Source organism: Nicotiana tabacum, chromosome 6 (assembly GCF_000715075.1).
Source record: "Nicotiana tabacum cultivar K326 chromosome 6, ASM71507v2, whole genome shotgun sequence".
NCBI classification, from domain to species: domain Eukaryota; kingdom Viridiplantae; phylum Streptophyta; class Magnoliopsida; order Solanales; family Solanaceae; genus Nicotiana; species Nicotiana tabacum.
Window position 1 is genome coordinate 212,387,197 of NC_134085.1, and position 72,089 is coordinate 212,459,285.

Genomic DNA, 72,089 nt, shown 5'->3' on the forward strand with positions numbered 1-72,089 from the left:
CTGGTCTAGCCAAACAATAATCTCTCCACTAAGCCTTGGCATATCCAGACAAGCCCTATTGGTCTCCACTATCCCCATGTTTCTGAGAACCTCATGACAATTGTCTAAATAATCCTAGGGATCCTCAGAATATGCACCGCTAAAGTGGTAGTGAAGAGCTTGGTAAACCTGTCCAATATCCACAAGGCATCAACAGACATAGCTGCTCTATCACCGGTCTGAGCTACCACACCCGGCTAAACTGCTTCAACTGGCTGAGCTGCTGAAGTCTGAAACTGCGGAGCCATCTGCTCCAGAGTGCGGGCAGGAGTATAGGCTCCTCCTCCAGCCTGAGAGACGGCTGGTGCTACAGGAAGCAAGCCTGCCCGGGTGACACTCTCCATAAGGCCCACTAGACGGACCAGAGCATCATGGAGTACTGGGGTAGCAATGAACCCCTCTAGGACCTGAGCTGGGCCCACCGGAACTGCCTAGGCCGAAACCTCATCATCAAACTCAACCTGAGGCTCCACCGCTGGTGCTGCTGCTCTGGGTTAAGCCCTGCCCCTACCTCGGCCTCTAGCACGGCCGCGACTTTGCCCTTTTCCCCTCGTGGGAACTGCTACTGGGGGCTCGGGCTGCCGATCAATGGATGAGGAAGCGCGTGTTATCGCCATCTGTGAAAGAACATAGTAGAAATTCAATTAGCATTTAGAAACCGAACCGCACGACAGGAAAGAATAGATGTGAAGTTTTTCCTAACTCTGTAGCCTCTTGGGGATAAATACAGACGTCTCCGTACGATCTCTCAAACTCAACTAAGTTTGTCTGTGAATTGTGAGACCTAAGTAACCTAGAGCTCTGATACCAACTTGTCACGATTCGGATTTCCTACCCTCGGGAGTCGTGATGTCGCCTACTAGTGAAAGCTAGGCAAACCAATCATTTGCATTATTTACCCTTTTTCCCATTTTAATTCTTTAACAATTAAGAACCAATATTATGTAAATATCAAAATTTAATAAGCAGAAGAACAGAATATAGCTATTAAAATATTACCAATACCAATCCTTAAACATAAACTACCCATAACGGGTGTCACAATTTCATAGACGGTCTAGGAATACTACAAATAAGAGTCCGAAAAATAAATACAACATTGTATCTGAAATATATAAATGAAACAGGACAAAAGGATAGAAGGAGATGCCAGGGCCTGCGGACGCCTGCAGGACTACCTCGGATCTCCGAATGGACTGAAGGCAGCAACCCAAAGCTAAGGTCTGTATGCTCCAGTACCGGGATCTGCACACAGTGCAGAGTATAGTATCAACACAACCGACCCCATGTGCTGGTAAGTGCCTAGCCTAACCTCAGCGGAGTAGTGGCGAGGCTAGGACCAGACTACCAAATAAACCTGTGTAGTTAAATCATATATACAACGGAAAATAAAAGCAAAACTTTACAATTAATGATAGGATGGGGGGATCATACTGCGGGGAACAACAAATGCTAACAGAAGAACAACAGATAAATATAAGGGTCACCAAAGTTCAATTACCAACAAGAATCAGAAATAAAAGACAAGTGCAGGGCATCACCCTTCGTGCTTTTACTCTCGTCCTCACCATAAGAATCAATAAAATCTGCACGGCATCACCCTTCGTGCTTTTACTCTCGTCCTCACCATAAAATCGATATAATCGGCACGGAATTGTACATTATGCGGCACGACATCACCCTTCGTTCTTTTACCTCACAATACTGGCATGACATCACCCTTCGTGCATTAACACTCTCAAAATCATACACGACATCACCCTTTGTGCTTTACACTCTCTCACAAATATCATGCACGACATCACTCTTCGTGCTTTACACTCTTCCTCACCCAAGCAACAATCACAAACAATTTGGAAAAGGGAATCAATAATATTTAAAAAAAATCACGGCTAGGGAACATTAGCATAAAGACAATATCCCGGAAAGGGAAAACAATATCATGAATAATAACGTCTCGACAAGGGAGATAATATCATAATTCTTTTTTTTTTCACATTTACTTCACAACTCAATTCATAATTTGAGCCAATGCTCTATAATGTTCAATTGCCAATTATACTTCCACAATTCATTTTACAACTTGAGCCAAAGCTCTTCAATGTTCGAATACTTATATTCTTTCACAAGCTTTGATCAACAATAGAAATCATCACATAAGGCATGAACAATACAAACGGAGTAACATAAATCATAATATAAGACTCACGAACATGCTTGACACCAATGTATAGATACTCGTCACCATGCCTATACGTCGTACTCAATAACTAACACATAGCAAATAGGACATGACTGCTAATCCCTCAAGTTAAGGTTAGACCAAATACTTACCTCGATGCCACGAACACAATTCAAGCATCAACTACCGCTTTACCTCTTGATTCCACCACCAATTCGCTTGTATCAAGCCACAATTTACTTAACGATATCAATAAATGCGAAATGAATCAATTCTAATGCATGAAAATAGGTTTTATAAAGATTTCCCCAAAAAGTCAAAAATTGACCCTGGACCCGCTTGGTCCAAACCCGAAATTCGGACCAAAACCCCATTACCCATTCACCCCCGAGCCCAAATATGTAATTGGTTTTAGAATCCGACCTCAATTTGAGGTCTAAATCCCCAAATTTCAATATTCTTAGGTTTTACCCAAAATTCTCAATTCCACCATGAAAACCCTAGATTCTAGGATGAAATCTTGTTAAAAGAAGTTAAAGAGTGAAAGAAATAAGTTAAAAATCGCTTACTAGTATTTTTGGGGAAGAAATGATGTTTGAAAAATCGCGTCTTATGTTTTAGGGTTTTGAAAAGTGAAAAATAACTCAAAAGTACCGTTTAAATATACTCCTCTCAGACCCCTCAGACCGCATAAAAGGGACTGCGGTCGCGGAGCTCCACCGCGGACCGCAAGGAATCGTGCGCGGTCGCGAAGTCTTGGAGTTGATCATCGCGGACCGCATAAATCCCACCGCAGTCGCGAAGGTTCCACCGCGGACCGCGAGACCTGGCTTCAGAGACCTGTAACTTTCTCTGAAACTGCAACTTTTTCTAAGCGTAAAAACATCCTGAAACCTATCCTAAACTCACCCGAGCCCTCGGAGCTCCAAACCAAATATGCATACTAACTCAAAAACATCATATGAACTTACTCGTGCGATCAAATCGCCAAATTAACACCTTTAACAACGACTTTAGCATCAAAATCAAAGAAAGATCTCATGAACTCTTAAATTCAAATTTTAACAACCGAAGGTTCGATTCACGTCATTTCAAGTTCGTTTCCTACCAAATTTTACAGGCTCAACTTAAATCACATATAAGACTTGTACCGAGCTCCGGAACCAAAATACGGGCCCGATACCATCAAATTCAATTACATTCAAATTCCAAAAAACTCTAAAAATTTTAGTTAAACAATTTTCTTCAAAAATTCATTTATCGGGTTTGGGACCTCGGAATTCGATTTCGGGCATATGCCCAAGTCCCATATTTTCCTACGGACCCTCTAGGACCGTTAAATCACTAGTTCGAGTCCGTTTACCAAAAATGTTGACCAAAGTCAACCTAAATTTATTTTAAAAGTAAAATTTATTATTTTCCACAGGTTCTCACATAGTAACTTTTTGGACACATGCCCGGATTGCGCACATGAATCGAGGTGAGACAAAAAGGAGATTTTAAGGTCTCGAAACATAGAATTTATTTCCAAAACAAGTGATGATCTTTTGGGTCATCACAATTCTTCTCTAAGTCCAGTTCTTGATTTCTTTGCTATTCACTTTGTGGTTGTCATCTCTTTAAAGAAGTAAAAAATGTTAATGAAATCAATTTAACAAAAGAGTGTATTAATGAGGATAAAATAGTAAAACTATAAAAAAATATAATTTTTGCTAATAGGTTAAGAAAATTGTTAAAAATAAAAATAGGTTAAGCGTAATATTATAAATCATAAGGGAAGTTAGTGTTACGTGGCGAAACACGGGGGAAAGTCTATTAAGCAAATTAAGATAGTCACATTACTTTTTCAGCAAAAAATGGCATCTTCCCGATATTTGTATTAACTAGGTTTAAAAAGACGACTTCTGTGTTACGAAGAAAAAATAACTTTTATGTTGCAAAGCTTAACTTAGATGACCAACGGTGAAATTTACCTGTCATTTGAAATATCGCAATGAAGTTTCAAACTTTAATGTGAAAATCAAAATGATCATTTTTTGATCATCAAAGGATCTCATATAAATATACCTTATAAAATGACGAATAGTAATACAAATTATTAATTGTAAAATTATATACAACAACCATTGTAACAAACCCAATAGTTTCCCAAAAATGGTATTTGAGGAGAGTACGATGTGATGTACGCAGCCTTACTCCTACCCTGGAAGGGAATAGAGACTATTTTCCGATAGAGAATTGTAAAATTGTTTGTGAGTTAAAAGATATATCAACTCATTAACTTAGTTTTTTTCTAACAAATATTAAATTAAATCATATTTAAAAACCAAGTAAATACTCTTGTCACTAATTCGCTCATTCGAGACATGAAAGAGTATGTTAATCCATTCATATTATACCTACAACCAGGGGCGGATAACCCAAAGTATGGTATAGGTGAGCCCTATCCGCAACTTGTTTTGCTTCTCTAAAGCAGTGCTTCAAGCTACGATTTACTTGATCCTTCACCTTTCTAATTCTTCTACCTCTTTCATAATTCTCCAGGGGAATGTGATTAATCCCATTAACATCGTATTTCATTTTTCAGTTGCTCGTGACTTGTGACACTAATTCTTGAGGTATTTTATATTAAATTTTATGTTTTTTTATTCATTACTTATAAGACGATCTTCTGATCTCTTTGTCAAACTAGGTATCTCTTTTATGTATATATTTCATATGGTTGATTTGGTATTATCTGATGGCTCCATCCTCCAAAAAGGTTAAATAATGCACTTGGTTGAATGTTGAGTTGTTTAGCTAAGGGCCATGAATTAATTTTTATTTAATACTTTCTTTTTTCTCCTTTCGTTAGTGGTGCACCCATAGTCTATTTACTAGTGCACCCATAATTACATGTTCAGCCGAACCCAATAACTGTGAATTTCGAATCTATGAACTTTAAATCTTGCTCCGCTTCTGCCTACAACTTTGCTTAATAATATGGTGAGACAAAACTAAACAAGACACATATTTCATTCTCACCTAATTTAAATTTATTTCTCTTGGTATGACCCTTGCTTGACTTATTTAATTTCAGTAGAAAATGATGGCTGAATACATAGTGATTTTTGTCCACCCACAAGTGTTCTTTTTACCTTCAAATAAGGGACGATGAGAGCAGGAGTTTGCATGTGACAAATAGCCTGTTTGGCCGAGCTGCAAAAACCAACTTATTTTGAGAAGTGTTTTTTTCTAAAAATATTTTTCTCAAAAGTTCTTTTAGTGAGAAGCAGTTTGTGTTTGACTAATTAGTTTGAAAAGTACTTTTGAACAACAATTAGTGTTTTGGCCAAGTTTTAAAAAACTGTTTCTAAATGTATTTTTCTCAAAAGTGCTTATCAAAAAAGTGCTTTTGGAGAGAAGCTGCTTTTTTCTGTTTCTCCAAAACTGCTTCTGCTTCTCCACAAAAGCACTTTTTTTTTCCCTTCCAAAAGCTTGGTCAAACACCTCAATTTTTGGCAAAGTCAATTGGGACCCACCCAACTTAAGTAAATGGCCAATTGGCAATGGCAGAAACCAAACACGAAAGTGACGAAAAAGCTTCCCCTCTTGCAGTCCGCTCTTCTTTCTATTTTAATCAACAAAAAAGCAAACGATTCTTTTCCCCAATCCCTAACCATCCCTTCATTTTCTTTTAAATAATAATAATAATAATAATAATAATAATAATCCATTAATGATAATTAAAAACCAGATAAACATAAAATATTATTTCCTCGAGGAAAGAATTGAATTCCCTCGCTTGCTTGTAATTTAATTAATGGAGTAATTAATTAGTCACTTACTATATGGGTTAGGCTAACAAATTCCAAATGAATAAAACGGAACGGCTATATTAAAAGGGTAATTTGAAATACAAAATTCCTTGCTTTACGCACTCTCTCTCTTTCTTCTCATTCCATATATGTATGTGACTTGCTTTGTTTCTTTTCTATATATAAAAGTCTTATTAGAGGAATTGTTGGATTGAAGGAAGGGAGAATGGCGAATATAGGGATAATGGATAGTGCGTATTTTGTAGGGAGGAATGAATTGTTGTCTTGGATCAATGCCAGGTTGCACCTTAATCTCACTCGCATTGAAGAGGTACGTACGGTACCTGCCCTTGCTCATTTTCTTTCTTGTTTTGCATTCTCAAATGTGTTTTGGGTGATTTTCCAGATTTTTTGTTAATCTGTTATAGGTTTTAATATTATTTGGTTTTCCAAATAGATTTTCTGTCGGATTCTGGGTAATGAAACAATAATCACGTTCACCTCTTGCCAAATTGTGCCTTTCCTCAAACTTTCCTTCTGTTTTGAAATTATCCCTCAATTGTGCATGAGAGTTGGGTGATACGGTCCAAATGGAGCGAATTGGATATTTGATATTCATAGAGCGAACTCAACTGGTTAAATTGAGGCATAGTTGTTGTTTTTTTTCTTCTTTGGGATGCATTTTGGGGAAATTAGATTTCAATATGGTCATATGAGAAAAGTGTCCAATCAAAATGAAATGGACAAGGAGATTCCACTGAGAAACTCTGGACATTGTGGAATGTATGACCAAAGATGTCTAGTCAATTGTTGTTCACTAAAATACTTTGGGCATTATAAGAAGATATGGTTCCTTAAAATAGATTAAATTGTTAATTGGTGTTCACATTCTCTTTTCAAATAGCAAATGTCTATATGATTTATTTGTGAAGTGGGGTTGAGCTAGTATTACAGTTGCTTTAAAAGTTCTAGCTTGCATTTTTCTTAATGAGTGGAAAAGATTAGCCGACATTTTAGCAATGTTCGTTTATCCAGTTACTTAACTTGTAAGCATTACAGGGGATACAGTATAGTTACCCCAATTGATAATTACCTTTAAGAATGTTGATGATTCTGTTTCTCCTCTAATGCTTTAATTACATATTTGAATCACAAAATTATTATGCTAGGCTGCATCTGGGGCTGTGCAGTGTCAAATGATGGACATGACCTATCCTGGAGCTGTTCCAATGCATAAGGTGATTACTGCCATGTGATGTTCTAGTGGTCCTATTATGAACATGTTTGATTTGTTATGGCATCTCTGATGGAGCATATTTCGTTACAGGTCAACTTTGATGCAAAGACTGAATATGACATGATCCAGAACTACAAAGTGCTGCAAGATGTTTTCAACAAGCTCAAAATTGACAAGGTAAACAAATCACATTTCAACTTTTATGTGAACTTCTTGAGTGAAACAGTTTTGATCCCTTCATTCCATGTACAAACCTCTCAGAGCAAAGGGGGATTGTTCTTTTGAATTTTATCATTGTCGTAGTGCAGTTTAATCTTTCAACATCATTGTCTCACCTAGTTTTCACCTTTCTGCATTTAGCTATTTGGATCATACTGGTGCTTTTCTTATCTCTGAATTACAAATAAAATAACAACAATAAAGAAACTTCTAAAGTAATCCCACGTTAATAAAGAAACTTTTGAGGACAAGATTCCTTTTACATTGTCTCTTCTATATTACCTGCACAGCTTCCTTTTTAATGAAGTATTCAGCAGTCAAGAGTAAACCTTCTAAAAACAAAATAACCTGCTATTGAGATCTGTCACGACCCGGAATTCCCACCCTCGGGAGCCGTGATGGCGCCTACTCGTAGAAGCTAGGCAAGCCACAAATCCTAAATCCCTAACTCCTTTATTTTTAATCCTTTTTATTGAGCATAACATCAAGCGTTAAATATTAATATAACAACGGAAATATGGAATTAAAGCGGAAAATTTAAATTAAATAAGCTGAACAATAATGCGGAAATCAACATATGCCTCTACCCAAGAACTGGTGTCACATCACTTACGAACTACTAAGAGTACTAAATACAACCGTTTGAAAGAAATATAACACTGTTTGTCTCGAATACATGAGATAACAGAATGGAATATAAGATAGAGGAGACGCCGAGCCTGCGGACGCCTGCAAGGCTACCTCGGTATCTCGGTGTGCTGAAGGCTGGCTCCTGCGCTACTGCTGCTGTCCAATACCTGGATCTGTGCAAAAGAGCACAGAGTGTAGTATCAGCACAACCGACCCCATGTGCTGGTAAGTGTCTGGCCTAACCTCGGCGAAGTAGTGACAAGGCTAGGACCAGACTACCAAATAACCTGTGCAGTTCAAATATATATACATGTACAACAAAAAAGAAATATAGGAAATAACCAGTAAGTGTGGGAAGGGAAAACATGTTGGGGGAGCTAACAGTTCCAAATAGAAAACTTCAATAAAAGGGGGGAAGCAACAAAGCCAGAATGTCAACAATAATCAGAAATCAACAATTTGCACGGCATCACCCTTCGTGCTTTTACTCTCGTCCTCACACAAACAATATCAATAATAAAAATGTGCACGACATCACCCTTCGTGCTTTTACTCTCGTTCTCACCAAATCAATCGTATCATAATAATGTGCACGACATCACCCTTCGTACTTTTACTCTCTTTCCTCACCATATAGTCAACGAATATCGGTACAGGATGGTACATCGTACGACACGACATCACCCTTCGTGCTTTTCACTCTTTCCTCACAATAGCAAACAATGCACGGCATCACCCTTCGTACTTTAACACTCTTCCTCACCCAAACAACAATCACAAACAAAGGGGCAAGGGAGTAGACAAATAATGGTAGAAATCCCGGCAAGGGAACAATATCAATAATCTCAGCATTCCGGCAAGAGAGATAATCAACAAAGCAACAAACATCCCGGTAAGGGGACAATTCAATAACTCTTTCTCTTTCTTTCACTTCTTACTTTATAATTCACTTTACCACTTGAGTCAATGCTCCAAAGGGGTTCAATTGTCTCATATACTTTCACAATTCGTATTATAACTCGAGCCAATGCTCCTCGAAGTTCAAAGATCACCATTTCTTTCACATGATTTTTACAACATATAGAAATCATCATTAAGGCATGAAAGATACAACAAGATCAGAATATCCGCAATATAAAGACTCACGGTCATGCTAGACACCAACGTATAGATACTCGTCATCACGCCTATACGTCATACTCGACAATTAGCACGTAGCAAATAAGACTCAACTCCTAATCCCTCAAGCTAAGGTTAGACCAAACACTTACCTCGAAGCTTTGAACACCACTCAAGCCTCAATTATAGCTTTACCCTTTGATTCCACCACCAATCCGCTCGAATCTAGTCACAAGTTACTTAATTACATCAATAAGTGCTAAATGAATCAACCCCAATGCATGAAAATGAGTTTTCCAAAGTTTTACCCAAAAAGTCAAAATCACCCCCGGGCCCACGTGGTCGAAATCCGAGGTTCGGACCAAAACCCAATTACCCATTCCCCCACGAATCCAAATGTATAATTTGTTTTGAAATCGGACCTCAAATTGAGGTCCAAATCCCCAATTTTTGGAAAACCTAGGTTCTACCCAAAACACCCAATTTCCCCCGTGAAAATCTTTGATTTTAAGTTGAAATCATGTTAAAAGATGTTAATGATTGAAGAAAACTAGTTAAAAATGACTTACAATTGATTTGGAGAAGAAATGTTGTTTGAAAAATCGCCTCTTATGTTTTTGGGGTTTTGAAAAGTGAAAAATAACTGAAAATTCCGTCTATTTGTACCCCTCTCAGACCCTCACTGCGGACCGCATTAAAAGGACTGCGGCTGCAGAGCTCCACCGCGGACCGCATTAAACGGACTGCGGCCGCACAGGCCTCCCTGAAGACCTGCAGTTCAGCACCCTGTGCAGACCGCACAAAGGCGACTGCGGCCGCACAGCCTCCACCGCGCCCCGCACAAAGGCGACCGCGACCGCACTGGCCCCTCCGCGGTCGCACGCGATTTCTCGTGGACCGCACTAAAGGGTTCAGAGGCCTGCAACTTCCTGAACATGCAACATCTGACTTTCTAAGCCTAAGGCATCCCGGAACCTACTCGAACTCACCCGAGCCCTCGAAACTCCAACCCAAGTATACACACAACCTCAAAAACATCCTACGGGCATATTCGTGTCATCAAATTACCAAAATAACATCACGAGCATCGAATTAAACCTCGAGATCAATGAGATTTCTCAAAACTCTTTTAAATATCACATTTCTCAATTAAGGTCCGGATCGCGTCAAACGACGTCCGTTTTTAACCAAATTTCACAGGAATGACTCAAGTCATATACAAGACCTGTATCGGGCACCGGAACCAAAATACGGGCCCGATACCAACTTGTTCTAATCAAATTTCATTTCAATTTCTTTAGACATTTTCAAAAAAAAACAATTTCCTTAAAAAAATTCACTTCTCGGGCTAGGGACCTCGGATTCCAGGCATACGCCCGAGTCCCATATTTTCCTACGGACCCCGGGACTGTCAAATCACGGGTCCGGGTCCGTTTACCCAAAATGTTGACCTAAGTCAAATTTATTCATTTTAACATCAAAACATAGCATTTTTCACAAAATTTCATATTTAAGCTTTCTGGCTACGTGCCCGGACTGCGCACGCAAATCGAATCGACTATAAATGAAGTTTTCAAGGCCTCGGAAGCACATAATGGGTAAGAAAACAGGTGATGACCCTTTGGGTCGTCACAAGATCTGAGTGGAACTAGATGGTTTTCTTTTTGGCCATATTTCTAGTTGGTTTCCAATTTGCTTGCAGCATATTGAAGTTAACAGGCTTGTTAAGGGCCGTCCTTTGGATAACTTGGAGTTTCTGCAATGGCTGAAACGTTACTGTGAGTCTGTAAATGGTGGCATTATGAATGAGTATGTGATTCTTCTTAAATAATCAAGTGTTTTGTTGCTCTAGAACTTAGATGCCAATATCCCCTTTAATTATCTCTCCTTTTTTGTACGTTTGCAGGAATTATAATGCTCTGGATCGCAGAAGCAAGGTTGGGAAGGAACGAAATGTGAAGGGCTCTCAGAGATATGCAAAGTCACTGCAAACAAACAACTGTCATAACCCTGGATTAGGGGAAGGCATTACTAGGATTACAGGTTAGCGACAATGATATTTTCCTTATTGTATTTTCTGTAGCGATGTTTTTCTTAAACTATGTGTTTTTTTAGGAATAAAACAAGGAAGATCAAGTCCAGTAATGGGTGTGGTTAATTCTTCAGCAGAGATTCAAGCTTTGTCAAAGGAGGTAACAGTCTTATACTTATGTGAAGTTGGATGGTGTAAAACTTATTGCTTATGGTTTGGCAGATTGATTGAGTGAATGAATAATTGCCTGTTCCAACGTTCAAGCATTATTAAGCTTGATTGAAGCCAGCGTAAATTCATTCACAGTACTTGCTTCTGCATGGTCAAAGGTACTCCTATTCTAAAAGGATCTTGCAGAACTTTTGTGAACTACATCCGAAGCTAAGGATATGGTTTGGTTGAGTATAAGGAGATCGTGTCTCCTGCTGTTGGTTTTACTTTTTGTTTCTTTCTTTCTTTTTGACATTAGGTTCATTGTTTGTCAAGAGTCTTTTATGTTTGGTTGGAGATTATATGACGGTGTAAGAATAGGTCAAGATTAAAAGAATTCCCATTAAGAGAATCCCTAATTTATCCTAAAAGATAATTATTGAGTAGTGGAAGAAACAGCCCTAAATGGAGTCGAGTGGATATTGCGGATTCACAACTGATCCCAAAGACCAGGATTGTGGTATAGTTGTTACTACTGTTGTTTTTCTCTTTCGGTAATAAGTATCCACTCCTGTGATATTATCATATAACTCTCAATTTCTACTTTTCGTGCTGTTAACTCACTGTTTTGGTTGCCTGGTAGTACTTCGACTGCTTGTTACTCATATTTTAACCATCCAGGTTACTGATCTCAAGCTCTCTGTTGACCACTTGGAAAAAGAAAGAGATTTTTATTTTGCAAAGTTACGAGATATTGAGATACTCTGTCAGACTCCAGAATTAGATAATGTCCCGGTAAGCTCTTCTCTCCCACATCTCTACCAAAAGAGAATGCTTATGATGTATCTGCCTAGCTACCTTTCTTTTTGATCCATCTATACTTGTGCATGTCTAACTGATTTGCCACAAACAAACATGGCTGGGAAGGATCAGCATATATGTAATTATAATTCTGTGCTTATTGGGCTAAAAGAACATTGTGCCTCCCTTCTAGTAACATAACCACTGATAGTTCTGAACCCCTAAATAACTTTATAAATACTATTGTTCAGTTGCTTGTGTTGGATTTTGCTTTGTTAAAGTTTTGTAGTTGTCACGTGTATAACATGGTCAGGAGAGTATTTATCGGGAGTAGTTCATTTTACTTTTCTTTCTTCAGGATTCTGCTGGCTATCGAAAGAGTTGTAGAGAAATTATTTGATCCTATGTCTTCTCCTTTTGCCCATTATTTAGACATTTTCACTACTTTGGCATCATGTATGATACTTTACAGATTTCTAAGTAAGTGGTTGTGGATTGATTGGCAATTATGTTTAGCATAATGCTGACCATACTGCTCCTTCTGTATCTCCGTTAAAAGCAAAGTGTCTGTCATTAACATGAATTACGAGTCATCTAATCAGTGTCGTCGGGCTTATACATTTCACAGATGGCTGTGGCAGTGAAAAAGATATTATATGCTGCTGATGCAAGAGAATCAGCATTGGCAGAAGCTCAAGAATTTCCAAGTGAATCTGTGGATGGTAGTGAGGGCTGAAGTGGAAGATAAGTAAGAATTGCTTGCAGTAGTTTCTTAAATGTAGTGGGTTGCCATCGTTTGGTGAAAAGTTGCCAGACTTCTGCTTTATACATCCAATGTTTTTTTTTGGTGCCATATGAACAATCTGTCTCTAGTGTTTAGTTGATGGAGATATCTCAAGTGAAGAGAAATTTGTATTTGGATGGTCTAGTGACCATAATTAGTCATCTTTAATTGAAAGAGTACCATGCAAAGTACATATCTTCCACAAAATAAATAATTAAATAAACAGTCAGTGAACTGGAAAGGGGAGTGGAAGAATAGGAAAAAAAAAAAGGAAGGTACAAGATTTTTTCCCTTGTTTGATTTAATTTAAAAAGGAACAGAAAAACAAGTTGGCGAACGGGGCAAATCGAAGTTTTCTTCTATTTTCTCTTCTATCTTCCCTCTTGTTTTTTCCCCTTCCAGTTTTCTCTTCCCTTTCTTTCGTTAGTTTTCAAATTTCAAGAACGGGGGGTTTTCTTAACTTTTCCCTTTTTGGGAGAAGTCTATGGAGATGAAGGGAAATAAAAGCTCGATCGAACTTTAAAGGGGAAGTCTAGCAGTTGAAAAAAATTGATGAAAATTGAATCTTTGTTTTTCTGGACAAGCTAAGAGCTTTAATACTGAATTGCAATGACCTTTACGGTGACATATTTTTTTTTTTCTTTCATTTTTTTTTTATATTGTGTAAGTTATTAGAGATATTATAACGATCTAAAAATAAAGATAATCTTACCATTTTTGCATCTTTATAGACCTCTCTAAAGAAATACATAAATACACTAGACAAAGATTACCTCAGTGCCCTTTCCTAGAACTAGAATATACATCCATAACAATAGATAGTGGTAAATTCATACATTGTCACTTATACATCTAGAGAAAGCATTTATCCATATTGAGGCAGCAGTTAAATTACTTGTGTTGCAGTAGAGATAGATTACACCAATCTTCTGACCGTTAGCCAAAACTATAAGTTGTGCTAGTTGAACTGTGATGTTCCTCAGCAAGAAAAGAACTTCCCAATGTAAAGAACTTGGAAATGGACATAAAGCAGAAAACAAGATGCACTCATTGTCATTACGCTGATGCTTGTTATCATGTGATTCCACATGAAATTCTGACAGTCCCATAGGATAAAAAATATTCCAAAGATAAAAGTGGACATATTAGCACAATGACAACATTAATTGAAGAAGACTTCACCTTACATTATGCTCCAATAAAAAAGCTAGGCTTCGTGTGTCCATGTCGGGTAATACATCGTGAGCCCGCACAAATACAAGTTGCAGCATTCTTCATGAGCCCGCACAAATACAGCGTCGTCCATGGCTATGCCAGTTAGGGAACAAGTTTGAAAGGTGAAGGTAATGATTTAAAAGAAGCAAATGAGTGTATGCCTATGGAAAGCGAGTATAACTACTGATGAGGTTAAAAAGATTTGACAGAGAATGCAGTCAATAAAACAATGAATATCTGGAAGAGTATGGTAAACTTTGCATCTAACAAAATAGAAAAAGACGAATGTGAATCCAATTCACTTCTTCTGCATATAACAAAATTAAGAATGCAGTATACATGTAGTCCTAGTAGATTCATGTACACCTAAGTACTTGAAAGAATGAATGCAGGTTGCTCTCAGAATCCAAAACTGTTGGCCCAGATGTTTTGTATCCTTGGATTGTCAAGTGAGTGGATTATAAGGTCGTTTTTCCTTTTGGCATAACGATATAAGTGATATTTGCATCCCTAATTGGTATATCGAGTAGCCATCTAATTGTATCAGTGAGAACGCCAACGGATTAACTTGGCTAAAAACTTTTCATACATAAAAAACAGTTCGAACTTCTCTTATATCATTCTTCAATTTCTGTAAACCATTCGAAGCCACCACATACCAGTACCACCTTCACTTTTTTTCACAACAATGCACTTTCTGATTAGCGACATGTGAAAAGTAATGCCACCATTTTAACTTGGGAATTAGACTTAGAGATGCTCGGAAACAACCTCTCTGCCTTTATAGGTAGGGGTAAGGCTGCATATACACTACCCTACCTAGATCGCTGTTGTTGTTGTAGTTAGACTCAAAGATGCTGATGGTTAAATAAAGTACACGGGTAAACAATTCTAGAACTGTGAATTCTACTGGAATAAGTTGCTTTCATACATTTGATCAAATACTCGTAGTGTTGATTTTTTTTATATATAATAAAATGCTCTTACCTTTTTACAAAATTGGGAGAAGGAGAGCGGCATGAAGACGCGAGAAGTGGAAAAAAAGGGTTACTTCAACAGCTGAATGAGTTCAAACGATGAAGTTCATATCACAAACTGTTGATCATTATCGCGATTTTCATTTTCCTTTCACCTATTCATACAAACAGCAGCCTTCCGTTCATCCTAATGTGTACTAAGGATATGAGTTCCACTCTATATGCAAAATTGAATGTACACTTTCTGATAGAGGGATAGCTTCTTTAGGATCACATTTAGTTGTACGGGTAATAAGACTCCTTCCCCTGAATCAGTGGCGTGCATCTCATGTTTTCAGATTTTCACGGCTGATACGCTTTCCGAGACAGTGATGACATTTACAGCTGCACATACACAGAGATGCATATAACATCCATACCCCAAGAAAACTCCATCCAGATTATAACCAACCACTTTTTTTTAAAGCATAATTGACCACTCACTGATACAAAAGTTAAATCAGTAGAGAATCAATCTCGAAACCTACCATAAATCTTCAGTTGTCTGCAGATAACTGCAAAAAGAATAGGAGTGTGATGAAATCCTAGCTAGTTGGTTTACTCCTTCCATAAACAAGGTTCAAGGCACTGTAGGTGTCATCAGTGAGATCAGATGTTCTGCAGAAGCATCGTTAGGTGCTTTTGCAGTGGTGCCCTTTACCTAGCAGAGGATCCAGGAAAAAAAAAGACAACGATAAGAATGCTTCAATGAATAGTAATGACCAAAAATAACGATAGAGACCTATAAGGGGGATGAAAGCTGTCCCAAGTGTTAACCAAGTCCTCTGTGGAATGAATAAAAGCTGGAGCTATCCACAATTTGCTCATGAATTTTGGAGAGAATAATTCCAGATGCAGGGCTTAAGAGGGTGTTTTCCGAAATCAACAAGCACTCAGGCATGTAATGCATCAGTAAAGGATCATGCATGTATGCCTTAGTTTCCACTTACATATCTCCATCATCTGCAATTGTAACCACAACCTATATTGTCGAAGTTTCTTGAGATAAAAATCATTATGGTGCTAAGCTGCAACAACTAGATTTCCACTCTAAGAACATACCATTAGAAAATAGGAAAAATATAGCTTCGCCAGAGTAACTGAACTGGAATATAATATTGTAGCTTTGTTTATCAGTTCTAATAGCTGCGATTATTGTTTCGTTTGGGCACTTATTCGCTTTTGCATTTCATTACTATCAATTCCACATACCTCTTACGTAGATCTTTTTGTTTCTCCTTTCTTCTTTCTCTCTGCTAAAGTTAAATGCTAAAACTATTTATCAGGTACTTAATTGGAGTTGTTTTCTCACAAGGCTTTTGTGTTCAGACTTTGGACAAATAAAAGATGCTGCTGGATGTATTGATAAACAACTAAAAACTGAATGCTGATTTCTTTGTAAACAGAGAATTTCAACAGGAAATTTCGGGTTTTCAGATCTGATTGATAATTAGTACACTTTAATGGATAATATAAACATTTTCAATTGACTGCAGAACATGACTAAGGATGTAATGAAATATATAGGACAACAAATATGTACCTGCATCATTAGAGTTTTGATGACTTCCTTTGCAGCATTGTTTTTCTCCATTTCAGTTCTAGCTTGTTCAGTTTTCTCTTGAAGTTGCCTTGATTTTTTCTCAAGCTCAGCCTCTAAGAAAAGAGATCTCTGGGTGAGAATCTCTACCTGCATGGGTTACGTCTCAGGTTCAATAGAGCACGTACAGATCAACTTATACTACATATTTCTTTGTTTGAAAGGAGAAGTAACACTGAATACAATGTAATTAATTTAAGCTGGCTTCTGTTTCTAATCAGTTGGTCATTGGAAAAGTTGATGCAGGATAAATGTTCTAAAAATATCTAGTCTTATGCAGTGGCAGAGCCACCTTATTTCAAGGGGTGTCAACTGACACCCCTTCATCCCGAAACTTACACTATGTAGCTCAGTAATTTTTTTATATGCATATATTATTATATGTTGACTCCCCTTGACTTCTTCGTGTGTCTACTTCTTACATTTTGACACCCCTTAGTAAAAATTCTGGCTCCGCCGCTGGTCTTATAGTTATACTAACAATACAATATGTCTGATGAAGGAGAATGACAAAGTAACATCTTCATGAAATGAAACCAAGTAGAATTCTGAAATTGAATTGTCCAGCAGCATAGTATTCAGAAGCCGCTACCATATCCACAAAGAGATATTATCTATAGGGAAACTATATCCACGACAAGTTAGTTTTCTAGGGAAAGTTGATATATAAGTTGAAACAGTACCTCAGAAAAGGAAATCTATAGTAAATTACAATCAAAACTTTTGAATGAACACACAATTAGACAACAAGTAACAGCAACCTTGTGAAACCGAACCAGGATATCCTAGTTGGAAATAACTTACTGTCAACCACATGTAGCCTGACCCCTTTATATACTTCTTTTGTCCTTTTTTCCTTCATTGACTAGTGAGTGATGCTTCCACTAATTTCCATAACAAGTGTCAAAGCCATACCATATGCTCTCTAATGATAGTAATTCTCACATATAGAAGAAACGAAAATAAGTGATAAGTAATTCTGATATTCTAATATTAGACGTCTGGTTTTCTACTTCAATGATTCTTTTAGGCATGACAGAATGCAGCAATAAAGAGGCTTGATAAAAAGAATCTTGACCATTTTTACCTGCTCCTTCAATATTGAAATTTCTTTTTTCAGACTTTCACTTGTTTGTTCTGAATCATCAAGGTCCACTTCGTGATATGCTTGTGCGGCAATAGCGGATCTCAGTGACACAGAATAAGATGAACTTGATTCCAAAGAAGCAGGAGAGCCAGCTTGAGAATGACTTGTTGATCCAACAAAAGAAACAGACAATTTTTCGGGGCAATCAGAAAAAGACATCAATGGGCTTGATGTTTGAGATACTTCACACTGAGTATTTCTATTGGAGATTGGAGAGAACTGGCCGGAGTTCAAATCTTGCTTCTGGTTCTTTTTAGGATGTTGATTGTCAGACTGCTTGAATGAATTGAATGAGGACAGCCTAGACAGAAGGCCTTTTTGTTTGGAAGGCAAGGCCTCTTTCACCTTCTCTCCAGTATTCTTCTGTAAGCTTCCAATAGTGGCCTTCGGTGGTAGACAAGTTAATCCAGTATCCAACCCCTTGTTCAATTTAGTAAAACAATCTTCACACACTCGATAAGGCTTGTTCATTTTTGGAGCCAAAGAAGCTTTTACGGATCTTTTACTGGTGCACACTTTGCAAAAGACAAGCCCACAGTTGTAGCAGTTATGACGTTTTCGTCTGAGATTAAATGGACTCTGGCATCCAGCACAAATGGAATTATCAGCAACAGACACTTCTCTGTGTAGACAAATGGCAGCAGTAAAATTATTTCCGCAGACCACATGCTTTACTTGTTTTGCTTTCAGCGCTTCAACCAGTGTAGGAGTGTTCCTATCATGATTGTCCCCATGTCCTAGCTGACCATTTCCTCCCTTTCCCCACGTGTAAAGCTGAGAGTTTGAACTCAAGGCCACAACATGGAAAGAGCCACAAGCTATTTCTTCGATGAAACAATTTGTAATTTTTCCTTGAACACGAGAAGGGAACTTCCCAGTACTTCCAGGAATTCCTAGTTGCCCATAATCAGCTTTCCCCATTGTATATACTTGTCCTGATGTTGTCAGAGCAACTGTAATACTATGGCCACAGGCTACTCTACAGAAGTTAATGTCATCCAACTGTAAAATGTTGCATGGAGCGAGCCTAGAAGCATTATCTCCATGTCCAAGTTGTCCATCATCGCCATTTCCCCAGGTGAAAAGCTTCCGAGGTGGGGAGTTAGAAGAGCTAGAATCATCAAAAGAGAACTCTACCACAGCTGCAGTGTGCCAATGCCCACAGGACACTGTTACTGTTCTTCGTCCTTGTAGAGTTTCAACTTCCCTAGGAATGCTAGTGCTACTACGATCCCCATGACCTAGAGCACCAAAAGTTCCATCACCAAAAGTAAAAAGTTGGCCAACTGATGTTATAGCAGCCGAATGCCAAGGACCACAAGAGACATATGAGACATGCTTACCAACCAAAGGACCCTTTACTTTTTTGGGGGTCCAGTGACTGATTCCAGTATCATGCCCAAGGAGGCCAAAGTTAAAGGTACCCTCACCCCATGTATAGAGATCTCCACTGATTGTTGTGGCACAAGTATGATAATCTCCGCATGCCGCTGATGTAACATTCAACCCACAGAGAGTGTCTATAAGTTTTGGGCTAGAAACATCAGATTCTACTCCATGCCCTAGTCTGCCACCTGACCCCTCTCCCCAACTAAGGATTTCTCCTTGCTTTGTGATTAGTACAGCATGTGTGCTTCCACAAGCAATATATTGAGCATCAAGTAATACAGCTGATTCCAAGGTCTTAGGCAAACGTGCATCCTTTCTTGCAGTTTCAACGTTTCCACATCCGCATATCCCACCACTAAGCAGGCCATCACCAATTCCTTCTCCCCATATTAAAATGTCACAAAGGGTATCAATAGTTGCGGAAGAAGATCCCTGGCTAGATGAACTAATGGCACTAGAGAAACTAAATCGGATAGTATCCGCAGAGCTCTGCCCATTTTCATCATCTAAGTTCCCGTATGATCTTGAGTTGAGGGAACAAGCGGCAAAACCTCTTTGGGAAGAACATTGTGCGGCTGCATTATACAGTAAAAAGTCAGAGAATGCTCTTTCTAATCTCTTTTTTGGGGGACTCTGAGATGGAACTGAAACCAATTGATTTTTCTTTGGGTCCTGTCATGATAACAGGAAAAGAGTCAAGACCACAAATCAATCAACTTAACAAGAAAAGCACAGTAAGTACCTCATAGGGTGTACTGCTGCTTCCACTACTACTTGACAAAGCGGAGTGAGAACTTCGTTGTGTCACAGCAGTTGAACCTTCAGAAGATGTGGCATCATGTCCTATATTGCTTGTCCACTTTTGACAGTTAACCCGAGATATCAAAGCCCTGAGAGCAACAAACCAGACTTCTGCCTCTTCCTTATCTTTGCAGATCTGCCGAAGAATTCAGTTTTTGTTGCTATCATCTAAAATTATAAAATTCTTCTGGATATCTTCATTTTTGTACTAATAATAATGGAGTAGATTAAAATCATGGTATTCCGGGTCCGCCTATTTTCTTAACTCTGAGAGTACTAGTCCATATACTTGGGAAATACATAACACATGCTTTAGTGATGATCTTTGTGGAAACCTATGTTGCTCGGACCGTTCAAAATCTCTGTTACACCCGTGTTGATTCGACATAGGTATATGTGTGGGTGTGAGATCCACACCAAATCTAGTCAATCAAGTCCTCGGAGATACCCAAAGCAGCTCCCCGTGTTGCTGCGCTCCCTGCGGGTAATAGCAAGAGAGTTCCGGGTGTAGCAGGAAAAGAGGTTGTACGTGAAAGACTCTTCAATCGAAAAAAAGACGGTCATGTGCCGTTCCTTGAAGTATTGATTAATCGAAATATATATTTATATATGTCGTATATACATGTATTGACCTTATCCTAGCATCCGCATCCATAGTCGGATTTATACCCCCGAATATTAAAAATAAATTGATGAAGAATCCGACCTCTAGATCCCCACCCGTATTGGGTACCCGCACCCTAGTCCGAGCAACATAGGTGGAAACCATATCTAACCATTAATGAGCATTAACTTTTTTCCGGGACAGAGGTTCATATTGTCCTGGTTCATTAACCCATTTTGTCTATGGAATGTAAAGAGTGTCAATTCTCACTCCATATGAAGGATACAAGCATCTGCATCTCTATAATATCAGCGAAGTACGATATGCAAGTACAACGATATGCACTTTCTTAAATATTGTATATCAACCAATAAAATGAGCAGTTACTAAAATTTACAACATATTATTCCAAGCAAGCATAGGACTCAAAGTTCATATATCATGAAAATACAGATGAACTGCAGACTGAGCCACAGGTGTTCATTGTCTATGTCTGAGACAAAGTTATAGCAAATATAGCCACTTCATTGAAGAATGAAGACTGGCTAGTTGTGGACCAACATAAGAAATGTCTCCTATCTGCAATTATGCATAATAATACAATTTCCAATTTTCTTCCATTTCCTCATACTACTTGCATAGGTTATTTCACAGATTTACTAAAACAAAAAAGGCAACTGAGGTATGAAGTAAAAATGCATAGAGACAATTTTTTTTTACCTCAAAAGAGAACATTTTAAAAAAAAAATACTTCTTTACATGTGAAAAGCATCCAAAACTGTCTGTTAAGCAATCAATTAACTATGGCTCAATCGTCATGCCCATTTCATCCCAGTACTAACTAATCTTTCTTAAGCCAAAAACTTAGGGGTTCTCTAGATCTCAACTTACTAGTACATGGGTAATTACTAATTAGTTTATATCTCAACTGGTTGGTGACAATTTGCTCCTCAAAAAGCAATTTGTGAGTGAAGGAATTCAATTTTATGCAAGTGCTTAAACTTGGAAGGGAGTGTGACATGCTCTTTGGACTGTAAGTATTACTTACCAAATCCAAGGAACTTTTGCCATATAGAAGTGAAAATGACTGATATTCCTTCTCAGGTCTAGGAAACCGCAGAAAAATCGCCTACAATTCATTTGAGATAGAAAATGCAATCAATTGCACAATACTGGTTAGCATGGAATTTGGTGTGCATGATCTTGATAGCATAAGTCTTACAGTTCGTTGACCGGGAATAATCCTTGAAACCTGACTCAATTGAAGCTGTTTCTCCTCCTTGTCAACATACCATATCAGTCTTGTTTCATCCTGAAATTTAGCCATGAGAAGCAGTTGATGGATGATACTTCAGAGGATACCCCTTCTTTGAAGCAGAAAAATAGGACCCTTGTGTGTTAGCGTGTGTATGAGTGTGTAGAAGCATAGAGCTGATCTTGGATGCTATACACATCCTTCTTATCAAGTTCCAACTCATTAACTTCGACTCACTCATCTCTAGGCACAAGAAAGAATATCACAGTAGAGGTCAAGTAATTACACCGAGCAACCATGTAACTTGAACAATAGAAACATCAAAATGAAAGTGTAGAGCTTTACCTAACCTACGCTTTAAGGCTGAAGATCCAACCACATCTATTTAAACATCAGTTTAAGATAAGCTGATGATATTATCTAGTTGTACAGTTGCTAGGCTTCTCCACAAGTCAGAAACCACTTTATGTCAACCATATTTACCTCCACCCCCACCCCCCAGCATGAACATAGCATTTCCTTTTTTGTTGGTATGTCATTTTCACATTCACATAAGGAAATCCCAGTTTGTAATACTTTCATGGCCAGACAAAGAGATGAAAAAGGAATCCTAAGGAAGTTTTTTAATTACCCTCTTACTGCTCTACCTTTTTCTTACCATAACTCTCCTACCCCTTTTCAAATTCTCACCCTTCTCTTTCAACCCCTCTTCAACTCTCCCCACCACACTTCTCTTCTGCATGTATCTTAATCCTTCTCTCAGCTCCTTACAGGTTCTCCTTTCTCCCTACTCCTAGCTTACCTGCCCTTCCAATCCCGGTGCTATTTTGTTCCACTTGTTCCTTCTAAGCACGTTTCAAAATATTTTTTAGCTTCTCAAACTTGCTTCGTGTTTTTTCTTCCCTTTCCAAGTAATATAAATGTATATAAAAGATGTTTCTAATTTTGTTCCTTACTAAGATAAAAAACACAATTCTTCAGATAGCCAACTGATCCCTCAAGTCTTAGTTTTTGATCATTAAGTTATCAGCTATTCTCACCCGATATTTTCTTTTTGTGAATTCTTGAATGCAATAGACCTTTCCAGCAAGTTAAATTCAGGTAATTCAGAAATTGATGTTTTGTCGAAGCAATCTGAACATTATGACAGCGCAGTTTTGAGTGCTGCCGAAACTTTGACGAATAAGCTATTTCTAAACTATATTTGCCTGATACATGGCATTTAGAGTTGTTAAATGAAGATTCGAAAGATAAATGGATGTTCACAGAGAGTATGCTCATGAGGAGAAGCAAACTAGAGAAAAAGAACAAAAAATTTGTGAAATAATGCACAAAATAATGCAAAACCCATACAGTAGAAAGACGAAAAGGGCAGAACTTTGGCTTTCCTCTGCGTCCATACTTCAGTAGATATGTTCCTCTCTTTAAGGCTGTAATGGCCTGCAAGTTGCAGAAACAAGGATTTGTAGGTTGAAGATAACAAACAAGCTCATTATAGAAATTTTACCTTATCAGCAACAGATACACCCCCTCATTCCTCAAATCAATAATATTGATTTGTATGGCTTTTAAGAGAATTATAAAATTTACAACTCTTTAACAAGGGAAACTTAAAGGTCCAAATCTTAGTTTATAGAGTTCTGAAAAAGAACAGGGAAAGAAGTATATTCAAGAGAGAGAAAATGGGTGGAGTACAAATTTATAAGCTCCTTTTATCTGATATTCCACACGGAGAAAATATGCCACTCAAATTGGTATTTTCATCAGGGGCACCAGATTGTGGCAATTCAGTAAGAGAATAATAAGAGTATGCAGAACTACTTTCTACATTTTTTTTGGATGAGGTAAAAGAATGTCTGAGCTCGGGCTTGAACTGGGACCTCTGGTGCGTGAGACTAGCGTGATAACCAACTACACCAGAAGCTACTTTCTACATTTAACCTTTTGAAGTTTAAATTTCAAAGAACTTTTGTGATCCACATATTTAGGCTACTCTTTCTACATCTGTAATAGTTTCTTTCCCAGATAACAAAAGCCTAACAATTGCATTTGCTCAAGTTAACTGTGGCCAAATTTTGGATGATAACATAAGCACATATGCTGAATAATATCTAGGTATTAAAATTTTGGAATTTTTCCATTAAAAGATGGCAATAGAAAGAACTAAAAATGTTCATGCTATGACTGCTAAGACTGTAAGGACACTTATAATGGACAAACGATCTCAACTACGCTGTAGACCTTTTTTTCCTTTAATATGAATTAATAGACTTCAATATGGGTATGTTTTGCATTCCCTATCACATGTCCTTGCCGTGCACAACTGTACTACCATGTCAATCGTCCATTGATCTTCCCATGTCAACTCATGATAGACTTTTGTATATGGAACTGAAGTTCAACCAACAGGTTCTAATTTGTGACTGCAATGCTAGTATTCTCTCCTTCTTAAAGGAGAATAACATTTTTAGATTTTTACAAAATATAAATCACTTTACATGTTCTCCCGAAAGGGTTTTTAAAAAAAAATCAAACACCAATTAACAACAGGCAGTACATTAAATAGGCATTTGTGGTGCAGCACCCAGAAAAAGAAGTAACTAAGCATCCTTTATGTTATTTTAAGTTTGATTTCCAGTTTAAGAATTTATAGTTAACAGTCATAATGGATGTATTGGTTTAATGCAGGTATTTAAAGCCATTGGTTAATATATCAATTTGCAAGGGAAAAAAAGACCACTGACAACTAACACATGTAAGATACTCAACCTTCTCACTTTGTGCATCCTTCTTCTTGATAAACAAACATTATGTAAAGGTCTGAAAAACAAAAACATAGGTGTTGACGTAATTATTGTCATGGTTCTATTCATTGGCTGATTATGTGAACCAGTAGGATTCGCTCACTTCGATTACCTGAATTTGTATTTCTTTTTTCCTTTATTGACTAAATGATACAAACATTTCTAGTTTGATTTCGGAATAAGAAGCTAGCTTTCTTACATTGGTGGTGAGAGTTTGCCCTTCGTCAATATCCGCTCTGTTCATAAGCAGAAAAGAATAGATAAGTTTAGCAATATACATCACCTGTTCCACATTCCTCTCTCCAAGACTGTTCCTCCGTAAGTTGTTCATTAAGCTGTTATATGAACTTTTGCTCTTTGATCATGATAATACCAAACATCTGGTAGACGACAAAAGAGTCCCCATGGTTCCTCCATAGGAAGACTTCACAAAATTTTCCTTCAAGAGAGGATATCAATATCATACAGAGTATTTCGAAAGAGCCAATAAACACGAGTAAAAGCGTAAAATAAGGAAAATGATTAATTGAAGAACCTCGACACGAACTATTAAGTAATGGCACTTTTCCTACAAAATAGAGACAGAAATATTTGCAGTTGATGACACGCAGGCTTCTCTTATCGTTGTACTGAATTACCAAAAAATGACTTAAGATTACTTTCCACTAGCTGTATCATCTTTTCAAACAAATCAAGTATAATTAAACGAAACAGCAAAGCATGTAAAAATTACACTTAAAATCTAAGCAAAACTTCTTTGGATATCCAGAACTACTGGTCTGACAACATCCACATTCTATCCAATACTCAAATAACCACAACTCCCTAACAATAGTCACGAATACATATCAATATCACGTAAGAATATGAAAACAAAATAAAAAACATGTTCCTATATTTTCCTATCTTCTAGTTCAAAATTTAACAGACAGACAGAATCAGAACCAACAAGGAGCTAGGGTTTAGGTAAATGCAAACCAATTTATACACGTGTGACCTATGCATGCGACAGAGAACACCGCTAAGCAGTACATGCAATTCAAGGAAAATGAAAACGAAACTCATATTTTGTGCTTAAAGAAGATCAATACAGGTAAAAGTGCACTCACTGTTGCCAAATTCTGGAAGAAGTCGATGTCAATTTAGGCTCCACATTCAATGAACAGATGAAATACTGACGGATTTTTGAAGCTTAAATTCTCGATTTGATTACAAAAGCGAAGCGTTCGTTGATTTTTTTCTATAGGGAATTTGATAAAGTCATCGGATCGAAACGTCTGGAAGGGAAATGAGAATCCCGCAGAGGTTTGTGCGGAAATTAGCGTGTGATTTTCTGTTTTGCCTCTGAGCAGTACGTATGTATTATATGTGTGCGTAATATATACGTATAGGCTATAGCTCTTCTTATTCTTTTTTTTTTCTTGGATTAATTTATAGTTATTCAATTGTGAATTCGACTTTGTTGATGCCACGTAGTCAACGAAATATGAATCTGTTGCAACTTTTCCGCGGCAAGGAAGTGGGGTACTACTGTTGGTTGCGGGGGCCTTTTCTGTTTCTCCCAGACTTGTCTCCAATCAACTAACTTCCCGCCAGTTTTTTCCCAGCTGGGTTTTGTTATAATACCCCCCCTCCCCTTCTTCTTCTTCTTTTTTTTTTTTTTTTTTGTATTATAGGAGTGGTAGCTGTAAGCTACTGAGTTCAGCTGCAGGCCTACGAAGTTCAATTTATTTTCCTGCCAATTTGTAATTTGTAAATTTATTCTCCATTACATATATGATAAAATAAAATATACTAGAGCTTTTAGTAGAATCGTTTTCTTTTCCAGCTTGTTTGGATGGTTGTTACATATTGTTTTATAATGTATCGTATTTTATTGTATTGTAATTTATCGTTTGATAAATACAATATTTGAGTAAATTATATCGTTTGCCGTTGTTTCATGATATCACGCACCAGCAATATAAAGAATAAACTTGTAATATTTTAAAGAAAAAATATGATACGGGGTAAAATTATTATATAAAAAGAAAAGGCTAATGATAAAATAAATTTATTTAATAATAATGAAGGTGGGATAAGAGAAAAATGCAAGGCAACGATGCGACTACATCAAATTAATCGTTACATAAAGTGACACATTTCGTCATTATGTAACGACGAATTTAACAATATGATACAATAAATTTAAGTAACAATCAAAACAAACATCATATTTAAAGTAACAATACGATATATTACAAAAGGTAACAGCCAGACAAGCTGTTAATCAAATTATCATAATATGTCATTCGTAGTTCGATTATCATAGTTTAGCATTTATTGATCATTTATGTAGCTGGATAATTATTTGTGTAAGCGATAGATCGTTCTCCTCTCTTTAGAATATGAAGGCCAGGGTTTCGGCTCCTCTTGTTTGTGTAAGAATTCATAGTTTATAGCATATTCCAAGATTAGGATTAGGTGATTTTGGAAAGAAAATTTGTTGAATAATAATTACTTTTTCGTCTCGTTTTATATTATTCGACTAGTATATTGTAGTAATGATAGTGGAAGAAAATATCAAAAGTAATGATTGAAAAGTTAGTTTGATACAAGCAAGTTTACATTAATATTTAAATCTTGAATGTTTTAATGAATTTGAATAATTAAAAATGTAGAAGTAAAATATAATAATATCAAGTATTTTGTGAAACAATTACACAAAAAACCGACCAGATTAACCATTTACTTTTTCTAGCCTGTATACATAGATTATATATTGATTATATACAGTTATACATACATTATATATTAATTATACATATATTATACATCAATCGGCTATTTTTACTTTAAAAGATTAGGTGGACGACTATTTGGGTTAATTCTTCAAAATTAAACAGATGAAGTAAATGTGATTCTTAATTTGAAAAAATATTATTAAACAAAGAAAAAAGAATCACTAACATAAATTGTACCTCAATCTCAAATTTGTTGTGATATACTATATAAATTCCAACAATCAGTTTATAGCTTTATATAAGTTCAGGTTATTCCAATTATTAAACCAAACAATTTTTGAATGAAGCACTATTTCCTAGAAATCAAGAGAAATAAACAAATATTTCAGACAAATTACTGTTATGCAAAAATCTAACACAAGCAGGGCATTTGGTCTAGTGGTATGATTCTCGCTTAGGGTGCGAGAGGTCCCGAGTTCAATTCTCGGAATGCCCCTTGTTTTCTTTCAGTTGCTTTTTCCCTCTGTTTTGTCAGGCCATCAAAAGCTTTTACACTTTTAGGGAAATCCCAAGTTGAGCAAGTTCCTCTGATATAGTACTGCCTATATTTTTCCATAAGAAGTTCAAAAGTTCAAATTTGTGATTATACTGACAGTAATTTTTATTTCAAAAGTTTCCCCGACAAAAGCTCTACACGAAAGCACATCTTGAGAATCTACAGAAAAAAGCATAGAATTGGTGAAGCTAACACTTGCTTGACTTGTTGCAAAACAAGCATCAGACTACTACTCCAGTAGCTTGGCTTGGTAACACCTATATAGACTTATGCTCCACCGCGAACCACTGCCCTTAAAACATGAGCGTTTCCCTCCTAAATGGTTATCCTTGTAGTTAGATTAAGCACCCAATTAGCCCTTCTCTGGTTGAAGAACTACATCCCTTTCTATGTACCCTACCTAAAGAATCATCACATAACAACGAAAAGTTATAAAGAACATTAAAAAAGGTTAGAAGTGCTAGCACACCCGTGTAAGTGGAAGTACAATGCAGCACTCCTGTTGGCATTTTAAAATTCGCGCTCAAGTCAGGCAAACGATCACTGTGAGACATTCTCAGACCTATCAAGTGATCAAAACAAGAGAAACCAAAGTTTTGATAGAGATCAAAATTCCTTATCCTGCTGAAGAGAAATAGACTAACGGCTCTCATAATCCTTAACAAAATGCTTGGAATTAACAGTGACTGATAAAAAGTATCTTGGAAAACACCTTGGTGAAAAAGCCATAAACAGTATAAGTTTATAACTTAAAAGTTAAAATACAGGATTGCAAAAACTCTCTGAGAGAAAAGCTAATAATCCAAACGTACAAAGACCAAACCATCAGTTTCGGGGGACCTCTTTACAATGGCAGATAGATCTCGTCCTTTCCTAAAGTACTGGAGCATCAAAAACCAAACTAAAAGAAACTGTAGTATACAAGGTTCAGTATCTGTAGTCGTCATCATAAAACACGTAATTGCTGGTTTGGGGCCTTCGTTCTCCTTCAGCCTGCAGGTAATGAAATGAGCCAATCCTTAATCACGTGAATTATGCGATCTCAGCCTACCTCAAGTCACTTGGTTTCTACATGTTTCTATGGCATTCCCTCAAAACTATAAACTAACACGGCGAACTGATTACCGTACCTTGTGGATCATCTCCTCAAATGCTTGGGTTCCGTGTTCTTGTATATATTTCTCTGCAGCAGTTAGGATGTCATCAGGCTTACTAAAGACATCCTTCTTTCGTGGCACATACCAGATGTTAACTGCTTTTCGTTGGACGATATAAGGCCTAATATAATGCTCATACACATATGCTGCACCATTGAAGTAAGGTATGACCAACCAGCAGGTTGTGATCAGTTTTGCATATGACCAGAAAGGAAGCCTGACATAAAAAGTGAATAGAACATATTAGTGCAAAAAAATTCAGATCTGACATTCGGAAAAGATTAGTAGAGATTACTGATATAGAAGAGATTCATGTACTATGTCAGAAACTTTTATTTCTGTCCATCCAGTTGGAAACAACCAAAACTACAACTTAAGTATTTCCAAATACTGGAAACACCTTGCTTTCTCTTTTCCTTCCAACATGACAAATATGACTGAGAAACATGAACCAAAGAAAAGTTTTTTTTTTTTTACACTTTACTTATTGTCGCGGCGATATGGGAAAAGGTTTGAGGAAATTTTTTATTTTGTGCCTCACATAATCTCTTTTTTGTCTAACAACTTTGTGGTCTCAGAATTTTGTGGACCCAAATATGTAAGATATGGGTCCACAAATTTGTGAGATAAAAAGAGGCCTCACACAACTAATGTCAGTAATGGGGTTTCCTAACCTTATACCTCAATGTGACAGTACCTTGTGCTCAAACATTTTCAACCAAGCTAAGGTCAACTACATCACCACAGCTCATTTTTTGCATTTATCATGGAAATCCAGTTTCTTGCAACCATGTTCACAATGAATTGTCAAACAGAGCTATTAAGGTCACTGCTCTTGTTTTAAATATACTGGTGAAGATTCCACTATATGAGTGCTAACTCACTCGGAAATAATTCATAACTATTGTCAAGACTGACAGTTGCTCCAAGAGTACATGATCAGATTGTAGATGACTTCACAGGAAATTTACTCAAAAATCAGAATCATTTTTCACCCAGACTGACAAAGTTCGAGCATCAATTACTTCGTGATTCTCATTATTTCTACGACTATGGTTTACTAAAGGACTGTTTGGCTTAATAATTCTTATTCCATCTGATAGCAAACTGCAATCAGCAGATGATCTTTCTGTTTCTTAGGTAGCACGTCATCACTCATCACTTGTTCAACGATCTACAACACCAAAGTTAAGCCTCTATCTACCAAGTTAGTAAAACTTAAAACCATTATCATGCTATCAAAAATTTAGTAATTCAATGTCTCTTTATTCTTCTATAATAACTATTTAGAAACTAGGACGGAAGAATAAGATTTGGCAACGAACGCAATGCTCAAATGCTTATGCAGAAAGTAAAAAAGGGTTATTCACAAACATGGTCTGTTATAAGTATTACTTTTCTTCCTCTCCATCCTGACGTAAGGAAAGGATATTTATTAATTGAAGGACCATCTTCCATTTACAGTGATAAAGAGACAATTATATCCACTTGTCATAGAATTCGACAAATATTAGCTCAAAAGCATATAAAAATCTCGAGTGAGGACTATTACCATTCAATAAGCTTGGCAAAGGTCAGCTCAAAAAGTGTAATCATAGAGTACAAAATCCAATATGTAAGCCATTGCTGATCATCCACAGGAGATTTGCTCTCTATAGCCCTTATTGAGGCATACCTGCCATATAACGCAGAGCTTAGTACCAGAACATCACATGTGATGCACTAAGGAAACAAATAATAATAAAAGCACTACGCGAAAACACACTTACAGAGGATAAACCAGACTAACCACAGGCCTGCAATACAAGAAAAGAAATTAGCTTAACAAGAATAATAAATTGCTCCTAAATTGATCTCTATTAATCTATGAATAAACTAGAAAGAATCATTTTTAATACAATTAATAAGAAAAAGGTGAGTGCGAGAACTAGATTGAAGAAAGAGAGATACCCGGCAAGAATGTCAAAGTTATTGAGTATAACCTTGAGGAAACTTCCTACACCACCAGATCCTCCCATACTGTAAACTCCAAAATTAATTATATTATGACTTCTAAAGAGAGGTATAGCTCTGAGATTTGCAGTTATGGCTGCAGTGTACAGAAGAAGATGGGTCTAGATTTGGGTCAGTGGCTGATGAGGATAGTAAGAGTTGTTGCTTTGTTGTTCAGAGAAGAGTAAAGTTAGAGAGAGTTCTCGTGTCGTTTCTGTGAAAACATATAAAAATAAAAATAAAAAACAATTCGCCTAATATGTTTCTTTTCTATTTTCGAAGGGTGTGTTTGGTATAACGGAAAATGTTTTCTTGAAAAATAAGTAGTAATTTTATTTATTTATTCGTGTTTGGTACGCAAATTAAGTAAAATGACTTCTCAAAAGTATTTATAAATAATTTAGATATAATAAACATGAAGCCATAAACTTTCAAACCAACAACCTTCCGAACTCACATTTTTCATAAACTTTCGAACCGCTAAACTTTCAAAACTATGAAATTTCTAACCCGTAAACTTTATAATTTCTAAACATGTAAACTTCTAAACATATAAACATCAGAAATCATAACTTTGGAATTTGTAAAATTTTGAACCTTTAAGCTGATAAATAAAAAAACTAAAATATATTTTATTTTAAAAATTCGGGGGATGAAAAAACAGAATTTGAAATTACGAATAAAAAGTAATTTTTTTTTGTGCGTGAGGAGGGTTGGGGTGGGTAAGGTAGAAAAACGAAAAAACAGAAATTTGAAATTGCAACAAGAAAAGGTAAAAAAATAATTTTTTTTGCGGGAAAAAGGTGGGGTGAGGTAGTAGGGTGGGTGGTAACGGAAAAACTGAAATTTGAAAAAAAAAACTTTTTTGGAGAGGAGGGTGGGGTGAGTTGGTGAGAGTATAGGGAAGGTTGAGAAGGAGTTTTGGAAAATATTTTCCCTTCTTTTGATAAGGAAAATATTTTTCTCCAATTGGAGGAAAATGAGTTCATAAAGAAAATATTTTTCAAAACATTTAAGCCAACCAAATATGAAAAAATTAAAAAATATTTTCCGAAAAATATTTTATTTCATACCAAACACACCCTAAGTACTTCTTCTGCTTCGGTGCCAACTAATTTACATATTGTTTTTGGAAAGATATTTTTTTTTCAAAAAAGAATTAAGCTCTAGGGCTAAATGCATGCAAATTAAAGAAGTCTTTCGGGTTCGAGCCTTGAATATGAATTGTTTTTGGTAGGGAGCGCTTCTATTCGAATAAAGCTTTACATGGTATGAATACAAATATAATCGGGCTTCAATAGCTATATCGAACACCGGGAAGGAGAAACCCAAAAAAAAAAAGCCTCTCATTTGTAATTTGTCATTGTAAATGAAAACGGTTCACTTCTACGTGGAAATTGACATAATGAAATTCACATTTAATTGTAAAAGTAAATTTTTGCCCATATCATTAGACTATGAATCCTAATTTTTTCAAGCTAAAATTTAAAAGAAACATTCAAATTGTTTGGCAGACACTATTCAATGACCACTAAGAATTCAATCTAGTGAATCTACTTTACAAATAATCCTTTTCACTTAAAAACATGATTGTTACATCCATGATCATGGCCATTACCAGAGAAAATACATTTTTTTGGTAAAATGAAAGGAAAAAAGAAATGGAAGAAATTATCTCCACAAGAACATAAAGTTGAATCTATGAAAGTAAAAATATCAGTATAACTTTGGCTTTCTCCGTGGCGCACTTATTTTGCCTTATCTTGCTTCTCACGTTTCCTTTTTAACTTTTGATCTGGAAATAAGTCAAATTTAAAACACAAGAAACAATAAAATGATGAAAAAGAAAGGGTAACTAGAATATAGAGTCAGAAGCGAATTCAGAATTTAAGTTAGTTTAATCTTTAAGTTTATTGTATTTTTAAATCATGAATTTATATCTACTATTTATTTTAATAATGGAAAAGAGCTAAAAATATTACTATCGTTTGGTAAATGATTTACTTCAAAGCTCCGTCTATCTTTTGGTCCAAAAATACATCGACGTTATCTTTCGGACTAAAAATACCCCCGCGACTAATGGAAGTTTCTGTGGTCCCCTTTTTAATGTGTTGGCAGCACGTAAGTAGGCCACATGGCTCCCCAATCTGGCTTGATTTCTACCCGCCCCAGATTTAGACCCGCCCTAATTTTTTGGATTGGACATGTTCTTCAACCTTCGAATTTGCGTTGAAAATTCACCCAAATCCATCTCAAATCTATTCCAAACTCCCTCAAATTTCAGATTTAAGCTCCTATTAATGTCCCCAACAAAATCTAATAACACATTCAAAATAAGTTACAATTTGAAAAAACTCCAATTTCGAACCAAGGTTTCAAAAGAGTTTTAGTAGAATTATAGCTCCTTCTTCAAGGGTCTCATTCTCAAATCAGTTTGAATAGACGTATTTAGGCTCAAAGTACATTAACCAACTAATTCCAACAACAAGTGGCGAATTTTCAGATCAAAATAAAATTTTACTCCAAATAGGTCTTCGAAAAGCTCTTCGTTGAAATTCTTCTAGTTTGTTATTGATTTGGAGATTATTTGTGAATACACATTGTCTTGTCGAGTGAAACACTTGGAGAAAAACAGTCCACTATTAAAGAACCCCTTGCAGCTTCGCTTGAAAAGACTTCCAAATCTAAAATTCGTTCTCAAAATTGATTGGGTGTTGTTGGGAATTAATTGCTGAACCTTGATATGGAGTTTGGTTGGAACAAGAATTTGGAGCTCCACTTGAAAATTTTTAGCCACTAATGTTTTGTTATTTAGAAAAAGTGATGGAAATGGAGGAGAAAGGGATAAGATCTTGGGTTAAGGTTGAAAAATTTTAGTGTGTTGATCCAATAAACTGGAGCGGGTTTAAATCTAGAATGGGTTATATTTGATCTGGACAAGGGAGCCACGTGGCCCAATTATGTGCTGCCAACACATTTAAAAAGGGATCACATAATTTTTTATTAGTCGCGGGGGTATTTTTAGTCCGAAAGATAACGTTGAGTGTATTTTTAAACCAAAATATGGATGGAGCTTTGAAGTAAACCATTTACCAAACAATAGGGACATTTTGGCTCTTTTCCGTTTAATCATACTATATTCTTACACATAAATTATATTTCGCGTCAAAAGTACTGATTCAAGTGAACTCGATATCGTCGCGCTAAATCCGCCCCTGAGTTGAATTCACTGTATGAGGTTGCTAAGATGATAATTGAAGAAGTGGGAATGGGTACACAAAAAATCAAACCCCGTTAGAACTTTTTAGGCAGCCTTGGTTTGAAATTAAATGTTTTTTCAAGATTTATTTTTCAACCAAACACCAAGAAGTTTAAACTTCAATTATTTTTTAAGCAAACACCTCGATGTTACAAGATGAGTAAAGGGTAGATAATCAATAGCACAAAATATTGGATTCGGTGCGACCGCCCAACAACTCAACCCAACTTCCGGAACTTGTACATTTGTCCCTTCCTTGCCATTGTTCTTTTTACCGCAATTTGATTACCAAAAGAACAGCTTCTGGTAGGTTCTAGTGAAATCCTAACCTAAGAAAATGAGTGAAAGATCTAATTCCTGCATAAAATACAAACTGAATTGCTTATCTTTGGATACATCTAAGTTCCTCCTTTAAATATATTTTTGAGCACTTTTGATCTTCTTAATTTATCAAAAATAAACACGTTTAAATTTGCCACTCAGAATTTATTAAATATTTGACTATTAGATATCAATGTGTTCACTTTTAATTAAATTGGGCAAAAACTATTCAAAAGTATATTTAGAACCATTTTATTAAAGCATAAGGTCTTGGGAAGGAAGAAGAGTGATTGGCATGAAGTGGGGCAGAAAGAGGCGATTCAGGTTCTCTTTTAAAAGGATTGGATTTGTTGCTTGCCTTCCGCACCTTGATCAGTCTAGTTCTATTTGGACTAATCTGAATATGTGTACTGAGTAAAAGCGAAATATCTTCTCTAAATTCTTGACAGAGGGAAGCCCCATGACCGACCGAACCTTCACTTTTGTCATTTTTTTCAGAAATCAGAATTCCAACAATAATGACACCACGACAATCATCTCTCTCCTACCTTGTCAACATAGAATGGACTAGTACTAATTTTGGCCCCTTAGAAACCAATACCTTGAAAATGACTTCAATAAACATTGAGGTTTACATTCTACTAGTTAACATTTAAATCCGTAGATGTCACGTGAAACGCCTACTTATAGGTTTTGTTTGCCGACATATATTTTACTTATGTGAACCTATTTGTTACAATCCATTCACATACGTTAATTCATGCGTAAGTTACTCGATGTAAATCTAAGAAAAGATTGTCTTTGATAGGAGAAGAAGTTAATCCTATTGATCTTAAATGATACATGGGTATATCAAGGTGGTTAACAAGTATTAGAAGTTAAACGAATTAAGGATATTGTAACCCGTATTTTCGGGTAAACCTAGAGGTGCTTAACATACTCAAGAGGTTGTGTTTTAAGTTATTTGAATCATATAATATCCATATCATAAGTCTTGAAGTCAAACGAGTTATAAAACAAAAATAGACAAAAGTTGTCGCAACTTACGTTCATAATTTTACTTAAACTTTAGGTCAAATATTACTAAGCTTTTCTCACAATTTACTTGGAATTACAGAGTGATCTACCCACCAAATTGAAGATATACGAGTCTGGTTTTCAACGCATTAAACCGTTCGTCGATACGATATCGGAGTAGAGAGATATTCTCATTTTTGTGAGACTGCGCCAAGTAGCTCTCTATGGGGCCCACATAGGTGGTTTAAGACATATGGATAGATATAATATGCCTAAACCCCGTTTTAAGTCATTATTTTTCAGTGTATTCTAACCTTAGAACCCTAAAAATATTCTCTCAAGTTTCTCTCATGATCCAAGACCCAAACAAAGGGCAAACAACACAAATCAAGTGTCGGGAATTCTGTGGCGCTAGTAAGTTTCTTGTTCTTCTTGTTGTTGCTCATTTTTTTGTGTTGTTCTAGCTTGTGTGGGAGGTTATTTTAAGGGGTTTATGTTATGTAAATACTCCTTCAAGTTTTTACTATCAACCCTAGGTGATTTCAAGTCTTCTAAAGTGATTCTAGTGCCGAAAAACGCTAATTGATTGCTAGTTTCGCTTCCTTGTTCTTGTGGCAGCATTAAAGGGATATTTCGTGGACAATTAAGGTCAAATTGGAGTTGTTCTTTATTTTAAAAAGTAAGAAACCTCTTATTCTACATGTATTTAAGATTATCCAAGTTGTGGCTAAGTCATTGAAGCTAGAACTTGTGAAATATACATCGAAAGGCTTGATAGTAATGTTGTTGGTTGGTGGACTGTTTTGGGAGGCTCAATATGATTATTATTGATGTTGTTTTGGCTGTTTAGTGATTGTTTTGACTTGTGGGAAGTCATATAAATAAGGGGAAGTTCTGTCTGTTTTATCATAAAATAGGTTGTGGTTGATACATAATAGTTACGACGCCTAAACGATAACGATAATGTCATTTCTCTTATTGTAGACTAAGGGTGTTAAACGGGCTGGGTTAGCCCGGTTCCGGACCAGTCCAGACCAGTTAAAACCGAAACCGGCCCGGACCGATTAAAGGGGGATGGGTTAGGCTGGGTTAGGGGGACACGCGGGTTGCTCCGTTTACGTTTGGGATATTGGTTACCCGGACTGGTCCAACCCGTTAGGTGAACAGTGTTCGTAAACCGGTTAACCGGCCCGGCCCGGTTTAACGGTAAAAAAAAAAAATTATCTGACCATTGGCAACGGTCCATTTCATAAAATGACCGTTGTGAATTGTACAAATAGCCCAATTTTGTTTTTTTTTTTTTAAAAAAAATTAACCCCCTTTTCAAAATCTATAAATACACCCCCTCTTCCTCATTTTTTCACTCATCTCTCATCTCTCAATTCTCATATTCTCTCATTCTTCAATCTTCATTCCTCACCTATTAAAGTGCAATCAACTATTTGACTATTTTTTTTTGGAATTTAATTTATCGTAGTATTTATTTTTTGAAATTTGAACAATTGAACTTCAAAATTGGAACAATTGACGTTTCTTCGTGGTAACATTGGAGTTGTGGAATCATCAAGTGCTCAATTTATTGCCGAATTCGGTACACTCCCTCCAACTCTTTCTCTTATTTACTATTTTATTTGCATATTTATTTGTTTTGTTGCTAGTAGTTAAATTCTTACAATATGTTTAATGCTGCAAAAAGAGTTTGTAACAAGGTTACTAATCGGGGAAATAAAAAAAGAGGTAGTACTTCAGGTTCAGCATCAGGTAGTAATTTAAATACCTCTCCAAATATTCCTGAAACATTACCTGATAAAAATATAGATTATGAACAATTGCATGAAGATTTGGGTATAGATGATAATGAATTAGAAATGGAAGATGAGATACCACTTACACCTAGTAGTGTTGGAGCTGCTAGCAGGGGTGGTGGTCGTGTTGCTAGTAGTAGACCACCTGTGGCCCCGACTAGTAATCGTAGAAAAAGAAGTAAGGTTTGGAAATTCTTTGAGGAAATAGAAGGTATTGATAGAGTTAAATGTAAACTTTGTAATGATACTTTTAAACATAAGACTGGGGGACAATTAGGGGGACTGGGACACTTAGTAGACATATGAGAATTGAGCATCCTATAGAATGGGGATCTGATGGAGATGGAAATCAATCAACTTTAAACCATACTACTGGTGGTCTTGTGAAATATGATAAAATGAAGGATCGTGAGGAGTTAGCAAACATAATTGTTTTGGGTTGTCTACCTTTTTCTTTTGCTTCTTCATCATATCTTATTATGTATATTCAAAGGATTTACAATCATTTATTTAAAGTATCCCTAGAAGTACTTGTAGAGCTGATATCTTTAGACTTCATGGACAATATCAAACATACATACGTTATTTGTTTAGCCACCTTCCTTGTAGAGTTTGTCTACCTCTTCTGATATTGGCCATGTTGTTAATGGAAATGATTATTTGACAATTACATGTCATTGGATAGATGATACTACTTGTATGCAAAAACGTATTATCACTTTTAGATATGATGAAGATCAGAGTCATACTGTTGCGTTTATAAGTAGTACTATTTGTGAAGTTGTTGAATTTTATAATCTCAAGCAAAAAATATTGTGTATGTCTTTTGATAATGCTTCTAACAATAATGCCGCAATTTCAATATTAAAACTGCATTTGCAACCATCTCTTGATGAAATTTTTCATGTTAGGTGTGCATGTCATGTTTATAATTTAATTGTTAAAAGTGACCTTGATTTATTTTCAACTGAGATTACTCATGTTAGAAGAGCAGTTGGTGTTATTCAAGGAAATAATAGACAATCTAGAATAAAGAAATTTAAGAATAAGTGTGTCCAGTATAACCTTAAACCCAGATTCATGCCAGACGAAATTGTTACTAGATGGAATTATACATATATATTTTTAAAATACTGCTACAAATATAGATTCCCAATAACTGAAGTGTCGTATTGTACTGATCCAAACCGTATGTTTACAACTACTACTTGGGAGGTCATTAATGATGTTGTTAAATTTTTACATAAATTTTATACAGCTACTGTTGAGTTTTTTGGAGCATATTACCCTACTGTTACTATGGATTTAGTACATATAGCTGAAATTTCTTTTCTACTCTTTGAATTTAAGAAGAAAGAAAAATATAGGGATGTTGTTGAAAAAATGCAAGCAAAATTCAAAAAATATTTCTTTCCAATTCCTCCGATTTACTTAATTGGTGATGTTTTAAATCTTTCTATTAAGATGTCTGATTGTCACCAATTAATGAATGATTTATATACTTATATGAAGATTAGACCAACTGAAACCCCAGATTTATATACTTGTATGAACAAGCTAAATGAATATTTACAACAATTATGCAATTATTATGCAAATATAATTGATGATGATACTCTTAATGTAGGCAATGTTAATCCCACTATGCATTGCACCACTTCTGCTACTGTGGATGATGAAGAAGGCCTTGATAGTTTTAATATTTTTTCTATATTTTCTAACACTCAAACCAGTAGCAGGAACATTGATGAACTTCAATTCTACTTGCAGAAGCAAAAAGAGCCTCGCACAAAGGAATTTTCACCGTTGGGATGGTGGCATGAGAATGGAAAGCAATTTCCTGTTCTTTTCGCTATGGCTCAGGACGTGCTGAATGTGCCAATTTCAACTGTTGCATCAGAGTGTGCATTTAGCCAAGCAAGACAACAACTTGGAGACACCTGTCACTCATTGGGAAGCAATGCTTTGGAAGTTTTAGTATGTTTCAGAGATTGGATTAGATCGGAACGAAGAAATCAAGGAAGTGAAGATGTTGATAACCCAGAAGACGAGGAACTTGAAGATATATTAACACATGGTAACCCAACCGAATTTAACACTCCAGAAGAAGGTCACTCAGTTCATATTGATTATGAAGAACTTACTAAGGCAATGCAAAACCTTTGAATTTACTCTTTTTTGGTTAATTTACTTGTTAAATGTAAACCTTTCAATTTGTAAGTTTGAATTTTGAAATAAATGTAGCATTTAAAATTTATAAGTGCAATTTTTTTCCATCTTACTTGTATTTTTTATATTAATATAACTTACAATAGTTATACAAAATACAAAAAAAAATTAAAAAATACACTAAACCCGGCCCGGCCCCCTCAACCCGTAACCGGTACGGTTCAATTTTTATCCGGATGAACCCGAACCCGTTAAACCCGGTAAGCCCCAACCCGTAACCGGCCCGGACCATAACCCGTACTGGTACAAAAAATCCCAACCCAGCCCGACTCGGCCCACCCGTTAAACACCCTTATTGTAGACTAAGAAGTCGTGACATTTGCATAGCTTGAGGTTGGGCAGTATAAAATGTATGTGAGGTTATCCCTTCATTCTTTTGCACGACTCCGATTGTACATAATGTAATGAACGAGCTTCCAAAAATACTCTACTCTTAAAAGCTAGCAGTACTTACATTGTTTCCCTTCTTATGGAGTGATTGATGTTGATGTTGCTTCTCTTATTCTTATGTTATCAATGTTGTTGGTACTTCCTGATTCTTATAAGATTCATGATGAAGAGTTAGTCCTAATAACGTGTACAGAGGATACCGACCTTACGCCACTCCGAAAGGCTCAGAATATTATTCCAATGAGTCCAGCATGCATTATATATATATATATATTTTACTCTACCGAGTCACGCTATAGACGGCCGGGTACGACACCTATTGTGCAATCACTGATCAGTTGGGTTTTACCGAGCTCCACGTGGCCAGGTACGATTCTACCGAGCCTTATGATGGCCAAGTACGTTTTTACCAAGCCTATTATGATCGGGTACGATATGATGATGATGCCCGCAGAGGCGTATGTTTTAAAAGTTTATGTATATATATATATATTTATGTATATATATGTCTGTATCATGCATTTCATGTCAGTAGCCCTCAGAGGTATCCATATGTTACAGGTTGTATATTCTCTATCCCTATTTACATTACTGTTCATACTTATGATTTCCTGCCTTGCATACTCAGTACTTTATTTGTACTGACGTGCTTTTTATTTGTGAACGCTGCATGTCGTGCAGGTCCTGATAGACGGGTAGACGCAGCTCCCCCATCACAGTAGGCTATCCGGTTCAGCGGTTATTGGCGAGATCCTTTCTCCGGACTTGCCGTGGTCTTGGTATGCATTTTTGTTATAGACATTATGGGTATGTCGGGACCCTGTTCCGCAATGTTGCAGCACTTATGTTCCTTTAGAGGCTCATAGACAAATGTCATCACATGTATAGTTTGGAATGCCTTGTCAGCTGATTTTTGTTGTGTAGTCTTTCATGGCAACGTGATAGCTCGTACCCTATATATCGTTTCTTGACAGTCTTGTCATCCCATGTTATATATGTCCATGCCATTATCTTTCATTGTTAGTTGTTCATGTTCTTGATCTATCTTTGTTTAATGTTGAAATTATATGTCATTAAAGAACACAAAAAGAACTAGTTCACTTTTGGTCATGTAGTGTCTACCCCTTCCGTTCCGGTGAACTTATTTTCTTTTTGGTCCGTTCCAAAAAGAATAACCCCTTTCTAAATTTGAAAACAATTTAGCTTAAACTTTCAATTCTACCCTTAATGAGAAGCTTTTATAACCACACAAATACTCTAGGCCCTTTTTGACTTGTTTAGGACCACAAATTCCAAAAGTCTTCATTTTTCTTAAAGTCCATACCCAGTCAAATAAGTTCACATAAATTAGAACGGAGGGAGCACTCCCTAATATTAATACTACTATGTTTGCTCCCAATTGATCTGATACTACCTCTTTCGCGTGATAGTTAACTAGATTATCGTTGATCAAAACAACGAAAGGTTATATACCATAGAGAGCTGCAAGTCCAAAGTATTGCTGAATTTGCTGCTTATCGTCTAATAGCCTGTTTGGCCAAGCTGTAAAAATAAGCTTATTTTGAGAAGTGTTTTTTTTTAAAAGTGTTTTTCTCAAAAGTACTTTTGGTGAGAAGCAGTTTGTGTTTGGCTAATTAGTTTGAAAAGCACTTATGAGCATCAATTAGTGTTTGGCTAATTAGTTTGAAAAACACTTCTGAGCATCAATTAGTGGTTGACCAAGCTTTAAAAAACTGCTTCTAAGTGTATTTTTCTCAAAAGTGCTTCTCAAAAAAGTGCTTTTGGAGAGAAGCTATTTTTTTCTGCTTCTCCAAAACTGCTTCTGCTTCTCCTCAAAAGCACTTTTTTTCCTTCCAAAAGCTTGGCCAAACACGCCAAAAAAAAGCACTTTTGGCCAAATAGGCTATAAATCTATAGAACCAAATTATACATGTCATTCTACGGATGCCTCATTTCTTCTAGACTAACATTATTATGCACCATCTTGAACTTCCTGTCCTAATAACCGAGGCCGCTTTTCAAAGATTTGGGAAGGCCATACATCAGCTGGAGTGGGATATCTGGCCTGTGGTTTCTTCACAGTAGATGTGGGTGTAGATGTGGACTTTGTAGCATCGGGCGCTAGATGAACCTGGGGATTAGAACTAAAGGGAAAGACATAAGCAGGGTTCATAATTTGTGAGTCTTGAAACGCATGTGCTGAAGCAGGTAATCTCATATAATTATTTTGTAAGGCGAACTCTGGGTGCTGAATTTCTGGAGGAGCTAGATTTAGGTCGAGATTGGTCTTGGCTTCCCTTGCTTTGACCTCATTCTGCAGTCTGCCAATTTCAGCCTCCAGAGCTGAAGTTTCATCCTGAAGCTCCTTTTTCTCCACACTCAGCTGTCAAGAAGGCAGATTTAGGAACATGTATCACACGTGTAAAATCCGAGAAAGCCGCTAATTCAGATTAGAAAAGCATAACAGCAGAAAAAATGAGAAGCTGTCATAATTTTACAATGCATACACTACAAATGAGTGGATTTAACCATCCTGGATGAGGAATGACGGCAGAAGCAATCATTCACAGAAAATAAGGAAGAGAAACAACGTAGAGAATCTCCAAGCTGGCAAAAATCCTGGAATTCAGGAAACTTACATATTGAGATTCAGACAGCAAAGTTGTATTTTCTGTCCTCAGATGCTTGATCTGAGAAAGTATGTCCTTTACAAATCGAGCAGCTTCATTCAAGATGGAGGCTTTTCCATTCATCTGCTCAGATAGTTCTGCAACAACAAGGCATCTCTGTTAAAAAATTGGCAATATCTAAACTGAAAATGTAGAAATATTAAATAGAGGAGCCACGTTTGGGATTTGTCAATGATGAAAATGGTAAAGTTAATAAGTAGCATTCATGACATTACCAAGAGCATTAGCCAAACCAAGGAAAAGCTCATTTAGATGCTCTCTCTTCAGCTTCTCTCTCTCAGCTTTATGTATTCTTTTTGGGGCTTTCTTCTGATTCTTCTTGCCAAGATGAGAGCTGTATAACAAGAGAGATTTACAGAATCAGGACTCACTGTAGAAGTGCCACTGATAATGATCAGTAGAGCAGTCAAAATAAATATATGAGAATGAGTACACAAATTATCACTGTACTTATACTGAGATCTGGAAACCTTTATGCGGATCCAAAGAAATAAGAACAGAGCTATGAAGAGGCAGAAGTACATTCTAAATTTTTGGGAGGAACATTTGCAATTTAGTCAATTTATATTCAAAACTCCAGATTCCATTTTTCCCGTTAAATAGGTAATTCCAGATATCTATTTCTATTGCGATGCTGTGATTAACATTGTAGAGCAGGGTAACAACTTCCAGGTAGTTCATTTGGGGGAAGCTGGGCCAAGATCATGTATTGCTTGAAACAGATCAGGCATCAGTTACGATGGGCTATCAAACTTGAAGACTGAATTCTGTTCAAAATCTTCAGATCCTTCCATGAACAACAAGGGAAAGATCACCAAGACATCAATTCACCCGACAAGCCTAGATGACTAATTGGTCTATAACTTCTTCTACCCAGTAATTCACCAATATTCACCAAACAGTCTACCCGGCAAGCCTAGATGACTGGATTGATTAACTGAGGACGATAGATCAGCTGGATCTCTGTGACAGATGAAAAGGAACAGAACCTCAAATATTATCAACTTTTGCCAGTTAGAAAAAACTGCTGTCTTACTCAAAAGATTTTATTGCTAAGTTCAAACTTGCAGAAAGGACTAAAATTTCTTGCTGAAAATTACAGGGTTTGCAAAGAGAAAGCTAAAATTCTTTGGATAATATAATTAAGCATCCCAATCACTATGCAAACTACCAAGAGGCATATAGTATTTTCCAACTTATGGTGAGATATCTACAAATTGAGTCATTGGGTAAGGTGGCATTGAGCTTTTGCATAACGCAACTGTCTTTTGAAAACCATAGTTTCTGGCATCATCAATCCCGAAAAGATTCACGCCCAAACTAGGCCAACTAACACACAAGCAATTTTTCTAGTTATAAAAAAATTCAAATAGAAAGAACCTCACCCTATCCAGACACAAAGATCACTCCATCCATGGGCATAAAAATCTGTTATTAGGGGTCTATGCTCTTGAATATATTTAATCAGAAGCGAAGCTTCAAATAAGAAGCTGTTTGGCATCAACTTTGTATACAAACCAAATCATAAGTTAAAAAGTAATTAAAAAGTAGGCCACATGCTTATTGCAGATTCCAAAATTTCAAAAGAAAATAGAACAATATGACATTCATGCTACAAAAAGTGATCTTGATCTAAAAGAACTGACCTATCTAGCGAAGTCTCCGCAGCTGTAGTATCCTTTTCATGTATTGGAGCAGGACTTTCTGTATCCATCTCTAATTTCAGTCCACCTTGTAGGTGTCAATGAGAAATGCTACTGGCCGTCTTATGAAAAGGAGAAAAGGGGACAAAAGAAAAGGTATTATGCTTAGGATAAGATACCCAGTAGATCAAAGATGGACGAGCAACATGACCAAGGTGTTACAATCAAGCTGAATTCATTCGAATGTAACTAAATTGTTGTGCCAGCACGGTATACTTCATAAACTCAGGAGAGTGCTGATCACTACTTTACAATCCATTTTCCTACTTTTTGCTATTAAACAGCAGAATACAAGTTGTACTGTTTAAATCCAGCGTCATTCATTGATTAAATTGAGTTAACTCATGAGAAGCAGAATCCTAAAAGAAATTAACTCTTTGTTTCAGAACGTTTTGTTGGAAACAGCATCTAATCCCCATATATATAATATTTATTTGTTCACCAAAGCAAGAACAAAATTTTGTAAGAAGCCCCATGAGCTATGCACTTCTGCCTCTCTCCAGGTAAAATGTGTACGGCACTAACATTCAAAACCTAAAAGAATTTCGTAAAAAAAAACCCAAAGAATCAGCATCCTAAATGAAGTAAATCAGTATGAAAAATGAAAATTAATGAAATTAATAACCAAGGAGATTCATATATGTACCTCTTTGGTTCTTGGGAATGATTTGAGAGTTGCAAAATAAAATTAGGGAAGTTGGAGAAGAGTATGTAAGAAGAGGAAGGCGTGTGGCGAGCAGCTGCTGGTGGAGATTATAAAATGGGGAACACATGAGAAGCGTGCCACGCGAGTTGTGTTCTTTTGTCATATAGCAAAACCGTACACGTTCCACGCTTGCATTTTCCACCCGCTTTGCCCATACTATACAATGTCATTCTTTATTTATGCTCACACGCCCCCTCCTCAATCCTCTCTTCAATTATTAAACCCAACTCCATCTTTATCCTCCTTTCGTGTGATCAATTGTGTCGGGTTATTAAATTTAAAGACCAAACTAAATCAATAAAACTTGGGCTTTCAGTCTCGATTTTTCTCGGGTTTTGAGGTTATTCGGGTTTTTTCGAATTTTTTTCCGATAAAATCTTCGTATAACAAAACATATAACGTATGCTCAAAATATTTCTTTAATCCTAGTAAGATACAACTATATAAAGTATTTTTCAAGAAAATAATACAAAATATGAGATGTGTCATGGCATTATCCTAAAATATTCAACAATAAAGACAATAAAATTATGTAATATAAATATTGCTAATTAAAAAGCCATAATAAAAATAAATATAATCTAAAAGTACTAAGTCATGCTAAAATAAATAGACTAATAAGGGAGTATTAATTACATAACTAAATGCTAAAGAAAAATAAAAATAGGTTATGTATTTTTATCTAAATTATTGCAAAACAAAAAATAGATATTCAATACATTCTCATTCGTAATGTTGAATTGAATGTCTTTTGTTAGTATTAGTATTGATTTGAATTTGTTTTGGGCTTTTGTTAGCATTATTTAATTTACTAATTTTAATGGCTATAAAACTTATTGGAGCATACAAAAGTTCTAAGTCCAACCTTGAAATAATACCTTAAAAGATAAAATTATCAAATTTTTTAAGAAATATTTATAAATTACATCACAATAAGTATATTTATATATATTAAAATATCTTAAATTTCTATATATGCAATATCGGGTTGGTTTGGTTTCGGTTTGACTTTCTTTAATTAAAACCAAACCAAATCAATAATAGTCGGGTTTTTTTTCCAACACCAAACCAAATCAAACCAAACCATAATTGAGTTTTTTTTCTAGATTTAACTCGGATTATCGGGTTGGTATGGTTTGTCGGTTTCCTTTGTACACCCCTACATGTTCATTTGGCTCCATCACAATTTGATATTCCGCACTTAAGCCGGTAAAATAGAGATACATACAAACTAGTACCTACTTAGAAATTAGATCAAGCTTACCACTCCATGCAATTTTGACATCTTAAACATATGTAAAAAACAACTAGAGAAACTTAGTTTAAAATTTTTTAAGCCGGACTATTCAAAATCTATCTATCTATCTATTTATATATATATATATATATATATATATATATATATATATATATATATATATATATAAAGGAGGGACAAAGATGATGTGGCACCTCCCATAATGTAGGAGTTCTATTTATCTTTTTCCTCAATTTTTTGACCTTTTCCTTTCATTTTAATCATTTATCTTATTTTAAAATCCACATCCATAACTCATACCTCTTTATCGAGGGTTGTGACTTTTCAACTCCATAACCCCAATTGTTTAATGAGTTATAAATTGAATAATTTAAGGTTTTAATTGAAATTCCATAACTACAATCACGCTCAATTACAACTCTTACTAAGAAGGAGACTAACAAAGCAACGGTTTCGACATTTATTGACAACCATTTCAATTTATTTATATTTAAAAATCACCTAATTCATCATAATGATTCCTAATGAAGTTTTTCTGTTACAAATTGAAATCGAATCGACTATTACTGTCCAAAAGCAAAAAACAGAAAAGAAAGTGCTTCTAGGGACCATGTATATATCCTCAGTATTATTATCTTTGTGCATTGATGATTGAAGAACAAAAATGGTATGAGCATTGGATTAAAGATTTTCAGATTGATCAAGAACCATAAATTTTACAAGCAGTCATAGATATTACTCTTGCTGCGTTTGAGAAACAGGGGGCAAGTATCTCCTTGATATCCCTAAGGTTTTCAGGCTTTTACTTTTTAGTTTAACTTTCATAAGCAAGTATTTCGCTGATGCAACTGATCTCAAAACAAATAATTTCAAATAGAGTATATTACACACTCTCATTTTATGCTTCAACTTTAGTTGAATGATTCCTATGTTACACACTTTCATTGTATGCTTCACTTTTTGTTGAACTGTTTCGTTACTATTATTATTCATGTCCTTTTTAGAAAAATGAGTATTTTCCATGATAATTATTGTTTGAGAGATGAGATGGCTCTACTTAGTTTTTATTCTCTCTCTTTTTTTCTATTATTTTTTCTTCTTTTTTTCTGCGTCGGATAAGACCCAAAGTTGCTTTGAGTGAAGCGTATGTACCAATATTCCCTTTACTGCAAAATCCTACATATGGTTGTTTCATATTATTTTCTATCTGTCATATTATATTAACTTGTTGGATCCGTGGTTATTCTGTATTTGTAAATAATAATTCTTGAAAAATAAAACGTTATCTTATAAACGTAAATTTAAATGATACAGAAATTAATTCGAGCCCACTGAATTCACAGTGTTTCCTTAAGGAATTTAATCCACTCCTAGTACCCAAGGTTATAAATTATTTTCTCCCAGGATATAACGAATTACACACTAGTGTAGCGATACTTCAAACCTCAGTGTTTCAGCGAACACAAAGTTCGGCAGCAAATCACACTTATAGATGCTTTGTTTGTAGTTAAAAACAATGCAGAATAAGGAGGACAACTCAGAAGTCGAATGAAAATTCTGAGAGGAAGGAATGCAAAGTATAGCCAATGTTGAATTCTTACTGAAGAGAATATCAGATTGCAATTCGTTTTTCCAGTGTATACGCAGTGTATACAGAGTGTATATCCAGTATATACAATGTGTATATCCAGTGTATACAGAGTGTATATTAAGTGTATACAGAGTATTTCGAGTGTTTTTTCCGATGTGTTATTCTTTATCTCCAACTTATGCTCTATTTATAGCAGTTATTTGAGAGAAATACCCTCCCTCTATGGTGCAACAAGTACTAGGCTATCATGAAGGTAGCACTTACATGGTGGAATGTACACTTGCTTGGTGGGAGGAGCACTTGCACCATTGTGGGAGGTGCACTAGGCTACTTATTGCTTAGTGTTGCAACACAATACACGGATTGGAAAACATCCGTTACAAACACGGATTATATCATGTTAATATTCACTATTAACAAATAAATTTGGTCCAAAAAATTAATCAATCGATCGATCATTTGACCAAATCTGAATCCAAATCCAAATACAAATCCCATTTCCCATTTACTCTAATTTTAAGACTATTTCATCTTAAACAAAAACTCAACAATCCCCCACATGAATGGGGAATGGCTATATCACGGAAGTATGCATGAAAAACTTGTGTGATTTGCAAACAAGGATTAATTGCATCTGGATAAGTAGGTTTCCCTTTGAACTTTCCGTAGTGAACTTATGTCGGATATACTCGGTCAATCGATAGATTTGATATCTTTGAACCGTCGAATTTTAGTGTATACCTAGACAACCATAAGTCACACAATCAACCCTTAACCGTCTTTGGTTCTCATTGTTGTGTTCGTTTCAGCCATGAACACCGCCTGGTTTCATAAGTGCGTAGAGAATTGGCCTTGCAGAATTCTCCTTGAAGCGGCTAACACTTCACACTTACATAGGTGATTTCTAAACGTATCATCATGTAGATACATTATTTGATATACCACATATCAAATTAGAAATCATTAAAAAGTCTTAATGATTTATCCTTGGTACTGAACATTGTCTCATCTTGAGAATGGACTAAAATTTTAGTTGACAATGTTGAACTGTCATTAATGACTTTGTTTGATCTCCTTGAACCTAGATCTTGGGATCTCCAGTCTTCTAGGTAGAGTTATCGTCACAATGACTTGTTCTCGGCCATAGTCACAATCCCCTCGATGATTTTTCAACCATCTCTCTAGTTAGGCCTTTTGTAAGTGGATCCGATACATTATCACTTGACTTTACATAGTCAATCGTGATAATTCCTCTAGAGAGTAATTGCCTAACGGTTTTATGTCTCCGTCGTATATGACGAGATTTACCGTTATACATAATGCTCCCATCCCTTCCAACTGCCGCTTGGCTATCGTAATGTATGAATATTGGTGCCAACGGTTTGGGCCAAAATGGAATGTCTTCCAAGAAATTCCGAAGCCATTCAGCTTCTTCACCGGTTTTATCTAAGGCTATGAACTCAGCCTCCATTGTAGAGCGGGCAATACAAGTTTGTTTGGACGACTTCCAAGATACCGCTCCTCCACCAATAGTGAATACATCTCCACTTGTGGACTTTGAATCAGTTGAACCGGTGATCCAATTTGCATCACAGTATCCTTCAATCACCGCAGGATATTTACTGTAGTGCAAATTAAAGTTTTGGGTATGTTCTAAATATCCCAAAACTCGTTTCATGGTCATCCAATGAGATTAACCTGGATTGCTCGTGTATCGACTCAATTTACTTATAGCACAAGCTATATCTGGTCGTGTACAATTCATGATGTACATTAAGCATCCCAACACACGAGCATAGTCCAATTGTGATATGCTTTGACCTTTATTTTTTGCTAATGCAAGATTCACGTCAATTGGAGTCTTTGCAACTTTAAAGCCCAAGTACTTGAATTTTTCAAGTACTATCTTAATATAATGAGATTGTGACAATGCCAAACCTTGAGGAGTCTTTTGGATTTTAATCCCCAGAATTAAATCCGCAACTCCCAAGTCCTTCATATCAAACTTGCTAGTTAGCATACGCTTAGTCGCATTTATGTTGGCAATGTCATTACTCATTGTGAGCACGTGATTTTTGCCTTACGAAAAACTACTCCAAAATAAAATCAAAAGATAAAATAAATTTCTTTTACTGTGTAATTTTTGGATTTGCGTGATGCTAAATACTTGTGTTATATCCGTAAGTGTTTACTTTGTCATAATAAAATGAAAAAATAAAATAAAATACATGTTGCATGCATATAGGATTTAATTATGCATTTAAAAGATAATTTAAATAAAATCACAAAAAATATGCAATAGTTCTATTTTAAATATTCCATTGTGTGATTGATGTCTTGTCTATGTGTTAAATAATTGTTATAGAATAATTAATATATTTTGTGAATTTAAAATTTGTTTTACAATTAAAATTAGAATTTTAAATTAGAAAAAATGAAAAATATATATATGTATACAAAATCGGACCTGGATTAAAATCCAGGCCCAAAACATTTTAACCCCACAGCCCAATCCTTTAGCCCAGGTCCGGACTTAGCCAGACGAACCAAAACGACAGCGTTTGGTCGTGGCTTCTCAGAAACCGTTGGATCAAATCCAACTAACGGCTGAGATACACTACCCTTACCTGTAACCCGTAACCCGACCTTTTGACCCAATACAGGCCGACCCTGAACTTAGACCAAACGACGACGTTTGGTTAAGTGGATTGATCCTGACCCTTCATCTTACTTGATCGGACGGATAACATCAATCCACCCCACCCCTATATAAGTCCCAAGCCCTACCCCGACCCCTAACTGAACACCCCTCTCCTCTCACTGTTCATCATCTTCCTCAGACCCTCCCACCTAACCCTAGCCGCCCTAAGACCCCAAAGCCTGAAACCCGGCAGCATCAACGCCGCCGGTCACCAAAATAACACCCTAGGACCCCCTGAACATCCTCTACACGAATATGACCTTAGTTTCCTTCGAATCAGGCCCCAACTCTTCGAATCTTAAATCAAAGGTTGGCCTGAAAACCTGATCTTCTCCGATGGCTTCCAAAATAACACCACAACTTCCCCTAGATACCTTCATCATGGATCTGTTAGTTGCATGGTTCGAATCATACTGGAACTACTCGAATCTTCATTTAAAGATTCGAGTACAACCTGACCTTATCCCAACCTACTTCAAACCCACACCAGTTACCCCCCTGACCTCCCTCGTGCCTAGAACATCTTTGGTTTCCCTCGAATCTAACCAGAAATGAGTAAATCCCAAATCGAACTTTCAAGAACCCTAAAATACCAAACTTTTGGATTCTGTCCAGATTGAATAAAGATTGAGGTTTAATCGACCTTAGTCGAAGTATTTTCAGTGGAAAATACTTCGACTAAGGTCTGTTTGATTTCAAACAAAATCCAAATCCAAGTCGAGTTGAGTTCAGTTGAATTTAAAGGTTCAGAGGTACTTTTCTATTTCAGTTTGCATATTCTGTATGTATTTTTGTTTAATAACTTGTTAATTTTTTTTATATTTTTTGTTTTGATTAATTCTGTCATTTTTGTCTCATGCCCGTCTATATGATCAAAATATGAAACTGTTTCTGTTGGTTGTGATTGTTCATAATGTAAGTAATCGACTCGATTAAGTTCGTCGATTAGTTATATTATGAATTTTCATTTATGATAATGCTAATAAAAACAATCTGCTTCTATTGTTTTAGACTGATTATGGACAAATGTTGTAAATAGTTTACTGATTAATACTCGTCAATTAAATCATGTTTGTTTATGAATCAGTGAATTCAAATGTATGCTGTATATGTTGTTTTCTGAACAGGGCATTGTCAGTATATTGACAATGTTCCTATGTATGTTTGATCTTAGTTCAATGATGAAATTCAGTTTGACTTGCTACGTTGAATTCAGTATAATTTGTTGTGATATTAGGTTTAATTTCAATTTCACAAATGTTGGTTAGATACCATTGTATTAGAAAAGTGCATTCTTAGTCAATATTCAGTCCAGAACTTGATAGGATTGGTTATAGCTGTTTAATTCAGAAGGATAATCGATTCTGAACAATATTTAAAATCTGTTTTTTTTATCAGATTCTGATTTCCTTGAGGGCTGTAATTACAGAAGGATTTCAGTTCTATTTTAGAATGAAACAGTAGGGTAATGTGATAGTGTGCTTTCAATAATATGATAGTGGCTATAATTTAAGTGATAAAGGGGAACAAGGGATAATGGGGCTGCTGAAAAACAGGATAAATAGCACTTAGTTTTAAAATATTCAAAGTAGTTTTAATGGAAAAACTTTCTGATTTTTAAAGGAGAAGAGGGTCCATCCAGCACTAAATTATATAGGACCAGCCCTGTATAAATACAGGGAGCTGGACAGACTTTAGAAGCAGATTTTAGGAGATTAGAAGAGGGAATTGAGGAAAAAAAATCTGATTTTTAAGGCATTAGGGAATACATTCAGAGATAAACACAGAGAGATATACAGAAGGAAAAAATAAATTTGAAAGAGGAAAATCAAGCAGAAACAGAAATCTGAAAAGGAAGATAGAAAGAAAGGAAAACAGAAACATTAAAACAGAATTCTACATCGGAAGTTAGTATTGAAGTTGATTATGTGTTTAAAAATTGCAATTTTTTAGTCTGTTTTGTTCCAAGTCTCAGAATCAGAAATATCATTCTTTTCATTAAATCTGTCCGGATTTGTTCAATATCGTTGTTCAGTTAAAAATCTGAAACTTCCTAAAAGGACTGTCACTGTGCATCTGGGTTCTTCGGGTCTTATTATTGCTCAAACCTGTGGAAAGACTGCTATTCCATTGATTTTGTTACTGCTGCTACTGCTGAAATTTACTCCTTCTACCTTCATTTTCAGGTACATATCCTTTTAAATTCTATGTTGGAAAGAGATTCAACATGACAAATAAACAAAGTTTGAATTGTAATACTATCTTCTATTCATTTGAGTTCTTTAGTTAAAAATTTCAGCTTTGGTTTCATGCTGGTAGTGAGTTCGAATCGATGGCTACAAGTTAATTGTATTATTTTTGAAATTCATATAAAACTTTGTAATAATGTTATCCATGTCAAATTTCATTAGTTTAGTTATCTATGAGTTGTGTAAATAGGAAGCATGGCAGAAAGTTGGCTTTATTTACATTTTTGCGGTATTGTTAGATAGGTATAGCATAATATGGAAATATCAAGGAAAATATGCTATCAGTTTATTTTGTTAGTTAATTAATTGTTGTTTAAAGCTAGATGATGATTGGTTGCAATTAGCTATCTTTTGGCATAACATTGGTTGTGTTCATAATCTATAGTTGAAAGACGAGTTAGTATAATCCGTTATGCTTATGATGTCAAATATGGTAAGTAATATTGTATGCAATATCATTTTATTAAGTCAGTTAGACTTGTTCTCTTTCTTAATAATAAAAGGGTTTAGGAACTTATACGATGCGAAAGTTAATGGTTGTAATAATTCATATAGATTTAGAATCAAATGGGTTTGATTACATATATAACTCAATCATAGGCATAATTAATTAAGTTAATTTCGCCTATTGGATCAAAACAAGTATATCAGAGTAAGATACAAATTGCATATCAATGGTAATTAGAATAGAACTTGCACTTATTAATAATAATAAAAGTTCTTGAAAATATTCTTTCCTTTATAATTCATTTTCAGTTTTATATACAATTCATTCTTTGGCATATATATGTTTTATAATTGTCAAAAATAGCATTAATCATATTTTTATCCTTTCACTAAGAGTTTGAATAGTCTTGGGATGAACATAATTAATACTCGGAAATTATAGTCAACGGGCAATATTTAAAATTGTGAATTTCTTTTAAAAGAATTTAAAGACACCCCTTGAATATGAATTTCTCAGTATTTTCATATAAAATGTGTAGATACAACCAAACAATTTGTGGAAAAATCCCTAATATCATTGCAAATATTTTGCGCAATTAGGGATACGTTCGCGTACCCTGATTATATTTTTAAAAGCAAAATTCGGATTATGCGTACGCACAATTTCGAGCGAATATTTAATAAAAGGATTTTTTTTAAAAAGGCGTTAAATTAATTTCATAAAAACCCGCGATGTGCGGTTCAATATTTAAGAAAAACAAATATTCTTGATTCAACACAATCTCAAAAAATGATTGCTTAATAAATATATTATCAAAAGTTATTGTGTACACGTACGCGTGACACAAGTCCACATTTTTATAACACGAATATACGTACGCGTAATTCGATTCAAGGAAGGGTCCTTAATCACAATAAGTAAAAGCGGTAGAAAAATCACGTAACAAAACATATTTAATAAAATCAAGATAATTAAGCCAATAATAAAAACAGTTAAGCGACCGTGCTAGAACCACGGAATTCGGAAATGCCTAACACCTTCTTCCGGATTAACAGAATTCCTTACTCAGGATTTCTGGTTCGCAGAATAATAAACAGAGTCATATTCTCCTCGATTCAGGGATTAAAATTGGTGACTTGGGACGCCTTAAAATTCCCAGGTGGCGACTCTGAAATTATTAAAATCCCGTTTCGATTGTCCTTTAATTGGAGAAAACTCCCCACACGCCCCGCGGGCGCGGTAAAAAGGAGATGCGACACCTCTGGCGACTCTGCTGGGGAATTGGAGTGTTGTTGTAACCCAGAACCATTGGTTCAGAGTTTAAAGAATTCGAGCTTAAAATATTGCAATAATTGGCTTTATTTATTATATGATTTTCAGCTGTTTATATGCTAATATGCTAAATGTTTTTTTTTAGCGCTTTAATATTATTTGAATTGTGAATATATACAACTGCTACGAAACCCACTTCTTTCTGAGTCTTCTGAATTTATGGTGTACACGTACGCGTGACCCACCTTTCTGTTAGAGTCATACCAAATAAGACGGAGTTGGGACAAGTAACTAGGCCGGGCAGACTTTCGCGCTCCCGGTACGTTGCCCCCGCTTCGGCTCAAACTGTCCGTTTGGGTAAGCCAGGTTTAGAACAATCAACTTAAGGTTTTACACTTAGAATAACTCAGCCATGTACCGGATCCCTAGTAGGAACGAATATTTGCATCATATGCATTTGGCCTTGGAGACTCAACACAGGGGTTGGGTCTGTCTAGGACAGGTGAACCCAAAATAAAAAGACCATCATGATGCATCCTACTTGGTACTTGTGCATTCATTTGCCTCGAACATGCTTGTTGACCAGCTTAAATAAAATCATGGTGAGAAGAAAGGAATAAAATGAGTTGTTTTTTTTAAAAAAAAAAAATTCGAAAAATAAATAGTTTTAAATTTTGAAATAAAGGTATTTAATAAATAAATAAAAAAAAATTCGAAAATGATTTTTTTTTGTTTTAGTATAAATTTTCAAAATGAATTTTGACTTTATCAAAATTAAATTTCAGATACAAAATGAGCACCACACAAAGCCCCTCATCCACAAGTACGGAAGAATTTCTATGTCAGCTTCAAATGTGGTGGTATGATTTAGGCGAAGACAGTCAAAAATGGGTCGTCAAGCATTTGGGAAATCTCACGGACATTATTAAAGTTAAACCCCGTGATGATCTGATTGCGGCGTTAGTAACTTTTTGGGACCCTGCTCACAATGTTTTTCGTTTCTCTGACTTCGAGCTTACTCCTACATTAGAGGAGATAGCTGGATATGCTGGTTTTGACGGAAGTCTAAGAAATCAAAGCTTGATATTCACAAAGGCTCCTTCGGTACATCGATTCTTCGGTCTTCTGAACATCAGCAGTCAAATCAGGAAAAGCAATGTCATCAATGGATGTTGTTCCTTCAACTTTTTGTATTCAAGGTTCGGAAAATCAGATGGGTTCGAAATTCATGAGAAAGGCCTTACTAATAAGCAAAACACTTGGCAGATGCACCGTCGATTTGCTTTCATGGTGGCTTTTCTAGGAGTCATGGTCTTCCCAAATAAAGAGCGAACAATTGATATTCGCACCGCAAAAGTTGTGCAAATCCTCACCACTAAAGAAAATCACACCCTTGTCCCCATCATTCTATCAGATATTTATCGGGCTCTAACTTTATGCAAATCAGGAGAAAAAGTCTTCGAAAGGATGCAAAATTTTGTTGCAAATATGGGTGATTGAACATCTCCAACAACAGCCCAAGATCATACAGTATGGGTCAAACAATGATAATTGCATCGAAAGCTATGAGGAAAGAACAAAAAATTATCAGGTTCCAGAAGGGATAGAAGCATGGGTATCTCATCTAAAGGCTTTAACGGCAAATCAAATTGAATGGACTCTGGGATGGCTCCCGATGAGGGAAGTAATACACATGTCAGCCTCAAATAGTTATCTACTACTATTGGGATTGAGAAGCATTCAGCCGTATGCACCACTGAGAGTCCTAAGGCAATTAGGGAGATATCAAATAGTTCCTGATGATGAAGATTTGAGTGTGCAAGTAATCGAATTACACCCAGAAGCCACTATTCCCGAGGCTCTACTTCAGCAGATGTGGAATGGGTGCCGATACTTGAAAAGTGATACTCAAGTCCCAGACGCTACAAAGGGTGAGATAAATCCTGGATATGCAAGGTGGTTTGAAAAACGGTCTCGCGTAGATGATGTACTAGAGCCTGAACTAAGAAGGCCAACAAAAAGACCCCATGTTCAAAACTTCAATGATAAAATCCAAGAACGGTTGATCTGGGGAGAAAAGGAAAAAGGGTACAAAGCAACTATCCATGCCCTAAAAGAAAATCTGAGAAGCCTCAGTTTGGAAAACGATTTACAAGCACAAGAAGCCGAAGGCGAGAAGAAGAGTCTAGCTTGTGAGAATGAAAATCTTCATGCTCGATTCCAAAAAATGAAAAGAGTTTCTGAAACGCCAAAGAGGAGCTGGAAGGATCAAAAAACCATCGCCAATCTCTTTGAAAGAATTCAAGATTATGATTCCATTCTTGCAGAAAACGAAAGGGAATTGAGAAAGGCAAAAGAAAGGATCCAACAATTAAACAAAGAAGCCAGATCTAACAAGGAACGCCAGGATAGGCAATCCGAAAAAGACAAGGCACAATTCAAGAAGGAAAAGGACTATTGGATGCAATCAGAAGACCAGCTTCGTGCACAACTAGAATAGGCAAGAAGATGCAACAGAAAACACCAACAAGCAGACCTCGACAGGGAAAGAGCGCAAGCAAGATTAGAGCAGGCCAGACTCCGAGCTCTGTTAGAATCAGCTCTAGATCGTGAGAACCGTGTCAGAGATATAGCCACCACTCGTCAGCAGCAATTGCAAGACCAAGACCAACGTCTCCAAGGTTTCAGGGCACAAATCCACGACCTGGCAGTCTTCACATCTCAAAGTTATGTAAACTGCCAAGGAATGGATTATGAAAGGTTTACAGAGCATGCGCCACTTTTGCTCGTCATCTAGCAATGGAGTTGGAAAGGATGTATCGAACGCTGGGAGGCCATCCGGGTCAAGCCCCACATTGAGCAGATAATCCAATATTTGACAACAAAAGTGGAAAGTGGGGCACGTTGTGAGATGTTAAGAATTGTATCTTTTATTTTGATTTAAGTGTGTGTGTGTTTTCAAGCCATTTTTTTAAAGTTTTCAAATGTAATTCCATCTTTGTGTAATGAATAAAAGTGATTGCCTTTGGTCCAAACTACGCATGGTCTGATTCATGTGGGGGCATGATACGTAGGAAATCTCTAAGATTCGACCACCATGATAAAAGATATATATAATAAATAAAAGTGAATAATAATAAAAAAAAATTTCAAGAAAGCTGGGACGACACAAGCAGCCAAGCAAATGCATAATAGAAAGGGATTATTCGTCTAGGAGCATTGCATCTCAACGTGTGATTATATATGTGTTAAACTCTCAAAGCTAACAAGATTGTTCATTTTCAGAATTCAGCAGTTAGTTTCTCTAAAGAGTATACTGGCATATTATCACTATCACACAAGATCAAAAGGACCAATACCCGAAAGTATGTCTATCCCAGATGTTGACACAGGTATGGAAATAGAGGAGATGGATGTCGGGAAAATGAAAGAAGAGATGTTTAAGCTCAAACAGCAAATGGCTGAGATGTACCAAGCCTGGTCTACAGGACAGTTACCCCCATCTTACCCAAATAACCCTGCTTCATCAATGACCCAAGCTCAGGATAATATCACCACTGAATTATCCCCAAATTTTCCCATTTACCAGCACTACCGAGGCACCACCTCTCAGACACCACAGTCTTCACCTCCAAAACCAGTTCCGTACTTTCCTCAAACTATGACTCCTGTTTTCGTAGCACCTCCCCCTGCTACATTTCACAAATCTCCTAGTGAGCCTACATTCCAGACCCAGGACAACCAATATTACCCCCCGGAGCCCACCCTCAAAGCCTCCGAAATCAATTTAACTGCTCCTCGGTTTGATCTCCCAAACGAAATTGACAAGCCAGCCAAAAACGCTGAACAAGAAGAGATGTTCAGGAAGGTCAAAAGTCTAGAACAATCGTTCCGAGACATGCGGGGATTAGGTGGGCAAGTCAGTGTAGCCTACAAAGATTTGTGCTTGTTCCTAAACGTACAATTACCGGTTGGCTTCAAGATGCCCAAATTTGATTTATACAACGGGCACGGTGACCCAGTAGCCCACTTAAGGGGTTTCTGTAGCAAGATGCGAGGAGCTGGGGGAAAGGATGAATTATTGATGGCTTACTTCAGTCAAAGTCAAAGCGGATCAGCTTTGGAGTGGTATACACGCCAGGACCATGGAAGATGGTACACTTGGGATGACCTGGCACAGGCATTCGCATACCATTTCCAATACAATCTGGAAATCATCCCAGATCGATTATCTTTGACCAAATTTGAGAAGAAACACAATGAAAGCTTCAGAGAGTATGGTTTTCGGTGGAGAGAGCAGGCAGCAAGAGTGGATCCTCCTATGAAGGAGAGTGAAATGGTAGACTACTTCCTCCAAGCCTTGGAACCGACTTACTATGCCCACTTAGTTTCAGCGGTTGGAAAATCATTCAACGAAGTATTAAAGATGGGAGGTATGGTGGAAGAAGGCCTCAAGACAAATAAAATCATGAGCTATTCAGCAATTAAGGCAACTACTCAAGCTATTCAAGGCGGGGTAGGAGGAATCGGAAGAAAGAAGAGGGAGGAAGCAACAGTAGTTGATTCAGGAATTTGGTCGGGACCCAGAGGTTCACCGCTTTACTATAATCAACCACGACCTCGCCAATCAGCTTACCACCATGATTCATCCCAACACTACTATCACCCTTCAGAGCCTCATTTTTCCATTAACCATGCTCAAGCATACAATCAGCCACTTGTTCACACCAATTGGCGTGCTCCTGTCACACCAAATACTTACCTACGAGCCTATCCCGGACCAGGTTTCAGGCCTAGGCCAGCATTCAGGGGAGAAAGGGAACAGAAAAAGAAAACTTACACTCCATTGGGAGAGTCTTACACTAGTCTGTTCCACAGGCTGAGACAGCTAGACATGCTGAGACCAATACAATCCAAGCTACCCAATCCTCCTCCAAAGAATCTGGATTACACCATTAGCTGTGAATATTGCTCTGGTGCACCAGGCCATGATACGGAGAAATGTTGGCATTTGAAAAATGCAATACAAGAGCTGATTGATACTAATAAAATCGAGGTTCAAACCCCCGAAGCCCCAAATATCAATAGAAATCCAATGCCAGCCCATCAAGAGGCTAATATGATAGAAATCATACAAGCTGATGGGAAGACAAAGAAACCGTCACAAACTGTCATGATGATCAAGTCTCATGAAACCAAGCCAGATAAGCAGTTAATGGAGGAGAAGCCGGTGTCTAAGCAAAACAAAAATGGTAACGAACCATCTATGATAGTCGATGAGGGATCATCGAGCAAAGTTGCCGCAAAACAAGAAAGGCCGAAAGTGATAGTACCAGGGGTTGCTAACAAACCCATTATATTTGTGGAAGGAGCCCGTACAGATCAGGTTATTATTGCACCTGTAATCCAGCTGCCGGTCATCAACAACAAAGCCATCCCATGGAACTATGAACGGGTGACTGTAATGTACAAGGGCAAAGAAATCAAGGAAGAAGTGTGTGAGGTGCAAGGCTTGACACGTTCGGGAAGATGTTTTACTCCCGAAGAGTTGATAAAAACTAAAAACAATCCAACGCCAACAAAGATAGCTGTGACGGAAGAAGAGGCGGAGGAGTTTTTAAGAAAAATGAAACTCCATGATTATTCTATTGTGGATCAATTAAAGAAGACCCCCGCTCAAATTTCATTGTTGTCATTACTGATCCATTCAGAGGAGCACCGCCTGGCTTTGATGAAAATCCTGAATGAAGCTCATGTTCCTGAAAAGATCTCTGTAAATCATTTGGGAAAAATAGCCAACAGAATCTTTGAGACAAACAGAATTACATTTGCTGATGATGAATTACCTGTGGAAGGTACCGAGCACAACAGAGCTCTTTACCTCACCGTGAAATGTGAAAACTCCATAGTAACCCGGGTATTGGTTGACAATGGGTCAAGTGCAAACATATGCCCTCTCTCCACTTTAAACAAATTAAAGATTAAAGAGGAGAGGATCCAGAAGAATAGTATCTGCGTACGAGGGTTTGACGGTGGAAGCAGAGATTCATTTGGCGACATAGTATTGGAACTAACAATAGGGCCAGTTGAATTCACAATGGAATTCCAAGTGTTGGACATAACTGTTTCTTACAACTTGTTGTTGGGTCGACCATGGATCCACGCTGCTAAAGCAGTCCCGTCAACACTACATCAGGCTGTCAAGTTTGAATGGGATCATCAAGAAGTAGTCGTGTATGGAGAAGAAAGTTTAAATGCTCACAGCAGTACCATTGTACCGGTCGAGGGAACAGAAAATGACCAGGGACCATGGGTATACCAAATGACCGACACAGTGTCGATAGAGAAAATTCCAGAGGGGAAATATCTTCCAAATCCTAAGATATCCTCTGCATCAGTCATGGTAGCTTATGAAATGTTAAAGAATGGCTTTATACCCGGCAAAGGTCTGGGTTTATCATTGCAAGGAATTATACAACCAGTATCTCTCCCCGAGAACTGGGGAACATTCGGTTTGGGGTTCATACCCACTGCCAATGACGTGATAAGGGCTAGGAAGCTAAAACACCAAGCATGGGTTCTTCAAAAACCAGTCCCACATCTGTCAAAATCTTTTGTCAAGACCAGTGCTAAAAATCGCCCGATAACAACAATTCCTAAATCCCGAGTCAATCCTGAGAAGGAATTAATTGAAAGGTTCGAGAAATTGTTTAGTGATATGAATATGTTGGAAAGCGGAGAAGGGTGTAGCAACACAGAAGTTCAATTCGTCGGGCCAGAAACAAAGCTCAATAATTGGAAAGCCACTCCTCTCCCAATTCGAAAGGAGTCTTGGTAGTTTTATTTTGATTTTCTTTCAGTTTGTTTGGGTTACTTCAGGGTTGTAATTCCAAAGCTTATCTTACAGTTTGTTTGAAGTGTGCAAACCTTGTTATCTTTCATCATCCAATAAAAAGCAGTTTCCTTTTTATTATCATTCCTAATAGCTTTCTTTTCTTTTTCTTCTTTCCTGTACAGTTCCTTTTACGCTGGATCTAGTGATATGGCATGCATGAGGAATCTTCAGCCCAGTCTTAAAAATCAATCTGGTTCCGAAATATTAATTCAAGAAATATATTGTGATTATGAATCAGAATATGATGAAGATGAGGTTTTTGAAGAGATTAGTAAAGAATTAATTCACTTTGAGGAAAAAATCAAACCTAACTTGAGTGATACCGAGGATGTCAATATAGGGGACACGAGTGATGTCCGGGAAACTAAAATAAGCGTCCATCTTGAACCAAAGATCCGAGAAGAGTTAATTAAAGCACTCATAGAATTCAAAGATGTTTTTGCATGGTCGTATGACGACATGCCAGGCTTGAGCACTGATTTAGTGGTCCACAAATTGCCCACCGATCCGACGGTGCCTCCTGTCAAGCAGAGGTTGAGAAAATTCAAGCCTGATATGAGTGTGAGGATTAAGGAAGAAATCACCAAACAATTGGAAGCAAAGGTCATTCGAGTCACTCGATATCCTGTTTGGTTAGCTAATGTCGTTCCTGTGCCAAAGAAAGACGGCAAAATTAGAGTATGCGTCGACTATCGCAATCTCAACAAAGCAAGTCCAAAGGATAATTTCCCATTACCCAATATCCATATTTTGATCGACAATTGTGCTAAGCATGATATAGGGTCTTTCGTGGATTGTTATGCCGGGTATCATCAAATTCTAATGGATGAAGAAGATGCAGAAAAGACGGCATTCATCACACCATGGGGAACTTATTGCTACCGGGTAATGCCATTCGGTTTAAAGAACGCCGGAGCAACCTATATGAGAGCAATGACCACAGTGTTTCATGATATGATACACAAGGAAATTGAGGTATACGTGGACGATGTGATCATAAAATCAAAGCATCAGGCCGACCACGTTGGGGATTTGAGGAAGTTCTTCTTAAGACTTCGCAGGTACAACCTCAAGCTTAACCCTGCCAAGTGCGCATTTGGAGTTCCGTCTGGAAAATTGTTGGGATTCATAGTCAGTCGACGAGGCATCGAGCTAGACCCCTCAAAGATCAAAGCCATCCAAGAACTGCCACCTCCAAGAAATAAAACTGAAGTAATGAGTTTGTTGGGGAGGTTAAATTACATCAGCAGGTTTATTGCTCAGCTCACAACAACTTGTGAGCCAATTTTCAAATTGTTGAAAAAGGATGCTGCGGTCAAATGGACCGATGAGTGTCAAGAAGCGTTCGATAAAATAAAAGGGTACTTGTCAAACCCACCCGTGTTGGTCCCGCCAGAGCCAGGAAGACCTTTGATTCTTTACTTAACGGTTTTGGAAAATTCATTTGGTTGCGTATTGGGGCAACATGACCTCACTGGCAGAAAAGAACAGGCCATCTACTACCTTAGCAAGAAGTTCACAGCTTATGAGGTTAAGTATACCCATCTGGAAAAGACATGTTGCGCCCTAACATGGGTAGCTCAAAAATTGAAACACTATTTGTCATCCTACACTACTTACCTCATTTCTCGGTTGGATCCATTGAAATACATTTTTCAAAAGCCTATGCCAACGGGAAGACTTGCAAAGTGGCAGATATTGCTCATAGAATTCGACATCATCTATGTGACTCGAACTGCAATGAAGGCTCAAGCACTAGCCGATCATTTAGCCGAAAACCCGGTCGATGAGGAATATGAGCCGTTGAAGACTTATTTTCCTGATGAAGAAACAATGCATATCGACGAGGTGGAGCAAATTGAAAAGCCTGGCTGGAAACTTTTCTTTGATGGAGCCGCTAACATGAAAGGAGTCGGAATAGGAGCTGTAATCATTTCTGAAACAGGGCATCACTATCCTGTTACAGCTCAATTGCGATTTTATTGCACCAATAATATGGCTGAATATGAAGCTTGCATTTTGGGGTTAAGGCTAGCTGCAGACATGGGTATTCGAGAAATCTTAGTCATGGGAGATTCGGATCTTTTGATACATCAAATTCAAGGAGAATGGGAAACCCGAGACTTGAAGCTCATCCCATACCGGCAATGTCTACATGATCTTTGTCAGCGGTTTCAATTAGTGGAATTCCAACATATTCCAAGAATCCATAATGAGGTTGCCGATGCATTAGCTACCCTAGCATCAATGTTGCACCATCCAGACAAAGCTTATGTAGATCCAATACATATTCAAGTCCACGATCAGCACGCTTATTGCAATATGGTTGAAGAAGAATTTAATGGTGAACCGTGGTTCCACGACATCAAGGAGTATATCATGATGGGGATATATCCCGCACAAGCCACAGGAGATCAAAAGAGGACCATTAGGCGATTGGCAAATGGATTCTTCTTAAGCGGAGGAGTTTTGTATAAAAGAACACCAGATCTTGGATTATTAAGATGCATAGATGCCAGACAAGCTACAGCTGTCATGTCTGAAGTACATTCAGGAGTTTGCGGACCCCACATGAGTGGATATGTGTTGGCAAAGAAAATCCTCCGAGCTGGTTACTATTGGCTTACCATGGAGCGAGATTGTATCAGTTTTGTGCGCAAGTGTCATCAATGCCAAATACACGGAGATTTGATTCACTCTCCACCATCCGAGTTGCACACAATGTCGGCACCATGGCCCTTCGTTGCCTGGGGCATGGATGTGATTGGACCAATTGAGCCGGCAGCATCTAATGGGCACAGGTTCATTCTGGTAGCTATTGATTATTTTACCAAATGGGTTGAGGCCAAGACATTCAAATCAGTGACCAAGAAAGCTGTGGTCGATTTTGTCCACTCAAATATCATATGTCGATTCGGAATCCCGAAGATGATCATCACAGATAACGGTGCTAATCTTAACAGCAACCTAATGAAGGAAGTATGTCAACAGTTTAAGATTACACATCGTAACTCTACCACATATCGGCCCAAAGCGAATGGAGCAGTAGAAGCAGCCAACAAAAACATAAAGAAGATACTTCGGAAAATGGTAGAAGTTTCAAAACAATGGCATGAAAAATTACCATTTGCATTATTGGGATACCGCACTACTGTTCGCACTTCAGTAGGAGCAACTCCTTATTTGTTGGTATATGGCACTGAAGCAGTAATTCCTGCGGAAGTTGAGATTCCTTCCCTTCGGATCATCGCCGAAGCAAAGATTGATGATGATGAATGGGTCAAAACCCGTTTAGAATAGTTAAACTTGATTGATGAAAAACGATTGACCGCAGTATGCCATGGTCAGTTATATCAAAGAAGAATAGAAAGAGCATACAACAAAAAGGTGCGTCCCCGGAAGTTTGAAGTAGGTCAGCATGTGCTGAAACGTATTTTTCCACATCAGGTTGAAGCAAAGGGCAAATTTGCCCCGAATTGGCAAGGACCATTCATTGTGACCAGAGTATTATCGAATGGTGCACTATGCTTAACAGACATTGAAGGCAAATGCATAGATATGGCGATCAATTCCGACGCGGTAAAGAGATATTATGCATAACTTTTTGAGTGGTTGTATTTAGCACTATTTCGAAGATTGGAATGACAAAGGCAATTTATTCTGTTATCCAAACACTATACCATTTGCTTCCCCTTTGAGCCATACTTGTTTCTTTCCTACCCTCTCTTGGAATCAATATAAAAAAAGATACGTTTATGTAGTGAAAAAAAATAATAAAAAAAATCACTATTATGTAGTGAACTACGTTTGACCTGATTCCTCAAAGAAGGATACGTAGGCGCCTCATGGCTCGGTCATAGGGTGCACAATATACATAAAATATGCACAAAAAGAAACATCAAGCGACCCCAATCAAGGAACTGGGGCAAGAATTGTATTAGAAATAAGAAAAAGATTCCAAGAGTTGTAATTTTAAACACATACCAAAACTGTTTAGCTTTTAATACCTTTTCCATTTCTAACACCATACCAGAAAGACCTTTCGACCAATCTTAGAAATATGCTGAGTCAAGCAAATGAAGATGATTCATAACATTCTGGTACAAACAAGAAAAGAAAGTAAAAACGAGAGAGTCTTATAGGTGAAAACCCACACGGGCACCATAAGGCAACGAAAGTTGAGAGAAAAGTAAAATGAGAGAGTCTTATTGGTGAAAACCTTCGTGGGCACCATAAGGCGAAAAGGAAGTGAAAAAATGAACAAATGAGGAAAGTTTATCAGTGAAAACTCTTTAAGACATTGCAAGTCCAACAGGTCTGTGAAATGAAAAATGAAGTTGGGTTATGGAAATTTTGGCAAAAAGAAAAATGAGACAATTGAAAGGAGATTGATTAAAAGACTGGGTTGATTAATCCGAAATGCATACCATGATCATTGGTGCCAGTAACTCCAATCAGATAAGTTTTCATTCTTGCTCCAACAGTCATCCAAAATTGGATTTTTCTTTTCATTCTTTAATTGTCGAAATCAACGTGTTTCGTCACTAATAATCTTACTTTTCTAAATGCTTGGAGATAAGTTTTATTCCAAACAAATAAGAAGGAATGTCCAGGTATACTACCAAGATTCAAGGTTACAAAATACGGCCACGAAAGGTGGGAGATAAAAGATATGGGTATAAGAAAGGTGAAATCAAAAGTGGATCAGCAAAGTCAGAAGGGACATATGATTACAGTTAAAAGGTTTTGAAGGAAAACATACAGAGGGGAATCCTATAGTCAAGGATCAATTACAAGAACAAAACAGTCTATTCAACCATTCCAAGGCAATAAAGAGAGATGAGGAGAAGCCTCACCATCGGCAAGAATGCACCAGTTAACCACCCTGCTTTAAACTGATGAAGTTTTCTTTCATTTAAAACAGGGGCAAATACAATATTTGTGTCCGGAAATACCTGGTAGAGAATTAAAGAAGTCAGGCGTCCACCTGGAGAATGAGGATGAAGAATTAAAAAGGTCAGGCGTCCACCTGGAGAATGAGGATGAGAATTAAAAAAGTCAGGCGTCCACCTGGAGAATGAGGATGAAGAATTAAAAAGGTCAGGCGTCCACCTGGAGAATGAGGATGAGAAAAGAAGAAGTCAGGCATCCACCTGGAGAATGAGGATGAAGAATTAAAGAAGTCAGGCGTCCACCTGGAGAATGAGGATGAGAAAAGAAGAAGTCAGGCGTCCACCTGGAGAATGAGGATGAGAAAAGAAGAAGTCAGGCATCCACCTGGAGAATGAGGATGAAGAATTAAAGAAGTCAGGCATCCACCTGGAAAATGAGGATAAAGAAGAAAAAGAAGTCAGGCGTCCACCTGGAGAATGAGGATGAAGAAAGAAAAGAAGCAGTCAAGGCACCCACCTGAAGAACGAGGGAATGAAATTGAAGTATTGAAATCAAAAGCCCGCTCATATGAAAAAGGAGCACACTTAGAACCCATAAAGCAGAGGAGTCCAACAAAATCCCCAGCAAGAAACAACAAGAGTCCCAAAAGAAAATACGGGACACAATGAAAGGAATACGGAATAAGCCAAATGCCCAAGAGTCACCAAGATATTAAGACAACAAGAAACGCAAGGGCATGACCTAGATAAGATTTTTATAATTCATGTACCATAGTTTAGTTTAACTTTTGTATTTCCTTTAAAGTAAGGTGTAATAAGGAGGTCAGCAAGCAGTAAAAACAGCACGAAGCAGCAGTAACATCACAGTCCCACGGTAGTCCCAGCTACCCAAAATTCCCAAACTACATTGACCTGATTCCTTTATAGCCAAGGATATGTAGGAAACCTTTGAAGCAGAGGTTCGGTCAAATCTTTCTAAAAATACTTCCCACGGAGTATTCGAACGAGCGGAAATCGCTCGTATACACTCACTTTATCTTTGCACGAAAACTCTTCGAGTTTCCGCACAAAGAGGGGCAGCTGTGAGCACGTGATTTTTGCCTTACGAAAAACTACTCCAAAATAAAATCAAAAGATAAAATAAATTTCTTTTACTGTATAATTTTTGGATTTGCGTGATGCTAAATACTTGTGTTATATCCGTAAGTGTTTACTTTGTCATAATAAAATGAAAAAATAAAATAAAATACATGTTGCATGCATATAGGATTTAATTATGCATTTAAAAGATAATTTAAATAAAATCACAAAAAATATGCAATAGTTCTATTTTAAATATTCCATTGGGTGATTGATGTCTTGTCTATGTGTTAAATAATTGTTATAGAATAATTAATATATTTTGTGAATTTAAAATTTGTTTTACAATTAAAATTAGAATTTTAAATTAGAAAAAATGAAAAAATATATATATGTATACAAAATCGGACCTGGATTAAAATCCAGGCCCAAAACATTTTAACCCCACAGCCCAATCCTTTAGCCCAGGTCCGGACCAAGCCAGACGAACCAAAACGACAGCGTTTGGTCGTGGCTTCTCAGAAACCGTTGGATCAAATCCAACTAACGGCTGAGATACACTACCCTTACCCGTAACCCGTAACCCCACCTTTTGACCCAATACAGGCCGACCCTGAACTTAGACCAAACGACGATGTTTGGTTAAGTGGATTGATCCTGGCCCTTCATCTTACTTGATCGTACGGATAGCATCAATCCACCCCACCCCTATATAAGTCCCAAGCCCTACCCCGGCCCCTAACTGAACACCCCCCTCCTCTCACTGTTCATCATCTTCCTCAGACCCTCCCACCTAACCCTAGCCGCCCTAAGACCCCAAAGCCTGAAACCCGGCGGCATCAACGCCGCCGGTCACCAAAATAACACCCTAGGACCCCCTGAACATCCTCTACACGAATATGACCTTAGTTTCCTTCGAATCAGGCCCCAACTCTTCGAATCTTAAATCGAAGGTTGGCCTGAAAACCTGATCTTCTCCGATGGCTTCCAAAATAACACCACAACTTCCCCTAGATACCTTCATCATGGATCTGTTAGTTTCATGGTTCGAATCATACTGGAACTACTCGAATCTTCATTTAAAGATTCGAGTACAACCTGACCTTATCCCAACCTACTTCAAACCCACACCAGTTACCCCCCTGACCTCCCTCGTGCCTAGAACATCTTTGGTTTCCCTCGAATCTAACCAGAAATGAGTAAATCCCAAATCGAACTTTCAAGAACCCTAAAATACCAAACTTTTGGATTCTGTCCAGATTGAATAAAGATTGAGGTTTAATCGACCTTAGTCGAAGTATTTTCAGTGGAAAATACTTCGACTAAGGTCTGTTTGATTTCAAACAAAATCCAAATCCAAGTCGAGTTGAGTTCAGTTGAATTTAAAGGTTCAGAGGTACTTTTCTATTTCAGTTTGCATATTCTGTATGTATTTTTGTTTAATAACTTGTTAATTTTTTATATATTTTTTGTTTTGATTAATTCTGTCATTTTTGTCTCATGCCCGTCTATATGATCAAAATATGAAACTGTTTCTGTTGGTTGTGATTGTTCATAATGTAAGTAATCGACTCGATTAAGTTCGTCGATTAGTTATATTATGAATTTTCATTTATGATAATGCTAATAAAAACAGTCTGCTTCTATTGTTTTAGACTGATTATGGACAAATGTTGTAAATAGTTTACTGATTAATACTCGTCAATTAAATCATGTTTGTTTATGAATCAGTGAATTCAAATGTATGCTGTATATGTTGTTTTCTGAACAGGGCATTGTCAGTATATTGACAATGTTCCTATGTATGTTTGATCTTAGTTCAACGATGAAATTCAGTTTGACTTGCTACGTTGAATTCAGTATAATTTGTTGTGATATTAGGTTTAATTTCAATTTCACAAATGTTGGTTAGATACCATTGTGTTAGAAAAGTGCATTCTCAGTCAAGATTCAGTCCAGAACTTGATAGGATTGGTTATAGCTGTTTAATTCAGAAGGATAATCGATTCTGAACAATTTTTAAAATCTGTTTTTTTATCAGATTCTGATTTCCTTGAGGGCTGTAATTACAGAAGGATTTCAGTTTTATTTTAGAATGAAACAGTAGGGTAATGTGATAGTGTGCTTTCAATAATATGATAGTGGCTATAATTTAAGTGATAAAGGGGAACAAGGGATAATGGGGCTGCTGAAAAACAGGATAAATAGCACTTAGTTTTAAAATATTCAAAGTAGTTTTAATGGAAAAACTTTCTGATTTTTAAAGGAGAAGAGGGTCCATCCAGCACTAAATTATATAGGACCAGCCCTGTATAAATACAGGGAGCTGGACAGACTTTAGAAGCAGATTTTAGGAGATTAGAAGAGGGAATTGAGAAAAAAAATCTGATTTTTAAGGCATTAGGGAATACATTCAGAGATAAACACAGAGAGATATACAGAAGGAAAAAATAAAATTTGAAAGAGGAAAATCAAGCAGAAATAGAAATCTGAAAAGGAAGATAGAAAGAAAGGAAAACAGAAACATTAAAACAGAATTCTACATCGGAAGTTAGTATTGAAGTTGATTCTGTGTTTAAAAATTGAAAATTTTTAGTCTGTTTTGTTCCAAGTCTCAGAATCAGAAATATCATTCTTTTCATTAAATCTGTCCGGATTTGTTCAATATCGTTGTTCAGTTAAAAATCTAAAACTTCCTAAAAGGACTGTCACTGTGCATCTGGGTTCTTCGGGTCTTATTATTGCTCAAACCTGTGGAAAGACTGCTATTCCATTGATTTTGTTACTGCTGCTACTGCTGAAATTTACTCCTTCTACCTTCATTTTCAGGTACATATCCTTTTAAATTCTATGTTGGAAAGAGATTCAACATGACAAATAAACAAAGTTTGAATTGTAATACTATCTTCTATTCATTTGAGTTCTTTAGTTAAAAATTTCAGCTTTGGTTTCATGCTGGTAGTGAGTTCGAATCGATGGCTACAAGTTAATTGTATTATTTTTGAAATTCATATAAAACTTTGTAATAATGTTATCCATGTCAAATTTCATTAGTTTAGTTATCTATGAGTTGTGTAAATAGGAAGCATGGCAGAAAGTTGGCTTTATTTACATTTTTGCGGTATTGTTAGATAGGTATAGCATAATATGGAAATATCAAGGAAAATATGCTATCAGTTTATTTTGTTAGTTAATTAATTGTTGTTTAAAGCTAGATGATGATTGGTTGCAATTAGCTATCTTTTGGCATAACATTGGTTGTGTTCATAATCTATAGTTGAAAGACGAGTTAGTATAATCCGTTATGCTTATGATGTCAAATATGGTAAGTAATATTGTATGCAATATCATTTTATTAAGTCAGTTAGACTTGTTCTCTTTCTTAATAATAAAAGGGTTTAGGAACTTATACGATGCGAAAGTTAATGGTTGTAATAATTCATATAGATTTAGAATCAAATGGGTTTGATTACATATATAACTCAATCATAGGCATAATTAATTAAGTTAATTTCGCCTATTGGATCAAAACAAGTATATCAGAGTAAGATACAAATTGCATATCAATGGTAATTAGAATAGAACTTGCACTTATTAATAATAATAAAAGTTCTTGAAAATATTCTTTCCTTTATAATTCATTTTCAGTTTTATATACAATTCATTCTTTGGCATATATATGTTTTATAATTGTCAAAAATAGCATTAATCATATTTTTATCCTTTCACTAAGAGTTTGAATAGTCTTGGGATGAACATAATTAATACTCGGAAATTATAGTCAACGGGCAATATTTAAAAATTGTGAATTTCTTTTAAAAGAATTTAAAGACACCCCTTGAATATGAATTTCTCAGTATTTTCATATAAAATGTGTAGATACAACCAAACAATTTGTGGAAAAATCCCTAATATCATTGCAAATATTTTGTGCAATTAGGGATACGTTCGCGTACCCTGATTATATTTTTAAAAGCAAAATTCGGATTATGCGTACGCACAATTTCGAGTGAATATTTAATAAAAGGATTTTTTTTTAAAAGGCGTTAAATTAATTTCATAAAAACCCGCGATGTGCGGTTCAATATTTAAGAAAAACAAATATTCTTGATTCAACACAATCTCAAAAAATGATTGCTTAATAAATATATTATCAAAAGTTATTGTGTACACGTACGCGTGACACAAGTCCGCATTTTTATAACACGAATATACGTACGCGTAATTCGATTCAAGGAAGGGTCCTTAATCACAATAAGTAAAAGCGGTAGAAAAATCACGTAACAAAACATATTTAATAAAATCAAGATAATTAAGCCAATAATAAAAACAGT

The 72,089-nt window shown here is 36.6% G+C and overlaps 4 protein-coding genes and 1 non-coding gene across 9 annotated transcripts; 2 read left to right on the plus strand and 3 right to left on the minus strand.

Moving 5' to 3' along the window:
- The first annotated feature begins 6,244 nt into the window (after positions 1 to 6,244).
- LOC107793217 (microtubule-associated protein RP/EB family member 1B-like) lies at positions 6,245 to 12,942 on the plus strand. Its single transcript, NM_001325560.1, is given in 8 exon segments — positions 6,245 to 6,349; positions 7,188 to 7,256; positions 7,346 to 7,432; positions 10,926 to 11,032; positions 11,130 to 11,266; positions 11,339 to 11,415; positions 12,087 to 12,200; positions 12,835 to 12,942. Coding segments are annotated over 8 exon segments (804 nt in total).
- Positions 12,943 to 14,082: 1,140 nt separating this feature from the next.
- LOC107793216 (PH, RCC1 and FYVE domains-containing protein 1-like) lies at positions 14,083 to 26,172 on the minus strand. Of its 4 annotated transcripts, XM_075256647.1 has the most exons (11): positions 25,931 to 26,172; positions 25,105 to 25,260; positions 23,371 to 23,457; positions 21,985 to 22,074; positions 21,811 to 21,891; positions 20,100 to 20,294; positions 17,909 to 20,029; positions 16,765 to 16,911; positions 15,964 to 16,184; positions 15,710 to 15,882; positions 15,290 to 15,566 (listed from the first exon to the last, which is right to left on the minus strand). In XM_075256647.1, the coding sequence occupies exons 2-9, from the start codon at positions 25,150 to 25,152 to the stop codon at positions 16,131 to 16,133; spliced, it is 2,823 nt and encodes a 940-aa protein (XP_075112748.1). In that variant the 5' UTR covers positions 25,153 to 25,260; positions 25,931 to 26,172; the 3' UTR covers positions 15,290 to 15,566; positions 15,710 to 15,882; positions 15,964 to 16,130. The 4 variants fall into 4 exon arrangements, with proteins under 4 accessions (XP_075112749.1, XP_075112747.1, XP_016471004.2 ...); XM_016615518.2 differs by lacking the exon at positions 15,964 to 16,184 and having other exon boundaries at positions 15,156 to 15,566; XM_075256646.1 differs by lacking the exons at positions 15,290 to 15,566; positions 15,710 to 15,882; positions 15,964 to 16,184 and adding an exon at positions 14,084 to 14,298.
- Positions 26,173 to 27,968: 1,796 nt separating this feature from the next.
- TRNAP-AGG (transfer RNA proline (anticodon AGG)) lies at positions 27,969 to 28,040 on the plus strand. Its single transcript has one exon. It is a non-coding gene; the product is annotated as a tRNA-Pro (tRNA).
- A 777-nt stretch (positions 28,041 to 28,817) lies between these two features.
- LOC107793218 (HVA22-like protein a) lies at positions 28,818 to 31,450 on the minus strand. Its single transcript, XM_016615523.2, has 5 exons — positions 31,208 to 31,450; positions 31,027 to 31,053; positions 30,810 to 30,932; positions 29,231 to 29,474; positions 28,818 to 29,093 (listed from the first exon to the last, which is right to left on the minus strand). Exons 1-5 carry the CDS (start codon positions 31,273 to 31,275, stop codon positions 29,028 to 29,030), a joined length of 528 nt encoding a protein of 175 aa, XP_016471009.1. The 5' UTR covers positions 31,276 to 31,450; the 3' UTR covers positions 28,818 to 29,027.
- Positions 31,451 to 41,994: 10,544 nt separating this feature from the next.
- LOC107793219 (transcription factor bHLH47) lies at positions 41,995 to 45,524 on the minus strand. 2 transcript variants are annotated; one of them, XM_016615524.2, is made up of 5 exons: positions 45,310 to 45,524; positions 44,607 to 45,197; positions 43,176 to 43,294; positions 42,910 to 43,037; positions 41,995 to 42,653 (listed from the first exon to the last, which is right to left on the minus strand). In XM_016615524.2, the coding sequence occupies exons 2-5, from the start codon at positions 44,672 to 44,674 to the stop codon at positions 42,243 to 42,245; spliced, it is 726 nt and encodes a 241-aa protein (XP_016471010.1). In that variant the 5' UTR covers positions 44,675 to 45,197; positions 45,310 to 45,524; the 3' UTR covers positions 41,995 to 42,242. The 2 variants fall into 2 exon arrangements, with proteins under 2 accessions (XP_016471010.1, XP_016471011.1); XM_016615525.2 differs by having other exon boundaries at positions 44,607 to 44,725; positions 45,310 to 45,449.
- Positions 45,525 to 72,089: the final 26,565 nt, after the last annotated feature.

Bases quoted from the DNA above. Each gene is read 5' to 3' on its own strand.
- LOC107793216 (XM_075256646.1), bottom strand. From the start codon at position 25,152: ATGAACAACTTACGGAGGAACAGTCTTGGAGAGAGGAATGTGGAACAG. The intron at 20,030-20,099 runs GTACTTACTGTG...TTATCATGACAG, and splicing joins GCAGCAGTACACCCTATGAG to GACCCAAAGAAAAATCAATT. The intron at 14,299-16,764 runs GTACATATTTGT...TAACTGGCATAG, and splicing joins TCAAAACTCTAATGATGCAG to CCATGGACGACGCTGTATTT.
- LOC107793218 (XM_016615523.2), bottom strand. From the start codon at position 31,275: ATGGGAGGATCTGGTGGTGTAGGAAGTTTCCTCAAGGTTATACTCAAT. The intron at 30,933-31,026 runs GTAAGTGTGTTT...GTTATATGGCAG, and splicing joins GTTAGTCTGGTTTATCCTCT to GTATGCCTCAATAAGGGCTA. The intron at 29,094-29,230 runs GTACGGTAATCA...CATTACCTGCAG, and splicing joins TTGAGGAGATGATCCACAAG to GCTGAAGGAGAACGAAGGCC.
- LOC107793219 (XM_016615524.2), bottom strand. From the start codon at position 44,674: ATGGATACAGAAAGTCCTGCTCCAATACATGAAAAGGATACTACAGCT. The intron at 43,295-44,606 runs GTCAGTTCTTTT...CTTGTTATACAG, and splicing joins GCGGAGACTTCGCTAGATAG to CTCTCATCTTGGCAAGAAGA. The intron at 42,654-42,909 runs GTAAGTTTCCTG...CCTTCTTGACAG, and splicing joins TGCTGTCTGAATCTCAATAT to CTGAGTGTGGAGAAAAAGGA.